This window comes from Macaca nemestrina, chromosome 1 (genome assembly GCF_043159975.1).
Source record: "Macaca nemestrina isolate mMacNem1 chromosome 1, mMacNem.hap1, whole genome shotgun sequence".
Taxonomy (NCBI): domain Eukaryota; kingdom Metazoa; phylum Chordata; class Mammalia; order Primates; family Cercopithecidae; genus Macaca; species Macaca nemestrina.
The window spans coordinates 82237697-82298644 of NC_092125.1; the positions used below are offsets into that span (position 1 = coordinate 82237697).

Genomic DNA, 60948 nt, shown 5'->3' on the forward strand with positions numbered 1-60948 from the left:
TGCTGAGGATAAATACACCTTTACAGAGTAACAATTGTTTATTTCCTTCAGAGACAACAATGCCTCAAGAATCTCAGAACCTGAGCAGAAAGGCAGGCATGTAGCTCTTTAAAAGTTCTTCTCCCCAGTCTCCTACTTTCTGAGATGCATTCAAATCTGGTGAATGGGGTCTGAACCACAATTATTAGTTCAGAACCCATCATTTAAATTCAGAAATATTCCTGACACCCCCAAATCTTCAGCCCTTGCCATCCAGTTTTCTCCTATAATATTAGTTCTCCCATTTCATGCCTCCAAATCTGCAATCCACCCTTCTCAGTTTTTGGCGTCTTCTGTTCTGACATGCGACAAGTTGCCTTTGCCCCTTAACTCTGTCCTCACTTCCTAATCTGGTTCTGATGTACTTCTGCTGCACCTGCTCCCACTGCTGATACCCTAAAACATGCTTCCTCCAGTGGGTGCAAGACAATGACCAGGGGACAGTAAAGACATCAGAAATTCTGTGTGGTGTATTTCTACCCAAAATTTGCAGACTTTTCTTCTTTTGAAAGCTGCAGAATCATTCTGGCTTACTGTTTATGGCTTAGGACTCCAAACCATGGTGTCACATTTAAATGAAACCTAGAAAAAAAATGAAGCAGTTATTAATGAGAGTTGTCATCTCCAGGACTGTAATTTCTGTCAAAGACTTCATAGACAGAAGTCTCCAGTTAGTCTTAAATCAGAAACACTTGATCCTGAAGCTGCATAGATTAGGATTTCACTTGGGGAAGAGGATCCTTCACAGTGCATACGGGCTGTGGCTCACACAGCTGACAGCTGCTCTATCCACAAATGCCCAATCCCTGAAAATGGCAGGCAGTGATGCTGAACCCTCATTGTTAAACAGCTGACCAAACACCTCACCCCTATTCCAGACCAATGGCTAATTAACTTTGAACACTGCCCATTGTGCATCATTATAGTTTTGTCTAATTCATTAGATATTTGCAAGCTTCTACTATGCCAATGTACCATGTCAGGTACTCGAGGCATACAAAGATAAATGAGACAAGTTCTCAGCTGGACGCAGTGGCTCATACCTGTAATCCCAGCCCTTTGGGAGGCCAAGGCAGGCGGATCACTTGAGGTCAGGAGTTTGAGACCAGCCTGGCCACATAACATGGTGAAACCCCGTCTCTACTAAAAATACAAAAATTAGCCAGGTGTGGTGGTTGGGTGCCTGTAATCCCAGCTACTCAGGAGGCAGAGAGAGGAGAATCACTTGAACCTGGGAGGCAGACATTGCAGTGAGCCAAGATCGTGCCACTGCACTCCAACCTGGGCAGACTCCGTATCAAAAAAAAAAAAAAGAGACAAGTTCTGTCTTGAGAAGAATTATAAATCCAAACCTAGATTTTAAAAATCAAACATATTTATTTATTAGAAAAAGTCAAATGATGACCTATCTCCCGCAAAGCTTTATGAAAATCACTTAAATAGAGGCCAGTGTCTGAAACTAAGAGGAAAATGGCAAAAAAAAAAAAAAAAGTAAAAAGAGTTCTGAAATAGTTACTGCTCAGAAAATTGAATTACAATGGTACTATGAATTTCAGTACACAGTTACACAATTACCGCAGCTTTTTTACAGATTTGGGGGTAAAATATAAATACAGACAGAGCCTACAGTATGCCTGAGAAACAGGTGTGGAGCTTATTTACCATGAGATTCTCAGTGTTTCTGATTTGGTAGATCTTGGGTACGGTGCAAAAACCTTAATTTTCTTTTAAACAAGATCTTGCTGTGTTGCTCAGGCTTGCCTCAAACTCCTGGGCTCAAGGGATCCTCCCTCCTCAACCTCCTGAGTAGCTAGGACCACAGGTGTGTGTCACTGCACCTGGCTAGAACCTTACTTATTATTATTATTATTATTATCATCATTTGCATTTTCTGTAGAGACGGGGTTTCACCATGTTGGCCAGACTGGTCTTCAACTCCTGTCCTCAAGTGATTGCCCACTTCACCCTCCCAAAGTGCTGAGATTACAGGCATGAGCCACCACACCCAGCCTAGAACCTTAATTTTTAACAAACGCTTCAGATGTTTCTGATCCAAGTTTCTCACCAGAATTTTGAGAAATACTGACCTTTAGCAACAAGAGATAGACAGATAATGCCTAGCTGGCTCAAGACTAAATTGGGATATTGAGATTCAAATATCCAAATGCTCTGCTGTCTACCAACTCCTCAGCCCTCATTATCCTCCATTAAAATGTTCTCTGACTAAAGGTCATTACCCTAAGTGAAATAAATCCGAATCAGAAAGTCAAATACTACATGTTCTTACTTCTAAGTAGCAGCTAAACAACGGGTACACATGGGCATACAGAGTAGAATAATGGACACTGGAGACTCCACAAGATGGCAAGGTGGAGAGGGGATGAGGGTTGAAAAATTACTTATTGCATGCAATGTTCTCTATTTGGGCGATGGGTACACAAAAAGCCAGAGTTCACTACTATATAATATATGCAAAAGAAATCTGCACTTGTACCCCTAAATCTGTTTTAAAAAGTTAATTAATTTTTTTAATAAAATAAAATGTTCTCTGAAAGTGAGAGAAGGGTCCTGCAGCAAGTGAAAGATGCCAACGCTTAAGATGCATTTGCTTTATGAAGCTGGGCATGGTGACTCATGCCCTGTAATCCCAGCACTTTGGGAGGCCACGGCAGGTGGACTGCTTGAGCTCAGGAGTTCAAGACCAGCCTGGGAAACAGGGCGAAACCCAGTATCTACAAAAAAATACAAAAATTAGTCAGGCATGTGGTATGCACCTGTAGTCCCAGCTATGCAGGAGGCTGAGGTGGGAGGATGGCTTGAGCCTGGGAGGGGGAGACTGCAGTGAGCCAAGATCGCACCACTGCTCTCCAGCCTGGGCAATAGAGCAAGACCCTGTCTCAAAAAAAAAAAAAAAAAAAAAAAAAGATTCATTTGCTTTATGGGAAATCCAATTCTGCATAGAAGTGAGCCATGAAAATATTTGGGTAAAGGACTTTCCAGGCCAAAAGAATGATGCTGAGGAGGGAGAAAGTTTGGTGTGAGAAGGAAAGAAAGACAGTGAGACTGAAGCAAAAGAGAGAAGAGGCATAAACCGTGAGGTCAGAGCAAACCCAGAAGACAGACCTTATCAAGTCTTATGTGTCTTTGTGAGGATGTTGGCTTTTTATTGAGTGGAATGGGAACCATTGAGCAAAGAGATGTGATCAGACTTACATTACAATAGCATCATTCTAGCTGCTGGATTGAGAACAGACTGAAAGGGGGTCGGGGGGATGCAGGGACATCAGTTAAGAGGCTGTTACAATAACCCAGACAAGAGATGATGGCAACTTGGTCAAGCATCAGAGATGGTAAGAAGTGGTAAGATTCCCATCGTGTTCCAAAAGTGAAGCCTATGGGATTTGCTGATGGATTGGATGTGGGATGTGAAAGAGAGGAGTCAAGAATGATTTCAACTAAGGAGGATGGGGTTTCCTTGTGGGGTAATGAAAATATTCTAAAATGGATTGTGGTAATGGTTACATTACTGTGAATATACTAAAAGCCAGTGAATTGTATACTTTAGGTGGATAAACTGTTTGATACATATAATATCTCAATAAAATTGCTTTTTTAGAAAAAAAGAATGATTTCAAGATTTTTGGTCTGAGCAACAGGAAGAGTGAAGTCACCCCTCAATAAGGAACACTTTGAGAAGAACCAGTTTAACGGAGCTCGGTTGGGGATACAGTAAGTTGGGAGATGCTAAATTTGAGATGCCTATTAAATATCTAAATAGAGAAACTCCTTAGGCAGTTGGATATTTGAATCTCAAATTCACAAGAATGGTCTAGGCTGGAGATATGTTTGTTTTAAAAGCCAAGCACAGTGGCTCCCACTTGTAATCCTAGCACTTTGGGAGACCAAGGTGGGAGGACTGCTTGACCTCAGGAGTTTGAGACCAGCCTGAGCAACATAGCAAGGCCTCATCTCTACCTAAAAACTTGGTGGTATGTGCCTGTAGTCTCAGTTACCTTGGAGGCTGAGGTGAGGATCACTGCAACCTAGGGCATAAAGGCTGCAGTGAGCTATGATCAAGCCACTGTTCTCCAGTCTGGGCAACAGGGCAAGACCCTGTCTCAAAAATAAATAAATAAAAATTTTTTAATTGTAATAAATAAAAATTAAAAGGACTAGATGAGATCACCTAGAGAGTTAATGAAGGCAATAAAGAGAAGAGGTCCATCTGGGCGTGGTGGCTCATGCCTGTAATCCCAGCACTTTGGGAGCCCGAGGCAGGTGGATCATGAAGTCGGGAGTTCCAGACCAGTCTGACCAACATGGTGAAACCCTGTATCTACTAAAAATGCAAAAATTAGCCAGGCGTGATGGCGAATGCCTGTAATCCCAGCTACTCAGGAGGCTGAGGCAGAAGAATCGCTGGAACCCAGGAGGCGGAAGTTGCAGTGAGCCCAGATTATGCAACTGAACTCCAGCCTGGGCGACAGAGTGAGACTCCGTCTCAAAAAAAAAAAGAGAGAGAGAGAGAGAGAGAGAGAGAGAAGAGGCCCAAGGACTGGGCCCTGGGACACAGCAATGTTAATTACGAGGGAGATGTTTTGGTTGCTATAGCCTTGTAGTGATTTGAACTCAGATAATGTGATGCCTCCAGATTTGTTCTTTTTGCTTAGGATTGCTTTGGCTTTTCAGGCTCTTTTTTGATTCCATACGAATTTTAGGGTTGCTTTTTCTAATTCTGTGAAAAATGACATAGTACTGGTATAAAAGTAGAAACAAAGACCAATGGAACAAAACAGAGAACCCAGAAATAAAGCCAAATGCCTGTAACCAATGGATCTTCAACAAAGCAGACAAAAACACACACTGGAGAAAGGACACCCTATTCAATACATGGTGTTGGGATAATTGGATAGCCACATGCTGAAGAACGAAACTGGATCCGTATCTCTCCCCACATACAAAAATTAACTCAAAATAGATTACAGACGTACATGTAAGACCTGAAACCATTAAAATTCTAGAAGGAAATATAGGAAAACTTCTGGACATTGGCCTAAGCAAATAGTTTATGACTAAGACAACAAAAGCAAAAGCAAGAAAACCAAAAATAAATAAATGAGACTTAATTAAACTAAAAAACTGTCTGCACAACAAAAGAAATAATTAACAAAGTAAATAACCTACAGAATGGGAGAAAATATTCACAAACTATACATCTGACAAAGGACTAATATCAAGAATCCACAAAGAACCGAAAAAAAATCAAGAAAAAAATAATCCCATTGAAAAGCAGGCAAACGACATGAACAGACATTTTTCAAAAGAAGATATGCAAATGGCCAAGAGGTTGGGCACCATGGCTCTCACCTGTAATCCCAGCACTTTGGGAGGCCAAGGCAGGCAGATCTCTTGAGGTTAAAAGTTCGAGACCAGCCCAGCCAACATGGTGAAACCCCATCTCTACTAAAAACACAAAAATTAGCCAGCGTGCTCATGCACGCTTGTCATCCCAGCTACCTGGGAGACTGAGGCGGGTAGATCGTTTGAACCCAAGAGGCAGAGGTTGCAGTGAGCCAAGATCGTGCCATGGCACTCTAGCCTTGGCGACAAAGCAAGACTCCATCTCAAAAACAACCAAACAAACAAATGGCCAAGAAACATATGAAAAAATATACAGCATCACTACCCATCAGGGAAATGCAAATTAAAACCACAATGAGATACTACCTGACCTCAGTCAGAATGGTCATCATTAAAAAATTCATGGCCAGGCAAGGTGGCTTACACCTGTAATCCCAGCACTTTCAGAGGCCAAGGCAGGCGTATCACTTGAGGTCAGGAATTCGAGACCAGCATGGCCAACATGGTGATACCCCGTCTCTATTAAAAATACAAAAATTAGCCAGGTGTGTGGCAAGCGCCTGTGGTCCCAGTTACTCAGGAGGCTGAGGCAGGAGAATCACTTGAACCCAGGAGGCAGAGGTTGTAGTGAGCTGAGATTGTGCCACCGCACTCCAGCCTGGGTGACAGAGCAAGACCCTGTCTCAATAAATAAACAAATAAATAAATAAATCCAAAAATGATAGATGTTGGTGTGAATGCATTGAAAAGCGAACATTTATACACTGTTGGTGGGAATGTAAATTAGTACAACTTCTGTGGAAAACAGTGTGGAGATTTCTCAAAGAACTAAAAGTAGATCTACCATTCAATCCAGCAATCCCACTACTGGGTGTCCACTCAAAGTACGAGAAGTCATTATATCAAAAAGACACCTAAACCCATACGTTTATTGCAGCATGATTCACAACTACATAGATATAGAATCAATCTAAGCATCCGTCAACCAATGTGTGGATAAGTATATACTACATTTATATCCCATGGAATACTACTCAGTCACAAGAAAAATGAAATAATGTATTTTGCAGCAACTTAGATAGAACTGGAGGCCATTATCCTAAGTGAAGTAACTCAGGAATGGAAAACCAAATACTGCATGTTTTCACTTATAAGTGGGAGCTAAGCTGTGGGTACACAGTGGTGTAATGGACATTGGAGACTCAGAAGCAGAGAGGGAGGTGAGAGATGAAAAATTACCTGCTGGGTACAATTTACACTATTTAGGTGATGGGTACACTAAAAGCCCAGACTTCACCACTATGTAATTCATTCATGTAAGCAAAAACCACTTGTACCCTAAAGCTATTGAAATTACATAGTAATAATTTTAAAAGATGCAATTGATTGATAAGGTATAAGATTGTCTTGAAAACTTAATTTGTTACAATAATTTCAGTCTTGTGTAAAGCTGCTAGAGCTAGTACACTGAATAAAGACTCTCTAGGAAGTGTTACCATATCAACAAATGCAATCAGATCTAAAAAGAAAAAAAAAAAAAGAATGAGGGAGATGAAGAGAGGTAGAGGAAAGGCCAGCGGAATAGAAGGAAAATCAGGATGGCATACTGACCTGAAAGCCAAGTGCAGGAAGTGTTTTAAAGAGGGTAGAATCATCAACTGTCAAATGCTCCTGACAAGTCAAGTAAGGTGAGTACTAAGAATTGACCCTTGGATTTAGCACTGTGGAGGTCCCCAGAGAACTTAATAAGAGCCATTTTGATGACATGGTCAGAGTAAAAGCCTGACTGAAGTGGGATCAAGAGAGAATATGAGAAGAGAAATTGGAGGCAGCAGCAAGAGTGGACAACTCTTTTATGACATTTGACTGTGAAGAGAAGGACAGAGATGGGGTAGTAGCTGGAAGAGTTGATGAGGTGAAGAGATGTTCTCCTAAGATGGGAGAGCTAATGGCATGTGTGTATGTGGAAGAGAAATAGAAGCAATCAGAAGAAACATCCACAGACTCTTATATTTACCCATCAGTCTGCACCTACTCATGTGCTCTGCCTCCTCTTCTGTTACTTTGGATGAACTTTTTCAGTTCCCAGCTGACACCCACATTTCCACTTGCGTAACAGATCCTGTCCTCTCTCCTCTACTCAAGAAATCAGCAATTCCTTCTCTCCCACTAAAGTTTCCTTGTCTCCCACTAAAATTTCTCTCTTTACCTACTATTTTGACATTGAAATAAAAAGTCAGGTCAATAGTTGGATGGGTGATTGAAGGAGTGAGAAGAGAGGAGAAGATGTAAAATAACCATTTAGAAAAAGAGTAGAGGAAGTCAACTTGGAAAATATGCAGTGACTGCAGGGCAGCAGTAGAATCCACTGGAGGGTCACAATTACAAAGTTAAAGTGAAAACAGCGAGGTTGCATATATTTTGGTAGCCACTCTCAGTTCTCTAATGCAGGAAGGAGTAAGTAGAGAGTTGGATTTAACAATATTCTAACCTGGCTGGGCATGATGGCTCACACCTGTAATCCCAGCACTTTGGGAGGCTGAGGCAAGCGGATCACCTGAGGTCAGGAGTTCAACATGGTGAAACCCCCCTCTACTAAAAATACAAAAATTAGTCAGGTGTAGCGGTGGACGCCTGTAGTCCCAGCTACTTGGGAGGCTGAGGCAGGAGAATTGCTTGAACCCGGAAGACGGAGGTTGCGGTGAGCTGATATCGCCCCACTACACTCCAGCCTGGGCAACAGAGTCAGTGAGACTCCATCAAAAAAAAAAAAGGAAAAGAAAGAGTAACTGTAGCAGGGAATTGGAACAATGAGGGATTGGCTAGTAAGAAATAAAGAAAACTCTAAAGAATAAAAGAATAGCAAATATAAGTAGTAGCCATGTTCTTTGAGCTGGGATAGAATATCCAAGGAAAAGGCTCCCCAGGCCCAGGACCCAGATCTTGGAGGGCACAGGTATGGCTCACTAGGCAGCAGAGAAGTCGCTGTGGTTCTGTGCTGGCAGAACTTGCTGGAAATCTGCCCTTTGGAATTTACCAGAAATCTGTCCTCTAAGATGTCAGGGAAAGCAGGTCACGGAGAGGTGTTGCACCAGAGACACTTTACTACAAAGCAATTCAAGGGAGAAGATGATGCCAAGGGAAGCTGCTGGTCAATAGGTGCTACTGACTACCCTGCCAGGCAGGACATGGTGCTGGAGAATCCACCTGTGTGCTACAGGAGCTGCCAAGCAAACACACCAAAACCAGGAAGCAAAACTCTGCTCTTGCAATGTCTCCCCGGAGCCCTCTACTGACATAGCTTTACACTGCGCGAGCTGATAAAGAAGAAAACATTTAATGGGCCCATATGTATTTTCACAAAGCAGGCAAAAAAGGGTGAATTTAGAGCTCAGAGGCAATCAATTGATAATTGACACAACATTTTTTAAGTAATTAAAAGCAAAAACAATCACCACTGGTCTATAGAATTAAAGTCCAAAATCCTGTGCACACATGCACTTCTCTCATCTTTTGGATGTTTGCATAATTCATGCTATTTGCTTTTACTGTTACCTTTGTTTGAAATGTCCTCACACCCTTCTTCACCTTTCAATTAACAAAACCACTGCAAGTATCCCAATATTATCGTCCTTCGAAGTCAAGCTGAAAGAGAACCTTCTCTGTGAAGTTTTCCCTGGTGTTCCCATAACTTTTGTTTACACACCTTTCTAATGGTAGAACAGAGGCAGCTGAATCACATGTCCACAATAGTCCAGGAAATTAAGTTTTTCTTCCTGAATATACAACTTTAGGAAAACTGCACATGAGAAAATAAGGAAACACCAGTCCAGTCTGCCAGGTCAGCAGAATCAATTCAGGTCATCAATGTGGTGACTGGTACTGCAGCCAGATTCATGTCATCCCCAGGGTGGGAAATATTGTTTATATCTTAGTATCTTCCTAGCATTACCCATGTAGCAATCAATGAACGCTTGCTGAATCGAAAGTCTAGTGGACTACCTTTTCTGGAGTCAAACTTTAAATTTTAAAAAATTTATCTAATCATGAAATTTCACATATTAGTCATGATAGAAAACATCTCATCTAGTCAAAAGATGTATCTTTAGGCTGGGTGCAGTGGCTCACGCCTGTAATCCCAGCACTTTCGGAGGCCAAGACAGGCAGATCACTTGAGGCCAGGAGTTCTAGACCAGCCTGGCCAACATTGCGAAACCCCATCTCTACTAAAAATATAAAAACTAGCCGGGCATGGTGGCGTGTGCCTGTAGTCCCAGCTACTCAGGAGGCTGAGATACGAGAATCTTTTGAACCTGAGAGGTGGACGTTCCAGTGAGCCAAGATTGCACCACTGCACTCCAACTTGGGCGACAGGGCAAGACTCTGTCTTAAATAAATAAATAAATATTTTAAAAGATGGATCTTTAAAAACGCAGTTAATTGCAATCCATAGAAACTTCAAATCTCTTTTTAGTTGGGATATGAGCTCTTCCTTCATTCTTTCTAAATATATTACAAATCTGCTGACAAATAGAAAAATAATATCTAAAATAATATCTAGTTTTAGCTTTTGTTTTTAATATATAAAGCCCATCTTCCTATGGTGGTACCATTGAATAAGCTAGATCACCCCTCACCATGCCCCACCACACCCAACACCCCCCATCTCCTCAACACACCCCCTAACCAGGGAAGCAGAAGGATAACAGTGTCCTCACTGTAGTAAATTGATTTTAACACCTTTAATCAGAGGCATTCAAAAACCCACCCATTTGCAGTCTCAGTTCATCCTCATTTCAACTGTGTGATATAAGAGAGGTAATATTCTCCCCTTTTAAAAATATGAAACTAGAAACACACAGATCTTAAAAAGCATGTGTCCATCTCATACCTGAGACCACTGTCTTGCAAAGGTCCTATTATAGTCTATTGGCATAAAACTACATTTAGAATCTAGAACTACTCTTGAGTTCAAATATTTGTTAGTTACAAATAACTGTTGTGATTGGAAAACATATCCAAAACAACAATTGATTTTAATAATTGAAACAAATCCAGAACAAATATTGATTCTAATAAGTGAAACAAATCTATCATTTGCTTTGAAATTCTCTTTATTAAAAATATGTAGGGGCTCACACCTGTAATCCCAGCACTCTAGGAGGCTGAGGCGGGCAGATCGCTTGAGCTCAAGAGTTCAAGACCAGCCTGGGCAACATGGTGAAACCCCGTCTCTACAAAAATACAAAAATTAGCCAGGTGTGGTGATATACACCTGTAGTCCCAGCTACTTGGGAGACTGAGGTGGAAAAATGGTTTGAGCCCAGGAGGCGGAATTTGCAGTGAGCTGAGATCATGCCACTGCATTTTAGCCTGGGTGACAGGGTCAGACCCTGCATCAAATAAATAAATAAATATGAACTTAAATAAATTTTAAAATGTAGGAGATATAAGGGCACAAATCCAATATACATAAACAGAACCATTTGAATGAGCTACTGGCAGGAACTGGTTTAAATTGTTCCCTACATTGTATTTATTCTATTGTTAGATCAATATGATTCTATTCAATGTATTCTATTGTTAGGTCACCTAATCTGGATGTTAACTGGCTGACCACAAGCGGAGAGTTAAGGGAGTGGGAAGGCTTTTCACATGTCCACTTCAAGCAAATAAATAATGATTGGATTTACAAAATAAAGTTAGAGAGTGATGATTCTTTTTTTTTTTTTTTTTTTTTTTTTTTGAGATGGAGTCTCGCTCTGTTGCCCAGGCTGGGTGCAGTGGCCGGATCTCAGCTCACTGCAAGCTCCACCCCCCGGGTTCATGCCATTCTCCTGCCTCAGCCTCCTGAGTAGCTGGGACTACAGGCACCCGCCACCACACCCGGCTAGTTTTTTTGTATTTTTTAGTAGAGATGGGGTTTCACCATGTTAGCCAGGATGGTCTCGATCTCCTGAACTTGTGATCCACCCGCCTCGGCCTCCCAAAGTGCTGGGATTACAGGCTTGAGCCACCGCACCCGGCCGATGATTCATATTTTAAAGGATTTTCTACGGGTTTCCTTTAAATGAATTTCCATAATGAATTTAAAGCATGATTCTATTTACAAAAATTATATTTCAATCTTACCTATCAAGAAGCCATCTAATTTTAATTAAAAAGATAGAAAATGAATTTAATTAAGACTAAGTTGTAATAGGTTCCATGAAGAGATAGCAATATTGTAGAAGAAAAGTAAAATTACAATCTATTAGTGGAGATAAAACTAACGTATTATAAATATGCAAACATGTCAGAAAGAGTCAAGCATAAACCGTATGTTTAATGCTAAACAACCCCGAAGTAGGAGAATCAAAAGAACAACTTCAAAACTTTTGCAACAATCATAGGTAAAAAGATAATTATTCACATGCCAAGTGAATGGGGAAATGATGTCAATTCTGACAAGCTCAACACCACCAATTAATTTCTTCGCTTCAGTTGCCCCCACTTCCCTTAACCTTTAGTCATATTTAGTTTTTTCTGCAGTTTCCACATCTACTGTGCAAAAATTAGATTCCAAAAGAAAGCTACAAAAGAAAGGACATATTGGAAACTTTAAGAATAAGACCAAGCACTAGGGAGCAGAAAGCTTCAAAATTTAATGATTTGCCAGGCATGGTGGCTCAGGCCTGTATCCCAGCACTTTGGGAGGCTGAGATGAGAAGATTGCTTGAGCACAGGAGTTCAATACCAGTCTGGACAATATAGTAAGACCTCATCTCTGCAAAAAATTTAAAAAGTAGCCAGGCATGGTGGTGCACACCTGTAGTCCCTACTTGGTAGGCTGAGGTAGGAACATCGTTTGAGCCCAGGAGGTCAAGGCTGCAGTAAGCTATGATCATGCCACTGCACCACAGCCTGGGTAAGACAGTGAGACCCTGTCTAAAAAAAAACAAAAAACAAAAAACAGTGATTTGTATACCTTTATCTTTGTCATAGGATATTATAAGTATACAAAGATATGAAAAATGTAGGCAACCTTTAAATTTTTTTATCCTGAAATAATTACAAGATAGTACAAGGAAGACTCTGGTATACTCTTCAACCAAATCCATCAATTAATAACACTTGTTGTATTTGCTATATTAATCTCATTATCTATTTACTTGAACCATTTGAAAGTAATTTGAGGCATCATTTCCCTCTACCCCTAAATAGAGAAATACCTCTGAGATATTGAGAGACCACACAGACCACCACAATAAAGTAGTGCAATAAACCCAGTGACACAAAAGTTTTGGTTCCCAGTGCATATAAAAGTTATGTTTATATAAAACTGTAGTCTGTTGAGTGTGCAATAGCATTATGTCTAAAAAAAGATATACCTTAATTTGAAAATATTTTATTGCTAAAAAATGCTAACCATCTAAGCCTTTGGCGAGTCATAATCTTTTTGCTGGTAGAGGGTCTTACCGCAATTTAACAGTTGCTGATCGAACAGGATGGTAGTTACTGAAGGTTAGGGTGACCGCGGCAATTTTCTAAAGTAAGACAGCAATGAAGTTTGACACACTGATCGACTCTTTCACAAAGATTTTTCCATGGCATATGATGCTGTTTGATAATATCTTGCCACAGTAGAACTTTTTTTCAAAACTGGAGTCAATCTTCTCAAACTCTGCCATTGCTTTATCAACTAAGTTTATGTAATATTCTAAATCCTTTGTTGTCTTTTAATAATGATCACAGCATCTTCACTAGGAGCAGATTCCACCTCAAGAAATCAATTGCTTTGCTCATTCATAAGAAGCAACTCCTCATCCATTCAATCCATTCAAGTTTGGCTTTTTTTCTTTTTTTTTTTTTCTTTTTTGAGCTGGAATCTCGCTTTTGTTGCCCAGGCTGAAGTGCAGTGGCACAATCTCAGCTCACTGCAACCTCTGCCTCCTGGGTTCCAACAATTCTCCTGCCTCAGCCTCCTGAGTAGCTGGGATTACAGACGCATGCCACCACACCCAGCTAATTTTTGTATTTTTAGTAGAGATGAGATTTTGCCACATTGGCCAGGCTGGTCTCGAACTCCTGACCTCAGGTGATCCACCCACCTCGGCCTCCCAAAGTGCTGGGATTACAGGCATGAGCCACCGCACCCAGCCTCTATTCAAGTTTTATCATGAGATTGCAGCAACAATTTAGTCACATTTTCAGGCTTCACTTCTAATTTCAGTTCTCTCGCTATTTCCACCATAGCTGCAGGAGAGGAAGAGAGATGGGGAAACAGCAACCAGTCAGAACACCTACATGTATTGATTAAATTTGCCATCTTATATGGGCATGATTGGTGGCACCCCAAAACGATTACAATAGTAACATAAAGATTACTGATCTGCCGGGCATGGTGGCTCACTCTTGTAATCTCAACACTTTGGGAGGCCAAAGCAAGGAGACTGCTTGAGCACAGAAGTTCAAGACCAGCCTGGGCAATATGGCAAAATCCTGTTTCTACAAAAAAATACAAAAACTAGCCAGGCGTGGTGGCACACACCTGTAGTCCCCGCTACTCAGTAGGCCAGGGTTGGGGGATTGCTTGAACCCAGGTGGTGGAGGCTGCAGTGAGCCATCATCCTGTCATTGCACTCCAGTCTGGGTGACACAGTGAGATGCTGCCTCAACAAACAAAAATTACTGATCACAGCTCACCATAACAGATGTAACAATAATAAAAAAGTTTGAAATATCATAGGAATTATCAAAATGTGACAGAAAGAAACAAGGTGAATACATGCTGTTGGAAAAATGGCACCAAGAGACTTGCTCAAGGATTGACACAAATCTTCAATTCATTTTTAAAAACGCAATATCTGAGAAGCACAAGAAAGCAAAGTGTAATAATACAAAGCATGCAGCCGGGTGCCGTGGTTCACACCTGTAATCCCAGCACTTTGGGAAGCCGAGGTGGGTGGATCACGAGGTCAGGAGTTCGAGACCAGCCTGGCTAAGATGGTGAAACCCCCGCCTCTACTAAAAATACAAAAATTAGCTACTCGGGAGGCTGAGGCAGGAGAATCCCTTGAACACAGGAGGCGGAGTTTGCACTGAGCTGCATTGCACCACTGCACTCTAGCCTGGGTGACAAAGCAAAACTCCACCTCAAAAAATAAATAAATAAATAAATAAATAAAGGAAAATAATACAAAGCATGCTTATCCTTCAACGTGTATTTCCTAAAGACAAAGACATTGTCTTATATGACCATAATACAATTATCCAAATTGAAAAATTTAATATGATTACAATATCATCTAATATACTGTCCATTTTTAAATTTTGCCAGTTGTTACAATAATGTTCATCATAGTTATTTCTCCCTTAATCCAGGATCCCATCCAGGACCACCCATAGATTTAGTTGTCATGTCTCTTTAGTCTCCTTTAATCTGCCACAAACCCTTAGTCTTTGTCTTTCGTAACGTTAATACTTTTGAATAATTTATGGGCCAGTCATCTAGTGATGTCTACAAATGCAACTCAAGTGGTTTTTTTTCATGAATACTACATTATGCTGTGTCCTTCTCAGGGTATCATATAAACAGGCATATGATATTGGCTTCTCCTATAACTGTGATGTTAGTCTCGATGATTTGGTTATGATGGTGTCCACCAAATTTCTCTATTGTAAACTTTCTTTTTTTTTTTTGGGGACAGAGTCTCGCTCTGTTGCCCAGGCTGGAGTGCAGCGGTGGGCTGACAGTTCACTGCAGCCTCGAACTTCTGTGACTCAAGCAATCCTCCCATCTCAGCCTCCTGAATAGCTGGGACCACAGGTGCTGCCACCACATTTGGCGAATTTTTTGTATTTTTTTTTATAGAGATGGGGTTTCTCCATGTTGCCCAGGCTGGTCTCCAACTCCTGGGTTAAAGTGATTCTCCTGCTTCAGCCTTACAAAGTGCTGGATTACAGGCATGAGTCACCACACCCGGCCTTGTAAACTATTTCTTTTAATCTTTGTAAATAATATATAATTTATGGGGAGTTATTTTGAGACAATGTAAATATCACGTTCCTCATCACGTTTACCTCCTAGTTTTAGTACCTTTTGATGATTCTTGCCTAAATCAGTTATTAGAATATAGTTCATATATGATAAAATTCATTAAAGCATATAGTAATTCAGTGGTTTTTGCATATTCATACGGTTGTGTAATCATCACCACTAATTCCAGAGCATTTTTATCACCCCAAAAATGAAACCCTTCACCTGTTAGCAGTCATTTCCCCATTTCCCCCAGCCTCTGGAGACCACTAATCTACTTTTTATCTCTATGGATTTGCCTATTTCAGACATTCTATATAAATGCAATCATACACTATGTGGTCCTTTGTGTCTAACTTCTTTCACTTAATATGTTCTCACGGTTCATCCATGTTGTAGTTCTTATTGATATTTTACACCTTTTTATTTGCCTAAATCAATCATTTCTACGATTCCTGAAAAATGGTGCTAGTCTAACTACATTATTTCCATCTACACTTATTAGGCAACATCTTTATCATCCTTTGTCAGGAAGCCCTTTAAGAAAACTGCACGGTGAAGTTCATTTTAATAAATAGTGTTTCCTTGCTCTCAAGTAGTTACTAATCTTAGACAAAAGGGTCTAGGATGATCACCTTTCTTGGGGTTTACATGATCTTCCCTGACTTCCACTTGAAAGGTATCCTGTGAGTCCTCTCCGCCTGTTACCCACAGGCTCCTCCCCACTCCTCCAGGTACCCCTTCCCCGGCGGCTGCAGGAGGAGGAAGTGACGCACCGGAAGTGTCCCTGTCCCCCTTGCAGCGGGGGTAAGGAATCAAACCCCCAAAATGGCGGCGGCGGCGGCGGAGGACCGGATGGCAGAGGAAGGAGGCGGCAGCCACGGCGACGGCGGCTCCTCTTTGGCCTCCGGCTCTACCCAGCGACAGCCCCCACCGCCCCCGCCACAACACCCACAACCGGGGTCCCAGGCGCTGCCAGCCCCGGCGCTGGCTCCGGACCAGCTGCCTCAAAACAACACGCTTGTGGCGCTGCCCATCGTAGCCATCGAGAACATCCTCAGCTTTATGTCCTACGACGAAATTAGCCAGCTCCGCCTGGTGAGGCCCCTGCACAACTCCTGCCTCCCTCTCCCCCCGGCCGAGGTCTGGGAGGGGAGAAGAAGGGAGCGCGTTCCCCGGGGAGGGATCCCCCCGCGAGCCCCAGCCGGCTACAGATCCGGGAGGGCGCCGCTCCGGTTCCGAACTCTCCCTTGCAGTCAGTCAGCAGGAGTGGGCTGGTTCCCAGTTGCGTCCTAGCTGCGGAGCTGGGGTTACTTCTTGAGGGAACTTCGCCCTCGGGGCTCCTTGCCCCCCGCCCGGAAGCGGGCCCTCTACGGGAGGGGTAGCGGAATTGGTCTTTCCACCTTCCGCCTGGCCTGAGAGTGGACCCCGAGAGGTCTTGTCGCCTGCCTTTTGTATGCCGCTTCCAGTCCCCGGCCTGGACTGGGGGAGAAAACTCAGAAGTAGGCAGATGATCCCAGCCAGGCTTGGTTTATCTTGCAAGAATAACGTATTGTTCCCCACCCCAACCACCCAAGTTTCCTTGTTCGAGAAGATTGAGTAGAGTAGGGTGGCTCAGCTGCCCCACACCAGGTAGAGGTTCCGAAGAATGGAAACGTGTTTACTTAGCCTTAGCCCCAGCGCCTTAGTTGACCACTAAAGTAGAGCCTTGGGAAATGACCATTCCTGCTTTGCCTCATCCTAACGCTTCCCACCGTAGTGAAGCAACTTACCCCTTGACGGGTTTTTTCTCTTTTGCAATTTATTTTTAACTAGTGATTTACGCCCACCCACCTGCTTTAGGAGAGGTTTCTTTATACCTTAAAATCACAATAGTTCAGTCCATGATTTTTAAAAATAATGAATTTGCCATTGGGCTTTTACTTCACTCCAGAGGTTTGACTGAAGGTGTGGTGAATGTTAGTTCAGTTAGATATTTTGATGCCTTTCAATGAATGTATCTTTAAGTGGTAAATAAATTGAAGGAGGTGGACATTTTGAAATGATTGCAAACCGATTCTATGGAGAAGCTAAATCTGTGCTGGGAATTGTTTTTAAGAGGACAAAGGCATATCTCTGAATGTGCTGTGTATAACATTTCCTTATTACTCAATATGCTGTATTGTAGGCTTACTCCTCCAGTTTCAAGTGGATTATAATTGCATTTTTAAAAGAAATCGTAACTTATTTTTAAAAGAGAGCTTATAAATATTAATTCAAACTGGTGGCCAATTTTTTTTCTAGTCAACACAGCAGTTCAACGATACCAGTCTGCAGGATGGAAAATTTCTTCAGCTGAAAATAGATATTTCACAATTGATTGCCTCTGAATTTCCAAAACATTTTCATCCTAGAATTTCATGTAGAATCTTAAATATTCCTTCAGATTTTTACAAATGATGGCGTTTAATCAAAATTCGTGCTGTACCTTCATGGTGTTGGGGAAATTGGGCATATAACATTTGATTGAATTGAACCATTCAACGAGACAATGGCTTGGTAAAGCTTGGAATATTCACAGTTCTATTTTGTAAGTGTTGAGAAAAATGGAGTTTTGTTTGTTTGTTGATCAAATTACTATTTAAAAAAAAAGTAAAGTTGTAGGGGGAGCAGGGGAACCAGCCTGTCCTAACCAGAGTTAAAACACATCCCACAATTTATGAATAAATGACATCTCTGTCAGGTGAGATATTCAGCTGCATTCTTAAATTTTAAGCAGTTTTCTGGCCTTTTTTTTTTTTTTTTTTTTTTTGAGATGGAGTCTCACGCTGTTGCCCAGGCTGGAGTGCAGTGGCGCGATCTCGGCTCACTGCAAGCTCCGCCTCCCGGGTTCCCGCCATTCTCCTGCCTCAGCCTCCTGAGTAGCTGGGACTACAGGCGCCCGCCACCGCGCCCGGCTAATTTTTTGTATTTTTAGTAGAGACGGGGTTTCACTGTGGTCTCGATCTCCTGACCTTGTGATCCGCCCGCCTCGGCCTCCCAAAGTGCTGGGATTACAGGCTTGAGCCACCGCGCCCGGCCTTTCTGGCCTTTTAAGGTTATAAATTTGTAATTTCAAACAGATTTTTCATAAGGAGTCCCTTCAGTACCATTGCCCACCCCCAGGAAAAGATTCTGCCCCGTTCTACATCTGCAAATATGATTTTTTAGTAATGGGGAACTGTTTTTCTTTACTTAAGGCTAATGGATAATTCTTGAATAGATTAAATGGATAATCTTTTGTGGGGATTTGGAAGTGTCTTTGCTTGGAAGGTACGATTCAGGTAACGTTATAAAAGAAATATGTTCTTTCTTGCCACTAGGTGTCAGCATTAATTTAATTATGATCTTTTCTGAAATTGGCAGTCAAGAGAGTGTCTAGGTGTACTGTACATGCCTTCTTAAGTAGCCATTTATACCTAAAGAATCGTTTGCAAAATATCAAGGGACTTTAGTATATGCTGCTATCTGACATATAAGTTACATAGTTCTCTTCATTGTAAGTATATTTTTTAGTGGAATTAAGGCTGGATATGCTTTGAAGGGGGTAATATTAAGAACAGAATTACTTTTCATGAAGCTAAATGTCAGCTATTAGGTAGCTGGTGAGCTAGTTTATATATTGTTCAGGGACTTTTTTTCTTCCTTCTCAGTTTACTTGTCTTATTGGGACCTCAGTTACAACTATGCTTAGCACCTAATGTAGACAACAGGTACACAATCCATGTACTTATTACTCTGCATTTTCTTTAAAAGATTTGCTCTAGGCTGAAATTGCTACAATAACATTTTTCAGTTATTTGTACTGTTTAGTTGATAATAATCTTTGTTTCCTCTTACCATGAATAACTGATTTCCAAGGGACTGTGTGAATGCCTTTTTAAATTGGATTTTTGGCTGGGCATGGTGGCTCACGCCTGTAATGCCAACACTTTGGGAGGCTGAGGTGGGCGGATCACCTGAGGTCAGGAGTTCAAGACCAGCTGGCCAACGTGGTGAAACCCCATCTTTATAAAAATACAAAAATTAGCCAGGCGTGTTGGTAGGTACCTGTAATCCCAGCTGCTTGGGAGACTGAGGTGGGAGAATCGCTTGAACCCGGGAGGCGGGGGTTGCAGTGAGCCGAGATCGCCATCTCAAAAAAAATAAAAATAAATTGGATTTTTTTTGTTTTGTTTTTTTGAGACAGAGTCTTGCTCTGTCACCCAGGCTGGAGTGCAGTGGTGCCATCTCGGCTCACTGCAACCTCCACCTCCCAGGTTGAAGCGATTCTCCTGCCTCAGCCTCCTGAGTAGCTGGAACTACAGGCGCACGCCACCATGCCCTGCTAATTTTTTGTATTTTGTAGAGATGGGGTTTCACCACGTTGCCAAGGCTGGTCTTGAACTCCTGAGCTCAGGCAATCCACCCACCTAGGCCTGGATTTTTTTATTTCATTTTATTTTTTGGCCCTTGACTATTGATCAAAAGATGTATCATGAGTCTGGTGGTTTCACAGAAATTACTCCTTAAATATTTGACTCCTCCAATGTAAAATTATTTGGCTGAACACAACCTTTGAAATAACAAAACATGTACTTTGAGTTGTTTTTCCAGTAAAACAGACAAATTTGTGCTGATGCAGCGTTAGTATGTCACCCAGGCCCCCTTGGCAGGTGGGTGAGAGACTTTGAAACAAATGGCAAAGGTTAAGAAGTGAGAGCCTGGCCGAGCACGGTGGCTCACTCCAGTAATCCCAGCACTTTGGGAGGCCAAGGTGGGCGGATCACTTGAGGTCAGGAGTTCGATACCAGCCTGGCCAACATGGTGAAACCCCCATCTCTACCAAAAATATAAAAAATTGGCCAGGCATGGTGGCACACGCCTGTAATCCCAGCTACTTGGGAGACTGAGGCAGGAGAATCACTTGAACCCGGGAGGTGGAGGCTGCAGTGAACTGAGATGGTGCCACTGCACTCCAGCCTGGGTGACAGAGCGAAATTCTGTTTCAAAAAAAGAAAAAAGAAGTGAGATCCTACCTTCAGGAGTAGATCAGAGCTAACTTTGAACCTATGTAACCTATGTAATGCTCATGAGCATTATATTCTCACCTGCTGAAAAACAAGTATAGGGAGCTTTTTAAATTATTTATTTGTTTTTAATTTTTGAGACAGGGTCTCCCTCTGTCGCCCAGGCTGGAATGCAGTGGCGCGATCACAGCTCACTGAAGCCTTGATTTTGTGTATTTTTTGTGGAGATGAGGTTTCTCCGTGTTGCCCAGGCTGGTCTTAAGTTTAAACTCCTGTGCTCAAGTGGTCCGTGCACCTCAGCCTTCCAAAATGCTGGGATTACAGATGTGAGGCCCTGCACAGTATAAAAAGGGGAAAAAAATTTTCTATTTATTTAAAGTACAATATAAAAAGGGAAAAAAAATTATCCTGTTTCAAACGCCGCATTATTTAATTTTACCTGCCCTACAGGAGGCTTTTAAAAGATGTTTTAGAGAGATACTATCAATTTTTTTCCTCTGCGGTTCAACTGGAGCTCTTATTTTAATTGGAATCCTCTTAGTGGTTCAGAACTTGAATTTGACTAAAGGTTAAGTTGAGAATTCTTGCTTATTTTCTGGAATGAATTTTCCAGTCAGCAACAAAATACATAAATGCATGCTTTTGTCTCAAGATATTTCTCTGGAGCACTTTAGCTAATTAAATCTGTTACCTATTTATAGTTCCTTTCGCATCTTTTCTTCAAATATGTTAGAAAATTTTAGTTGTAGGCCGGGCGCGGTGGCTCAAGCCTGTAATCCCAGCACTTTGGGAGGCCGAGGCGGGCGGATCACGAGGTCAGGAGATCGAGACCATCCTGGCTAACACGGTGAAACTCCGTCTCTACTAAAAATACAAAAAACTAGCCGGGCGCGGTGGCGGGCGCCTGTAGTCCCAGCTACTCGGGAGGCTGAGGCAGGAGAATGGCGTAAACCCGGGAGGCGGAGCTTGCAGTGAGCTGAGATCCGTCCACTGCACTCCAGCCTGGGTGACAGAGCAAGATTCCGTCTCAAAAAAAAAAAAAAAAAGAAAAAAAGAAAATTTTAGTTGTAGAGTGGGTTGGTTGGTAGGAAATATGAAGGAAAATGAAGAACCATTACTTCTTTTTTTGTTTTCGTTTTTAAGTAGGCAAGCTGTCTTCTTTGTATCTCTCACTATGCGCAAGAGTTCTCAGTTTTTTTGGTCTGAAGACACCTTTACACTTTTAAAAGTTATTGAAGAGCCAGAGAACTTACCTTGGAAAATTCTAGAAAACACAAGAATACGCAGAACATATTCCATTAGCTGTCAGAACAATAATGTCAGCACATGTCATATTGCTTCTGGAAAATTCCACAGGATACTTGTGAGAGAATGAGTGGAAAAGGCAAATAACTTCTTGGTACTCTGAGAATCTGAGAATAGTTTGGTCTTGCAAACCTCCTAAAATGGTCTCCGGGACCCTGGGGATCTCCCACTGCCCAGACCACACTTTGAGGACCACTGCTCTGTATTGCTATATTCCAGAGAACACACTCTATTGCTGATTTTTTGTTTTTTTCTCCCACTGTCTCTTCAGGCTGTTGATTTTATTAGTGAGTGCATAAGTACAGGTAAGAAATTATAATCTCTTGGGGGCAGTTCAGTCTTCCTGTTCTCACAAAGTAAAGAGGTTCAGTCAGTAACTCTGTCCACTGTATTGTCATCAAGAAAAAATATACGTACCTTCCTTGAGCACACTTACATAGCACCAGGATAACAAATGCAAAGATGGTAAATATGAGTGTTGAGGTTAATTAGGACTTAATCAGGAAAGACCTCCTCAAGATAATAAGTTTTTATAGGCCAGGTGCGGTGGCTCAAGCCTGTAATCCCAGCACTTTGGGAGGCCGAGACGGGCGGATCACAAGGTGAGGAGATCAAGACCATCCTGGCTAACACGGTGAAACCCCGTCTCTACTAAAAAATACAAAAAAACTAGCCGGGCGAGGTGGCGGGCACCTGTAGTCCCAGCTACTGGGGAGGCTGAGGCAGAATGGTGTAAACCCGGGAGGCGGAGCTTGCAGTGAGCCGAGATCCCACCACCGCACTCCAGCCTGGGTGACAGAGCGAGACTCCGTCTCAAAACAAAAAAAAAAAAAAAAAAGATAATAAGTTTTTATCCAGTTAATAAAGGTAGAAGAAGAGCATTCCCAGCAGAAAAAAACGATGTGTAAAGTAATGAAGTGATTGGAGAAGAATGACTTAGAGGGATTCAGATAAGCTTGAATTTGGATATGTGAAATTGTAAATGTTCTAGATTACTGGTCAACCGTCCTCCTATCCTCCCAGCTTTTTTATTTCACAGACCAGTCAGATTTAAGAAACTGTTTTTGAGAACCTCCAGGGTTGACAGCTTTTGGTGGGTGGAGCAAATAAGGGCATTTTAAAAAACAAAACAATTTCCATCTCTTATCATCATCATTTCTTAAAAGACACCAGATATATCTGCATACCTTGATAAACTGAGTAGTATGGATTCTTACAAGATTGAAGAAGATACTATGTTAAAAGGGTGACCTGTGCATATAAATCCAACTTCCTAATTTTTGAGACTGGGAGCAAAAGATAACCTTTAATAGAGGTTTTCCTTAAACACCTATTTCTAGCATCTTGTACTTAAGATTGACTGAAACAAACATCAAGCTCTTCAGTTTCCTGAATATCTTGGGCCTCTTCAAACACATGCTTTTTCTTGTTTTCCCTCTCCTAGAAAATATTTGTACCTTTGGCATATACCTCTTTCTGTAATTCTTCTCTGAAGTTTATGTAGGTAATATTTCTAAGTTTCCATTGCATCATTTTTGCACTTACTACATTGGAATTATCATTGTGTAAGATGAACAGAGAACCTAAATAAATATTTATTTATTTATTCTCTCTTCATCTTACACAATGATGAATACATTTTAAAACTGGGTTCCAGCTGGGCACAGTGGTTCATGCCTGTAATCCCTAACACTTTTGGAGACCGAGGTGGGTGGATCACTTGAGCCCAGGAGGCTGAGGTGGGAGGATTGCCTGAGCCCCAGGGAGGTGGAAGCCTCAGTGAGCCATGATCATGCCCCTGCACTCCAGCCTGGGCAACAGAGGGAGAGCCTGTCTTAAAAAAAAAAAAAAAAAAAAATGGCTTCCATTACAGTATTTCCTTAATTCTAAGATATAAGAGTTTCATATTTAACATTTTTGAAATCAGTGCATCTTGATCAATTTGTATGTATATTATTGTGGTGGTACCTTTTTTTTTTTCCCCAGAAAAGTTGTTATTAAGTTGGTAACGTGTCTGTAAGTCTCTACAGCGTCTTAAAATTGAAGGAGTTGAGCATACCATATTTCAAGGCACCCAAGAAAAAAATGCCGCCAATTATAATTCTAAGACATTATGTATCGTAGGTCTATTCCACTGTCAAATGTTTAAAAATGTGCATCTTAGAAACAGTTAAAACTTAAAGAAATAAAAATTTTTTAAAAATAATTAGTTAAGACAAGGCCGGGCATGGTGGCTCATGCCTGTAATCCCAGCACTTTGGGAGGCTGAGACGAGTAGATCACCTGAGGTCAGGAGTTCGACACCAGCCTGACCAACCGTCTCTACTAAAAACACAAAAAATTACCCGGGAGTGGTGGCGGGCGCTTATAATGCCAACTACTTGGGAGGCTGAGGCAAGAGAATCACTTGAACCCGGGAGGCAAAGGTTGCAGTGAGTGGAGATCACTGCATTCCAGCCTGGGCAACGAGAGCAAAACTCCATCTCAAACAAAAAAGACTTGATATTAAAGATTAAACAGGAAAATCACGTTTCACAAATGTATAGCCTGTGTGTCTTGCATTATTAAGAAGGACCATGGTAGCACAACAAATCTAAAAACAAAGAAAATTTTTCATTACTGACCATAACTAACAAAACTACATTTATTCTCTTAAAGTAGAACAGCAAGTAACAGGAGCCCAAGCTATATATCTTTGTTCTTCAGTGATCTATTCTGTTCATTCCCTTTTGTCTTTATGGTATATACTTTTCCTAATCTTTCAATGCCCTGATAGTTTTTGACATAGTCATCATCTTTAGGCTCCATATATTAGGCTTCAGGATTTTATTTTACTGTCTTGGGTAAATTGCCAAATTGCTAGGATTTTTGTTTGGTTGTAGTCACTGAGGAAATAAAATTTCTTCCCTTTAGCTTTGGGAAATTATTAAAATATGCCTAAATTTAGAGCTACACTTTAAATGAGATAATTTGAGTTATAAGTTAGCATACATTATCAGCAGCTATCGTTAAATTGCTTGCCCTGGGGCAATATAGTATATTTCTTTTTTCCAGATGTGACTTCTTTCTGAACCCTAAACAAAAGATGTGTGATCTCTTTTGTTTTTTTGTTTTATTTTTGAGATGGAGTCTCTCTCTGTCACCCAGGCTGGAGTGCAGTGGCGCGATCTCGGCTCACTGCAACCTTCACCTCTCAGGTTCAAGCGACCTTCCTGCCTCAGCCTCCCAAGTAGCTGGGATTACAGGCGCCTGCCACCATTCCCGGCTAATGTTTGTATTTTTAGTAGAGATGAGATTTCACCATGTTGACCAGGCTGGTCTCGAACTTCTGACCTCAGCTGATGTGCCTTGCCGAAAGATGAATGATCTTTTGTGTTTTTGTGCTATTGGTTAGTCAGTGTTCCTTGAACATTTGAATATACAGGAAAACTACCACATTAAATACTGTTCTTTCCTTACAATATTGCCTAATGCTTAAAATAATTTTTCTTTTTTTTTTCTTTTGGGACGAGGTCTTGCTATGTTGCCCAGAATAGAGTAGTGCAGGTGTGATCATCATACACTACAGCCTCAAACTCCTGGGCCCTAGTGATCCTCCCACCTCAGCTTCCCAAGTAGCTGGGAAGCTGGAACTAAAGGCCCATGCCTCTGCACCTGGCTATGCTTAAAATATTTTTGATGTTGGCTTGTGTATTGTTATTCTAATTTGTCTTTGTGACCTCCTATTCTCTAATCTTTTTATCAGCTTTTAATTATAAATGTCAGTTGAGGCTCCGTTTATAGGCCTTTTTTTTCTTGTCTTTCACTTCATTTGGGGTTCATGTACATTTATTTCACTATCTCCAGTGAAATTTCCAGAACCATCTCTTTAGTCCTGGTAAGATAGTGCTTGCAGAAAATAACCAAAAAGATGGGTAGTGTTTTTCTTTTCTTTTCTTTTCTTTTCTTCTTTTTTATGTATTAAGTCCAACTTCTGCAGAAGGGTGGTCATTCTCTCTTTTTTTTTTTTTTTTCCTAACACGGAGTCTCGTTCTGTCATCCAGACTGGAGTGCATTGGTGCGATCTCAGCCCACTGCAACCTCCATCTTCCTGGTTCAAGCGATTCTCCTGCCTCAGCCTCCCAAGTAGCTGGAATTACAGGCGCCTGCCACCACACCTAGCTAATTTATGTATGGGGGTTCATCATGTTGGACAGGCTGGTCTGGAACTGCTTACCTCAAGTGATCTACCCACCTCTCTCCCAAAGTGCTGGGATTACAGGTGTGAGCCTCTGCTCCTGGCCATTCATTCTCTTTTTAAAGTTACTTACCTGATTTCTCAACTCAAAACATGGGAAATTTTATTCCTCTCAGTTTGGCCCACACATCTCACATGTCTTCGGAAGTAGTTTGCTCACTAACGGTTTGTTCATTCTAGACTTTGTGCCCTTGCATACACCGTTACATCTAACTTAGCAGTCTTTGCTCTCTCCTCCTTCAAAGCCTGATTCAAATCTTCTGTCATGTGAAATCTTCCTTAGTTGGGCCTGTCTGGTTATTTATTCTTACTCTCATCATCCAGTCAGTACTTAAATACTTATGCTAGTCAGCACTCATATTCATTTGAGTTTATAGGTTATTGAAAGATATCTAAACCCTAGAAGTTAGCTAGATCCAGTGCAGCAAAACTGGTAAAATAATTTTGACTGAACCTTGAAAATTGTTACAGCAGTAATTGACTTTAATTTTTGTCTTTGTAAATATATTGCTGATAAAAATTATTTCTCTCAGAAATTATCAACAAGGTTGTAGAGTCTACAGAGACCAGAAGTGTTTTTCTACAAGGTTGTGTTACAGGGTACCTCAGTTTATTTTTAAGTCCACTATCAACTCATCTGATGATTTAATGTATCAAATAGGCTGGGTGCAGTGCTCAACGCCTGTGATCCCAGCCCTTCTGGAGGCCAAGGCAGGGAGATCACTTGAGGTCAGGAGTTCAAGACTAGGCTAACCAACATGGTGAAGCCCTGTCTCTACTAAAAAATAGGAAAAATTAGCCAGGTGTGGTGGCATCTGTAATCTCAGCTACTTGGGAGGCTGAAGCAGGAGAATCGCTTGAACCCAGGAGATGGAGGTGGCAGTGAGCCAAGATCACGCCACTGCACTCCAGCCTGGGCAACAGAGTGAGACTCCCTCTAAAAATAAATAAATAAGTAAAATAAAATATCAAATAGTTTTAACAACAAAACATAGTTTTTATAGTCCCCAGTTTTTATTCCCCAGAGGCACCACTTTAAAGTCTTTTGGCTGATTTTCTTCTATTTGATATTGTCTGTTAACTTCCTAATAAGTTGAGAAGTTAGCCTTGTTGCCCTCATTTCACACACATAGACACTCCATTTTCTTTCCTTCAATAACATAATAAAAGTTTTTTTTTTCCCCCACATGAAGTTCAGTACTGGTGTTTGTGGTCATGTGATTTTTCAGGATTGGAGCACTGGTTCTCAAAGTGTTGTCCAGAAACCCCAGAGAGGTTTCCAAGATCCTGTCACAGGGTCCATAAGTTCTAAAGTATTTTTTTTTTTATATAGTACTAAGGTTTTATTTATGTTTGGCACGCTCATTTTTTCCACAATTATACATGGAGTTTTCCAGTAGCCACGTGATATTTGATGACATGATGGCATCACACTGATAGCTAATGAAACGTGCACTTGTGTGTTCTTGTATTTTCCAGAATTTTCTGAGGTAAGAATACCTCAATTGATTGAATGCAGAGACAGGTATGAAAGTTGACCTGTGTTATATTAAACCACATATCAAAAAGCCTTGCAGAAATGTAAAATAAGGCTAATCACTAAATGTTTTGTTTTAGAAAAAAGTTACTTTTCATTAAAAGCAGTTACATATGTTGATATGTACTGGGTTTATGTCTTTGTTTTTTTCAGTAGACATTGAACAAATACTGATAACTGGTTTAGTTTAGTTAGAAATAGATTCTACTGTATTTTAACATATTGGCCAGGCAGGGTGGCTCACACCTGTAATCCCCACACTTTGGGAGGCCAAGGTGGGCGGATCACCTGAGGCCAGGAGTTCAAGATCAGCCTGGCCAACATGGTGAAACCCCATCTCTACTTAGAATGCAAAAATTTGCTGGGCGTGGTGGTGCATAACTGTAATCCCAGCTACTCAGGAGGCTGAGGCAGGAGAATCACTTGAACCTGGGAGACGGAGGTTGCAGTGAACCAAGATCATGCCACTGCACTTTAACCTGGGTGACAGAGTGAAACTCTGTCTGAAAAACAAACAAACATTACTTATTAGAAATTACTGGCCGGGCGCGGTGGTTCACACCTTTAATCCCAGCACTTTGGGAGGCTGAGGCTGGCAAATCACGAGGTCCGGAGATCGAGACCATCCTGGCTAATGCGGTGAAACCCCGTCTCTACTGAAAATATAAAAAATTAGCTGGGCGTGGTGGCGGGCGCCTGTAGTCCCAGCTCAAGAGGCTGAGACAGGAGAATGGCATGAACCCGGAAGGGGGAGTTTGCAGTGAGCCAGCATTGTGCCACTGCACTCAAGCCTGGGCGACAGAGCAAGACTCTGTCTCAAAAAAAAAAAAAAAAAGAAATTACTTTGTACTTAAAGTTTATTGTGCTTTAAATATCTGGTTTTATTATTAGAATATTAAAGCCTTCTCGAGCTTCAACCCAGTTTGCCAGAATTTTTGTCAGCCCTGTGTTCTCAGGAGAAAACAACTTACATCAAGAGTTTCATCAGCATTTCGTTTCAACAAACATTTGTTGATCATTTGTGCTTGGATGAGATGGAAGGAAGCATAAGACAGCTCCTAATCATCCATATCTTGTACTGCAACATCTACCCCATATGGTGAGAATTAACCTTAGGTTGATGACTCAGTTGCTGCAGAATCACTTGAACCTGGGAGGCGGAGATTGCACTGAGCTGAGATCACGCCAGTGCACTCCAGCCTAAGCAACAAAGTGAGACTGTCTCAAAAAAAAAAAAAAGGTACATACAGCAAACTGAGGAACAATAGTAGGATACAGAGAGCTTTAAGCCATCAGTTATGAGTCTCTGTTAATTGTCTGTTATTAATTTAGTTATTGATTTTTGTTATTCTTTTTTCTCCCTGTAGGTTTGTAAAAGAATGGACTTGGTCTGCCAGAGAATGTTGAATCAGGGATTTCTTAAAGTGGAGAGGTACCATAATCTATGTCAGAAACAAGTTAAAGCACAACTCCCAAGGTATGTTGTGGGTGGCAATGACAATGATATACAGCTGGTTTTGTTTCTTGACTTCTTTTTTTCAGTCTCGTGGTTTATATATTGCTTTCCAAGTTTTTATAGCAAAGGGCACAAAGATCACAATGTGATTTCTGCAGTGGTTTGTCCATTCTCACCGTTTCTGATCAACATTTTACTGGAGGTTCTAGCCAGAGAAAATAGGCAAGAAAGTGAAATATAAGGCATCCAAATGGGAAAAGAAGAAGTAGAACTCTTGTGTTCACAGATGATATGATCTTGTGGATAAGGAGTACGCTGATTGATTGTTAAAGCTAGTAAACCAGTTCAGCAAGGATATGGGATATAAAAATAATATACAGAAATCAATTATATTTATATACACTAGCAATGAGCAATCCAAAAAGGAAGTTCAACACATTGGATCATAGTTTCAAAAAGAATAGAATACTTAGTAATACATATAACAAAAACATAAGACTTGTATGCTAAAAACTACAAACACCATTGAAAGAAATTAAAGAAGACTTAAATAAGTGGAAGGGCATTCTGTGTTCATGGATTCGAAGACTTCATATTGTTAAGATGACAATACTCTCCAGACTGATCTACACATTCAGTGTGATAAGGGTTGACAATAAGGTACAATATGTTTTGTTTGTTTCTTGACTTCTTTTTTTTTTGTAACCCCTATCAAAAATTCCAGCTGTCTTTTTTTTTTTTTCTCCAAAACTTGATACACTGATCCTAAAATTCCTGTGGAAATACAAGAGTGTGACAATAACCAAAGCAATTTTGAAAAAGGAGAGGAGTATTGGAGGACTAACACTTCCCACTTTCAAAACTTAGTACAAAGCTATAGTAATCAAAACAGTATGGCATTGGCATAAGGATAGAACTGTAGATCAAAGAAATAGAGGCAAGAGTCTGGATAACAAACGTTGTATTTTTAATCAGTTGATTTTAACAAGAATGTCACGATAATTCAATGCGGTAAGAGTAGTGTTTTCAACAAATGATGCTGGGACAACTAGTTTTCTTCATGAAAATGAATGAAGTTAGACCTCTTCCTCATACTGTATATCAAAGTTAACTCAAAAGGGATCATAGACCTAAGTGTAAATGTCAGCACTATATATAACCCTTAGAAGAAAACATAGTAATAAGTCTTCATGAACTTGGATTAGGCAGTGACACCAAAAGCACAAGTAGCAAAAGAAAAAATTAGGCAAATTGGACTTAAAATTTAAAACTTTTGTGGCTCAAAACACACCATTAAGGAAATGAAAAGACACCCCACAAAATGAGAGAAAACATGCGCAAATCGTGGATCCAGATTGTATGAGGAACTCTTACAACTCAACAATAAAAAGACAACCCAGTTTAAAAAAGGGTAAAGGGGCCAGGTGCGAGGTGGTGGATCACCTGAGATTAGGAGTTCAAGACCAGCCTGGCCAGCCTGGTAAAACCCTGTCTCTACTAAAACTACAAAAACTACCTGCGCGTGGTGGCGGGCGCCTGTAATCCTAGCTACTCGGAGGCTGAGGCAGGAGAATCGCTTGAACCCGGAAGGCGGAGGTTGCAGTGAGCCGAGGTCGCACCACTGCACTCCAGCCTTGGTGACAGAGCGAGACTCTGTCTCCAAAAAAAAGGGCAAAGGATTTGAATAGACATTTCTCCAAAGAAGATAAGTAATAGCCAACAAGCACATGAAAGGTGCTCAACATCATTAGTCATCAGGGGAATGCAAATCAAAACCACTACGAGGTTTATATCCACTAGTGCTTTATATCCACTAGGATGACTACAATGGAAAAATGTTGGGGAGGATGTGACAAATTGGAACCTTCATATATCAATGTTGGGAATGTAAAATGGTGCAGTCACTTTAGAAAACAGTGTGGCTGTTCTCAGGCCGGATGTGATGGCTCACGCCTGTAATCCCAGCACTTTGGCCAAGGCAGGTGGATCACCTGAGGTCAGGAGTTCAAGACCAGCCTGGGCAACATGGTGAAACTGTGTCTCTACAAATATTTGAAAATTAGCCAGGCATGATGTTGAGTGCCTATAATCCCAGCTTCTCAGGAGGCTGAGGCAGGAGAATTGCTTGAACCCGGGAGGCAGAGGTTGCAGTGAGCCGAGATCATGCCATTGCATTCCAGCCTGGGCAACACAGTGAGACTTGGTCTCAAAAAAAAAAAAAAAGAAAGAAAGAAAACAGTTGGGCTGTTCTCAAAAAGTTAAACAGAGAGTTATTGTCTGAGCCACCAATTTCATTCCTACATAAGTACCCAAAAGAAATGAAAACATAATGTTTGCACAAAAACTTGTACACGACGTTTTTAGCAGCATTATTCATAATAGCCAAAAAGTGGAGACAACCCAAGTGTCTGTCAGCTGATGAGTAAACAAAGTGATGATATATCTGTATGATGGAATGTTACTGGGCAATAAAAAGGTACATGCTACAACAAGAACGAACCTTGAAAACTATGCTGAATGAAAGAAGCCAGAAACATAAGGCCACTTTATGATTCCATTTATCTGAAATTTTCAGAATAGGTGGATCCAGAGAAACAGAAAGTAGATTAGTATTGCCAGGGACTGGGAGAATGGGAGTGGCTGATGATGGTTCCAGGAGTTCATTCTGTGGTGATGAAAATATTCTGAAATTAGATAGTGGTGATAGTTGTACAATCCTGTGACTATACTAAACACCACTAAATTGTCCTCTTTAAGATAATTTTATTATGGATGAGTTATTTCTCATATTGTTAAAAAGTTTAAAGGAGTTAAATTTTATGGTCAAAAGCATATAGACTCCTGCCTATATTTCTATGTGTAATCCATTCATTTATCTAATTTCTCTTGTTCTAATAGCCATTAGATTTGATAACCAAAAAAACCTTTTTTTTTTTTTTTTTTTTTTTTTTTGAGATGGTGTCTTGCTCTGTCGCCCAGGCTGGAGTGCAGTGGTGTGGTCTTGGCTCACTACAACCTCCTCCTCCCAGATTCAAGCGAGTCTCCTGCCTCAGCCTCCCTAGTAGCTGGGACTATAGGAGTGCACCATCACGCCTAATTTTTGTATTTTTAGTAGAGATGGGGTTTCACCATGTTGCCCAGCCTGGTCTCAAACTCCTGACCTCAGGTGATCCACCTGCCTCAGCCTCCTAAAGTGCTGGAATTACAGGCGTGAACCTCCAAGCCCGGCCCCAAAAAACCTAATTAAAAAATATGTATATATAATTTGGGGGTTTTTTTGTTTGTTTTCAAATATTTTGTCAGTGAGTACCAGTCCTTGGTAAGGATTTCTAGGCATCGTGATTCATTCATCATTACAGTTAAATTATGACCCAATTGTAGATTTCTAAATTAACATGTAAAAAAGTGTTTCATTAAACTATCTTGATTGCTTAATATTTTAGTCCACAATACTGCTTTAATGGTTGCCTTGCTTTTATTATTATTATTATTATAGGAGAGAGTCAGAAAGGAGAAACCATTCATTAGCTCGTCATGCAGACATTCTTGCTGCTGTTGAAACAAGGCTGTCACTATTAAATATGACTTTCATGAAATATGTGGATTCCAATCTCTGTTGCTTCATCCCAGGAAAGGTAAAATAGAATTGCTTGCCTAGAACAGCTGGACTGCCCTACATAAACTTATTATAAAGTTATGAATTTTTAATTTTAGAAATGTTAGAATTGTTTCTACTTCTCTGAATGAGTTTCTACTAATGAATTTGGCTTCTGTACAGTTATCAATATAAATATGTATCATTTATGTGATCTTTATATTTAAAATTCTAATTATGAAATAGACAGTTGAAACCCTAATATTATTTAGAGAAGTTTGTTAAGAGTTCATACTCAAGAATAAAATTTGAGGTTTTACTGTTTCTTATGATACCAGAGATACGCAATGAACAACATACATATTGTCCCTGCCTTCAAGACTTAAAATTTTGGGGAGGTAGAATAGGAGGGACAAGCTGGTTTTTGTTTTTTTTGAGAAATGTTTCATAAAGACAACTTTATAAACTTTCAGATTTGACAAGAATAAACAATTGCTATTTACCAATATTCCCAGAACTAAATAGCAGTCCTGTTTAACATAGAAATAAATATATTGTAGCATATTACCATTACTAAGTTAATAAAAACTCCAACATTCAACACACTACTTACACCTTCAGTAGTACCCTGCTCCTTGAATTAAGTATAAATTGAGGTATGTCTGTGTCTTTTTATATGGAAGTGGTAGAGATATAATTAAAGGTCATTTTGCTACTTGGTTGATGCTAGCAAAAGGTTCCCTTAACATGGTTGGAAATAATTAATATCTAGTAAAATTTGAATGTTCTCTTTTTATTTCCAAAGATAATTTACATTGGCAATATTTAATATGTACTTTGTCCATTTTTAGTTTTCTTTGACATTTATTTTTGGGGGAATCACATTTCTTATAATTGTATTTGAAATATTTTTGGTATATCTTGCTTTCTTTGCATTATCCACATTTTCTTTTAAAGATCTTGTTGCATACCAGCACATTACCTACTAATGCTTTTTACAGGGTGCTGTAAGAGGGTGACCAGTTAGATACTTCAGAGTGATTCTTATGCCAGATTTTTCTGAATCTGACTTAAAGGCCTTAACTTTTAAGTGTTCCTGAGAAGTTCTTTGAACTTAGCTTGTTTCATATAGCATCATAGTTTTTATTGCATATCTCATTGTTAGAAACATGAATGTTTAAGAAACATCTCACAGTTATCATAACTTCGAAGAGAGTTCAGTCAGTTGTTAAGTAACAGAGTTGAATAGTTTGTGACAGAGTTCATGTGGCCTACAAAGATTAAAATATTTAGGATCCAGGCTGGTTGTAGTGACTCGAACCTCTAATCCCAGATACTTATGAGGCTGAGGCACGAGAATCCCTTGAACCCGGGAGGCGGAGGTTGCAGTGAGCCAAGATCACACCACTGCACTCCAGCCTGGGCAACAGAGCAAGACTGCCCCAAGAAAAAAAAAGAAAGAAAAGAAAAATTTAGTATCTGGCCTGTACACAAAAAGTTACCAATTTCTGTGCTAGTTGATCAGGCTCATGTGTTTGGAATGGTGATCTTTACAGTCTAAATAAATAATGTTGCCAGGCGCAGTGGCTCACACCTGTAATCCCCACCGTTTGGGAGGCCAAGGCAGGTAGATCACAAGGTCAGGAGATCGAGACCATGCTGGCCAACATGGTGAAACCCCATCTCTACTAAAAATACGAAAATTAGCTGAGCATGGTGGCACGTGCCTGTAATCCCAGCTACTCAGGCATCTGAGGCAGAAGAATCGCTTGAACCAGGGAGTTGGAGGTTGCAGTGAGCCGAATCATGCCACTGCACTCCAGCCTGGCAACAAAGCAAGACTCCGTCTCAAAAACAAACAAACAAACAATGTTAAATTCACTGGAGTCCTGTCATTTTTTGGAAACCACTTGTTGACTTCTTTTTTTTTTTTTTTTTTGAGTCGGAGTCTTGCTGCATCACCCAGGCTGGAGTGCAGTGGGGCAATCTCGGCTAATAGCAACCTCTGCCTCCCGGTACAGGAGTGTTCCCTTTTTTATACTTCTCATGCTTAAACTTTTCACATCCTGTCTGCAAAAAATAAGGATGTGGCATTTAGTTTCCACATGCTGAAGTAAGAACATTATACAAAATTTTCAGTCTAACATATAATCTTCATTTAATATATGGTGTTTATGATAAGTTGTTCTTGTTTTCCCTGAGATCTTGCTTCTCGGATATACTTAAAAGTCTAGGCCGGGTGCAGTAGCTCACACGTGTAATCCCAGCACTTTGGGAGGCTGAGGCGGGTGGATCACGAGGTCAGGAGATCGAGACCATCCTGGCTAACATGGTGAAACCCTGTCTCTACTAAAAATACAAAAACAAAATTAGCTGGGCCTGGTGGCAGGCGCCTGTAGTCCCAGCTACTCGGGAGGCTGAGGCAGGAGAATGGCATGAACCTAGGAGGCAGAGCTTGCAGTGAGCCGAGATCACACCACTGCACTCCAATCTGGGCGACAGAGCAAGACTCTGTCTCCAAAAAAAAAGTTCAGAAGCGTTTTTGTTTTTGAGATGGAGTCTCGCTCTGTTGCCCAGGCTGGAGTCCAGTGGCACAGTCTCAGCTCACTGCAACCTCTGCCACCCACCCAGGTTTAGGCGATTCTCATGCCTCAGCCTCTTGAGTTGCTGAGACTACATGTGTACACCCCACACCCAGGTAATTTTTGTATTTTTAGTAGAGGTGGAGTTTCACCATGTTGGCCAGGCTGGCCTCAAAACTCCTGACCTCAAGTGATCCGCCTGCCTTATCCTCCCACAGTGCTGGGATTACAGGTGTGAGCCACTGTTGCTGGCCACGGAAGCTTTTATACTTTATTCAGAAAACCAACTTTTGTAGTTTTATATAGACTACATTCATTTTGTCCAACTTTAGGTCTACAGTAAGCATTTTATTCACTTTAGTGAATCTGAGTAGTAGCAGCATTATAGTTTAAATTAGATAGCCAAATATGTACCAGAATTTTGGACCTTTAAAGTAAAAGTTGGGGCCGGGCGCGGTGGCCCACACCTGTAATCCCAGCACTTTGGGAGGCCGAGGTGGACGGATCTTGAGGTCAAGAGATCAAGACCATCCTAGCCAACATGGTGAAACCCTATCTCTACTAAAAATACAAAAATTAGCTGGCCGTGATGTCATGAACCTGTAGTCCCGGTTACTCAGGAGGCTGAGGCAGGAGAATCGCTTGAACCCGGGAGGTGGAGGTTGCAGTGAGCCGAGGTCGTGCCACTGCCTTCCAGCCTGGGCTATAGAGTGAGACCCTGCCACACACGCACAAAGAATTTAGACAGGTTACAAGTTTGCTATTACCTAGGACAGGGACCAGCAAACTTTTTTTTGGTAAAAGGCCAGATCATAAATATTTTTGGCCTTGTGAGCCTTGTGCTCTCTGTCACAGCTATGCAATTCTGAGAAACAGCTGCATGCAATGTGTGGTAAATGAATGCTTATGCCTGTGTTCCAGTAAAACTTTATTTACAAAACCAGGCATAGGCTAAATAGGGGCATAGTTGGCCAACCCTAACTACCACATTGATATTCTCTTTATCTTCTCTCAGAACTAAGATGTTATAGAATGTTGGCTTACTCCTTATACATTTCTCAAATCTTCTGTCTAACACATGGAAGTTACACTTTTTACAGTAAACTCATGTTAGTATCAGCAGTTCACATATACTGAAGCACAACTATATGTGAGCATTGAGCAACCAACCGTTCATAGAGATAATGAAAAAAGATGTGGATAGTCTCTGCTCTTCTGTTTTATTTATATTTTTTAAAAATATTTTTAGAGACAGGGTCTCACCATGTTGCCCAGGCTGTCTTAAACGCCTAGACTCAAGCAATCCACCCACCTCAGCCTCCCAAAGTGCTGGGATTACAGGTGTGAGCCCCCATACTGAGCAGCATAGTCTCTGCTCTTTTTTGTTTTGTTTTGTTTTGTTTTGAGATGGAGTCTGTCTCTGTCGTCCAGGCTGGAGTCTCGGCTTACTGCAACCTCCGCCTCCTGGGTTCAAGCAATTCTCCTGCCTCAGCCTCCCAAGTAGCTGGGACTACAGGCGCATGCCACCATGCCCAGCTAAGTTTTCTTTTATTTTTAATAGAGACAGCGTTTCACCTTGTTAGCCAGGATGGCCTCGATCTCCTGACCTCATGACCCGCCTGCCTCAGCCTCCCAAAGTGCTGGGAGTACAGGTGTGAGCCACTGCACCCTTCCCAGTCTCTGCTCTTAACTGTCCCTAGTAGCCCTGGTAAACCTTTTGTTCTTATTGAAACACAGTGGTCCCCAAGAATTAGGGGTTTTAGAGTATAATTGACTATGTAAGGCCATGAAGCTATATTTCCCTGAACAGACATAAAAATCTATATATTGGGCATTATTGGCTTGTATTTATTGTTCTGGGAAAGAAAACTGGTGGTTTTAATTCCTTTTTTCGTGTGTAAATTTTTGTTTTCTTGTAATTTCAAGTTTACACAAAAATTACAAGACTGGTACAAGGAACTCCCATATAGCTTATTTGCATATCCAGCAGTTATTTACCTTTCATCCTGTTTGCTTTTATTTTCTCTTTATAAATACATTTTGGCCAGGCACCGTGGCTGCCGCCTGTGATCCCAGCACTTTGGGAGGCCGAGGCGAGTAGATCACAAGATCAAGAGATCGAGACCAGCCTGGCCAACATTGTGAAACCCCGTCTCTACTAAAAATACAAAAATTAGCTGGGCATGGGCCAGGTGCGATGGCTCACGCCTGTAATCCCAGCACTTTGGGAGGCTGAGGCAGGTGGATCACGAGGTCAGGAGATGGAGACCATCCTGGTTAACACGGTGAAACCCCGTCTCTACTAAAAATACAAAATATTAGCCGGGTGTAGTAGCAGGCGCCTGTAGTCCCAGCTACTTGGGAGGATGAGGCAGGAGAATGGTGTGAACCTGGGAGGCAGAGCTTGCAGTGAGCCGAGATTGCACCACTGCACTCCAGCCTGGGTGACAGAGCAAGACTCCATCTCAAAAAAAAATAAAATAAAGTAAAATTAGCTGGACATGGTGGCACGCACCTGTAGTCCCAGCCACTTGGGAGGCTGAGGCAGGAGAATCACTTGAACCCAGGAGGCGGAGGTTGCAGTGAACTGAGATTGCGCCACTACTCCAGCCTGGTGACAGAATGAGACTTCGTCTCAAATACATACGTACATGCATACATACATACTTTTTGGCCAGGCATGGTGGCTCATGCCTGTAATTCTAATACTTTGGGAGGCTGAGACGAGCAGATGGCTTGAAGCCACAAAGAGTTCAAGACCAACCTGGGCTGCAAAGTAAGACCCCTGTCTCTACAAAAAAAAATTAGTTAGCTGGGTGTGGTGGCATGCACCTGTAGTCCGAGCTACTTGGGCGGCTGAGGTGGGACGATTGCTTGAGCCTGGGCAGTCAAGGCTGCAATGAACTATGATCATTCCACTGCACTCCAGTCCTGGGTGGCAGAGCAAGATCCTGTCTCAAGAAAATAAAATGTAAATACTTTTTTTTCCTGAACCACTTGAAAATAAGTTGGAGACACTGTGCTCCTTAGTTCCTAAATATTTCATTGTATTTCCTAAAAGCTAGGATACTCTTACTTAACCATAGTACAGAGAGCAAAATCAGAAAATTGTAACACTGATGTAATACTGTTATGTAGTTGACAGTTCATACTCAAGTTTCATCACATATTCCAATAATACTCTTCCTATCAATTTTTTTGGTTAATACAGAATGTAATCCAGAACCATGCATGGACTCTAATCTTCTTATATCTGGAACAATTCCCTAAGCTCTCTTTGTGTCACTTGATATTCACATTTTTGAAGAACATAGGTCAATTATTTTGAGGGATATGCTTCCATTTAAGTTTAATGCTTACAGAATGTTGTTTTTGTTTCTTTTGAAGTTGATTTTAACGTGGAGATACTCTTTTTTTTTTTTTTTTTGAGACTGGTCTCGCTGTCGCCCAGGCTGGAGTGCAGTGGCGCGATCTCTGCTCACTGCAAGCTCCGCCTCCCGGGTTCACGCCATTCTCCTGCCTCAGCCTCCTGAGTAGTTGGGACTACAGACGCCTACCACCACGCCCGGCTAGTTATTTTGTATTTTTTTAGTAGAGACGAGGTTTCACCGTGTTAGCCAGGATGGTCTTGATCTCCTGACCTTGTGATCCGCCCGTCTCGGCCTCCCAAAGTGCTGGGATTACAGGCGTGAGCCACCGCACCCGGCCAATGTGGAGACACTCTTAAAAATCAAGAGTAGTTGGGAACATTTCTCCTTTTACTATGCTTGTCCCAAAATAAATATATACAGCCATGAGCCTTTAAAGAAAAAAAAAAGTCTGTTTTCATATTAAAGAGAATATAACAGGCCAGGCAGGATTGCTCACTCCTGTAATCCCAGCATTTTGGGAGGCTGAGGTGGGCGGATCACCTGAGGTCAAGAGTTGTAGACCAGCCTGGCCAACTTGGTGAAACCCCATCTCTACTAAAAATACAAAAAACTAGCCAGGCATGGTGGCATGTGCCTATAATTCCAGCTACTCAGAAGGCTGAGGCAGGAGAATCACTTGAACCTGGGAGGTGGAGGTTGCAGTGAGCCGAGATCATGCCACTGTACTCCAGCCTGGGCAACAGAGTGAGACTCTGTCTCAAAAAAAAAAAAATTATTCTGAAAAATAAGAAAAGATACGCCAGCCTGGCCAACATGGTGAAACCCTTTCTCTACTAAAAATGCAAAATTAGCCATGTGTAGTGACAAATGCCTGTAGTCCCACCTACTCAGAGGAGGCTGAGATAGAAGAATTGCTTGAACCTGGGAGGCAGAGGCTGCAGTGAGCCGAGATCAATCCATTGCACTCCAGCCTGGGTGAGACATAGCAGGAAAAAAAGATACAGTCGTGCATCATTTAGCAAAGAGGATCCATCCCAAGAAATGCATTGTTAGGTCACTTTGTCATGTGAACATCATGGAGTGTATTTACACAAACCTAGATGGTTTTTATACACATAGGCTATATGGTATAGCCTATTGCTTCTGAACTGCAAACCTGTATAGCATATTACTGTACTGAATATTGTAGGCAATTGTAACACAATCATATTTGTATATCTAAACATAGAAAAGGTACAGTAAAAGTAGAGTAAAAAAAAAATGGTATACCTGTATAGGGCACTTATGATGGAACTCAGTTTCTCTGGGTAAGTCAATGTGTGAGTGGTGAGTGAATGTGAAAGCCTAGGACATTACCGTACACTTTGTAAACACTGCATACTGGCCGGGCGCGGTGGCTCACGCCTGTAATCCCAGCACTTTGGGAGGCCGAGACGGGCGGATCACGAGGTCAGGAGATCGAGACCATCCTGGCTAACACGGTGAAACCCCGTCTCTACTAAAAAATACAAAAAACTAGCCGGGCGAGGTGGCGGGCGCCTGTAGTCCCAGCTACTCGGGAGGCTGAGGCAGGAGAATGGCGTAAACCCGGGAGGCGGAGCTTGCAGTGAGCTGAGATCCGGCCACTGCACTCCAGCCTGGGCGACAGAGCAAGACTCCGTCTCAAAAAAAAAAAAAAAAAAAAACACTGCATACTGAGGCTACATTAATTTTTTTTTTCTTTTTTGATACTGGGTCTTGCTGTATCACCTAGGCTAGAGTGCAGTGGCATGACCACAGTTCACTGTAGTCATTACCTCCCAGACTCAAGATGATCCTCCCACCTCAACCTCCCAAGTACCTGGGACTACAGACATATTACATTTATTTATTTACTTTTTTAATTTTTGGGGCCTGGCATTGTGGTTCAGGCCTGTAATCCCAGCACTTTGGGAGACTGAGGCAGGCGGATAACCTGAGGTCAGGAGTTTGAGACCAACCTGGCCAACATGGCAAAACCCAGTCGCTGCTAAAAATGCAAAAATTAGCCGGGCATGGTGGTGTGCACCTGTAGTCCCAGCTACTCAGGAGGCTGAGGTGGGAGAATCACTTGAATCCAGGAGGCGGAAGTTGCATTGAGCTGAGATTGTGCCACTGCACTCCAGCTTGGGTGACAGAGAAGACTCTGCCTCAAAAAAAAAAAAAAAAAAAAGGGGGGCAGGCATGGTGGCTCATGCCTGTAATCAATCCCAACACCTAGGCCAAGGTGGGAGGATCACTTGAGCTTAGGAGTTCTTTAAGTTTTAAGTTTTTGACTTCTTTGTAATAACACTTAGCTTAAATGTCGTTTCGTTATAATATTGATGAGGGAAAAAAAATCAGGCTGGGCTCGGTGGCTCAGGCCTGTGATCCCAGCACTTTGGGAGGCTGAGGCAGGTGGATCACTTGAGGTAGGAGTTTGAGACCAGCCTGGCCAACTTGGTGAAACCCTGTCTCTACTAAAAATAAAAAATTAGCCGGGCGCGGTGGCTCAAGCCTGTAATCCCAGCACTTTGGGAGGCTGAGACGGGTGGATCACGAGGTCAGGAGATCGAGACCATTCTGGCTAACACGGTGAAACCCCGTCTCTACAAAAAAATACAAAAAACTAGCCGGGCGAGGTGGCAGGCGCCTGTAGTCCCAGCTACTCGGGAGGCTGAGGCAGGAGAATGGCGTGAACCTGGGAGGCGGAGCTTGCAGTGAGCTGAGATCTGGCCACTGCACTCCAGCCTGGGTGACAGAGTGAGACTCCGTCTCAAAAAAAAAAAAAAAAATTGCCAGGCACAGTGGCTCGCGCCTGTAATCCTAGCACTTCGGGAGGCCAAGGCAGGTGGATTGCCTGTGCTGAAGAGTTTGAATCAGCCTGGGCAACATGGTGAAACCCTGTCTCTACTAGAAATACAAAAAGTAGCCGGGCATGGTGGTGCGCGCTCATAATCCCAGCCACTCGGGAGGCTGAGGCACGAGAATTGCTTCAACCTAGGAGGCGGAGGTTGCAGTGAGCCAAGATTGTGCCACTGAATTCCAGCCTGGGGGACAGAGACTCTGAAATAAATAAATAAGTAAATAACAGAATGAGACTCTGTCTTAAATAAATAAGCAACCAAGCAAGTGTGCAGTGGTGCAGGCCTATAGTCCCAGCTAAAAAATACATATATTAACCGGGTGCGGTCGTGCGGAACCCGGGAGACGGAGGTTGCAATGAGCCAACATCGCGCCACTGCACTCCAGCCTGGGCAACAGAGACTCTGTCTCAAAAAAAAAAGAAAAAGAAAAAAAAATCAGTTCCTGGCCAGGGCCACTGTCTGTTGAATTTGTACATTCTCCATATATCTGCATGAGTTTTCTCTGGGCACTCTGATTTCCTCCGACATCTCAAGAGCCGTGCCTGTTAGGTTCATTGGCATGTCTTAGTGGCCCCAGTCTGAGTGTGGGTGTGAGGGCGGTCTGCAGTGAGATGGCATCCTGGCCAGGGTGCATAACCACCTGGTGCCCTGAGCTGCCAGGATGGGCTCCAGCCACCTGCAACCCTGAATTAGAATAAGCAGATTGAAAAATGAATGAATAGCCAGGCGTGGTGGCTCACACTGCACTGTAATCCCAGCATTTCCGGAGGCTGAGGCAGGTGGATCACTTGAGGTAAGGAGTTTGAGACCAGCCTGGCCAGTAGAGACAGTGAAACCCCATCTCTACTAGAAATACAAAATTTAGCCGGGCGTGGTGGCGTACACCTGTAATCCCAGCTACTTGGGAGGTTGACGCACAAGAACCACTTGAACCTGGAAATGGAGGTTGCAGTGAGCTGAGGTTGTGCTGCTGTACTCCAGCCTGGGGCAATGAAACTATGTCTCAAAAAAAAAAGGAATGAATGAATGAATGGACCAGGTGTGGTGATTCATGCTTGTAATCCCAGCACTTTGGGAGGCCAAGATAGGAGGATCGCTTGAGACCAGGAGTTCAAGACCAGCCTGAGCAACATAGGGAGACCTCGTCTCTACAGAAAAAAAAATTAGCCAGGCATGGTGGCGCACACCTATGGTCCCAGCTACACAGGAGGCTGAGGTGAGAGGATCGTTTGAGTCCAGGAGGTCAGGGCTGCAATGAGCCGTGGTCATGCCACTACACTGCAGCCTGGGCAACAGGGCAAAGACCCTGTCTCAAAAAAACAAAAAAGACTGGGCGCAGCAATTCACACCTGTAATTTCAGCACTTTGGGAGGCCAAGGTGGGCGGATCACAAGGTCAAGAGATCGGGACCATCCTGGCCAACATGGTGAAACCCCATCTCTACTAAAAAATACAAAAATTGGCCTGGGAGTTCACGCCTGTAGTCCCAGCTGCTTGGGAGACTGAGGCAGGAGACTCGCTTGAACCTGGGAGGTAGGGGTTGCAGTGAGCTGAGATCACGCCACTGCACTCCAGCCTGATGACAAAGCAAGATTCCATCTCAAAAAAAAAAAAACAAAAAGCCTTCCATATTTGTTATTGTTTCTGAACTGCATGTTGGTAGGAGGTGCTCCTTAAAATTTTTGCTTTACAAACATGTATTCCCTGATATAACCCACCACCATATGATTGCCATAGCTCACTGATTGACCAAAAATTGGATGCATTATCTTGTTTTTATTAATCTTTCTTAAATGTATGTATAGTTCACATTTATTTCAGTGTTTGATATTAGAAGTGTTTTAGGGGACGGGCATGGTGGCTCACACCTATAATCCCAGCACTTTTGGAGGCTGAGTTGGGTGGATCACTTGAGGTTAGGCATTCAAGACCAGCCTGGCCAATATGGTGAAACCCCATCTCTACTAAAAAAATAAATAAATAAATACTAAAATTAGCCGGGTGTGATGGCGGGCACCTGTAGTCCCAGCTACTGGGAGGCTGGGGCAGGAAAATCTCTTGAACTGGGGAGGCAGAGGTTTCAGTGAGCTGAGATCACGCCACTGCTCTCCAGCCTGGGCAACAGAGCAAGACTACATCTCAAAAATAATTAATTAATTAATTAATCAATTAAATAGAAGTGTTTTCGGTCTTTATTTAGAGGTTTGGTGGTTTTTGTGACCAGAAATGTGCCTTAGGAACTTAACACTTGTTTATATTAATTACCCTATGATGCAATTGGTTTCATTACATGTCTAACTTAAAGTCGGAGTTTTCAAGAACCTATCAACATTAAAATGAGGACTTATGTATAATGTAGTAAATACTAGGCAATGGGAATTTTTCAACTCCATTGTAATCTTACAGGATGACCCTCATATATGGTTTGTCATTGACCGTAACTTCATGATGCAGCATATAACCATATTCAAACAAACATGCCATATAAAGAATATTCAGGCCAGGCGTGGCGGCTCACTGGGCGTGGGCCGGGTGCAGTGGCTCACACCTGTAATCCCAGCACTTTGGGAGGCCAAGGCAGGTGGATCACCTGAGGTCGGGAGTTTGAGACCAGCCTGACCAACATGGAGAAACCCCATCTCTACTAAAAATACAAAATTGGCCAGGTATGGTGGTGCAAGCCTGTAATCCCAGCTACTCAGGAGGCTGAGGCAGGAGAATTGCTTGTACCCAGGAGGCGGAGGTTGCGGTGAGCTGAGATCGTGCCATTGCACTCCAGCTTGGGCAACAATAGCGAATCTCCGTCTCAAAAAAAAAAAAAAAAACAATTATCCAGGCGTGGCGGCACACGCCTGTAGTCCCAGCTACTCAGGAGGCTGAGGCAGGAGGATCACTTGAACCTGGGAAGTGGAGGTTGCAGTGAGCCGAGATCGGGCCATCACACTCCAGCCTGGGCAATAGAGTGAGACTATCACCAAAAAAGAAAATTAAAAAGAATATTCAGAAAATTTTAGATTTACTGAAGATTTTAAAATATGGAGGAAATTTTTTAAAAAAATAAAAGGGGTAGAAGGGAAAATTAAGGAAATCTCAAGTACAACAAAAAGACAAAAATGGAAAATTAGAAGAAAATGAGAATTTATGAGGTTCAGTATTTTAGCAGGAGCTTTGTTTGCTAAACAGTAGATTAGAAAAGATTACTTCTCACCCACATTAGTCTAAAGGCCTAAATGATATTCATAGTATATAACTTGTTATTGTACCACTTTAGACATAAGCATGGTACTTCTACTGTGTGTTAGAAATGTGATGGTGTACTTTTTAATTTTTGTAGAGACTGTTTCTAGCTATGTTGCTCTTGAACTCCTGCCTCCCTTGGCCTCTCAAAGTGCTGAGATTACAGGCATGAACCACCAGCCACAGCCTGTACTGTACTTTTATAAAACTAAAAAAAATTTTTTTTTTTTTTTTTTGGAAACTGAGTCTTGCTATGTCGCCTAGGCTGAAGTGCAGTGGCATGATCTGGGCTCACTGCAACCTCTGCCTCCTGGGTTCAGGCCCTTCTTCTGCCTCAGCCTCCCGAGTAGCTGGAACTACAGGCACATGCCACCATGCACAGCTAATTTTTGTATTTTTAGTAGAGAGGGTTTCACCACATTGGCCAGGCTGGTCTCGAACTCATGACCTCATGATCCACCCTTCTCGGCCTCCCAAAGTGCTGGGATTACAGGCATGAGCCACCGTGCCTGGCCAAAAATATTTTTTACAACTTTCAGTCAAGCTGTGTATTCGTGGGTTCCACATTCATGGATTCAACCAACCATGGATAGAAAATAATTAGTAAGACTCCATCTCAAAGAAGAGAAAATATTTAGAGAAGAAAAACAATTGCCAGGCGCAGTGGCTCACGCATGTAATCCCAGCACTTTGGGAGGCTGAGACAGGCGGATCACGGGGTCAAGAGTTCAAGACCAGCCTGACCAATATGGTGAAATCCCGTCTCTACTAAAATTACAAAAATTACCTGGGCATGGTGGCGAGCATCTGTAGTCCCAGCCTACTCAGGAGACTGAGGTAGAAGAATTGCCTGAACCCAGGAGGCAGAAGTTGCAGTGAGCCGAGATCACGCCACTACACTCCAGCCTGGGTGACAGTGAGACTCTGTCTCAAAAAAAAAAAAAAAAAAAAGAAAAACAATTTTTAAAACCACAGCTATTTTTAAAATATGAATTTTAAAATAATACAATGTAACAACTATTTACAAAGCTTTGACATGGTATTAGGTAGTGTAGGTAATCTAGAAGTGATCTAGGTTATATGCATATACTATGCCATTTTATATAATGGACTTGAGCACCCACACATTTTGGCAATATGGGTCCTGGACGCAAACGCCCGAGGATGTGGAGGGACTGACTATTTTATTTCCTACAGCCTGGGTAAGGTTCAACATGTAGTATATCATTTGAAAGGTGTAGAAACAACCATTAAGAGTTTTAAGTGACCTTCCTAAGGCCTGTGGTCTTTCCACTAGACCTCAAGACTCATACCATTACATTCTTGTTAATGTAATTTGCAAAAAAAAAAAAAGATTAAATCTACTCAGAAAATGAACTGTTTTGAAAATTTGTTAAATACCATGCTTTCTTAATATATAGCTCTAAAGCCATGGCAGCCACTTAAAACTCTGAATGGTAGAAGCAGTATGGTCCTCACACATACCTTCCTTCCCTTATTTTTTTCCTTCACCTTATCCTCTGCTTAAAGCTTTTGGATAAAGAAACTATTTTAAATTTTATTGAAAACACAGATTATCCCATTTCACTAAAATAATCTCTATACAGTAAGATTGTTAAATGTTCTTTTTTAATGGAAGACTGGGGCAAATGGAAAGAGTTAACTTGCTTTTATACTATATTTAGAAGACTACAGTAAAGATAATATTTCACAAATTATAGACATATTTTCACATTACTTTTAATGGCAAAACCACAGTTACTTTGGAACCAACCTAATAATTTACTATCAGTTAGCAATCCCTGAAGGATATTTTGATATGAAAGTTATTCTGAAGAATAAGGATCATGGAAAAGGACTAATTGTATAATATATGTTTTTAAGAAACATCTTAGAATAAGTGCCTGGTACACGATAGTACTGCATGACTACTGTATAAGTGTTGAATTACTTACTGCTGGGTGCAGTGGCTCACACCTGTAATCCCAGCACTTTGGGAGGCCAAGGCTGGCAGATCACAAGGTCAGGAGATCCAGACTATCCTGGCTAACACGGTGAAACCCCGTCTCTATTAAAAAAAAATACAAAAAATTAGCTGGGCATGGTGGTGGGCGCCTGTAGTCCCAGCTACTCAGGAGGCTGAAGCAGGAGAGTGGCGTGAACCTGGGAGACAGAGCTTGCAGTGAGCCAAGATCACGCCACTGCACTCCAGCCTGGGTGACAGAGCGAGTCAAAAAAAAAAAAATTGTTGAATTGCTATCCTATCACCTAGCCATCCACATCATCCCTATGCTCCACTCCACGCTTTGTTTAGCCAGGTGTACCTTCCTCCTGCTCTGACTTCCTTTACCTGTTGAAATTTTACTTATTCCTCATTACCATGTCCTTCATTAGACCTACCCAGTTCTCTCAAGCAGATCTTAATCTCTACTCTGTTTTCACACAGCACTTTGCTTATACATTGAACTTACTACAGTCTGAGTTTTGCTTTGCTGTTTATGGGTCTTTCATAGAGTCATCTTTCACTGGATAGGATCTGTGTCTTATTCATGCCTATACCATTACAACAGTCCTATTCTGGCTCAAGTACACTATATTCTTTTGTCTACCAGTATTTATATACGTAAAATATCTAGAGGTGTATTAATAAGGCCATGCGTATTTTATTAAACATATAAGTACCATTTTAAGTATTATGTATTTTTACAAGTCCCTCTCAATAGAAATCTTGTTTACTATGACCTTTGTGTTCAAAACATAATCATCTGACTTCTGAAAAACCATGTAATTTTTTTTTTTTTTTTTTTTTTGAGATAGTCTAGCCCCATCACCTGGGGTAATCACAGCTCATGGGACTATAGGCATGTGCCACTGTGCACACCTAATTTTTTAATTTTTTGTAGAGACAACTCGCAGTGTTGCCCAGGCTGGTCTCAAACTCCTGTCCCCAGTCAGTCTTCCCACCTTGGCCTCCCAGAGTGCTGGCTCCGTAGGTATGAGCCACCATGCCTGGCCAAAAAACAAATTCTTGTGTTGAATTTAATCCTGTCATTTGCCCTTAAACAGTTTCGTTTAGTTGTATCAATTAATATTAAACAATTAATATGCTTAACTACCTTTATCCCTTGTTTATTGAGTATCTGCCATGTGCTAGACACTGCTAGGCTCTGGGGATCTGACAGTGAAACATGGTATGATCGCTTCTGTCGTAGAGTTACTACATTTTAGGGAAAACAAATTAACAAAAAGATGTACTTACAAATTGTAATGTGTATTCTGAAGGGGAATAAAGGGTTGAATGAAGATGTTAACATGATTGAAACTGGAGGAGGGTTCAGAAAAGACTTCTGAGAAAGTACAGTGTTACTGTGACCTCGTGTATAACTGAGGAATTTGAAGTGAGGGAGATACACAGGGACAGCTTTCCAGGAACGGGATCTGAATGGACAAAAGCCCTGGGGCAAAACGGTGGGGGACTTGATTTAGTTCAAAGGGCTGATGTCCAGTTTGTATCTATAGATGCAACATATTAGCCTTTGGGGACATTTAAAAATTATGGAAGGCCAGGCGCAGTGGCTTACGCCTGTAATCCCAGCCCTTTGGGAGGCCAAAGCAGGCAGATCACCTGAGGTCAGGAGTTTGAGACCAGCCTAGCCAACATGGTGAAACCCCGTCTCTACTAAAAATACAAAAATTAGCTGGGTGCAGTAGCGGGCACCTGTAATCCCAGCTACTTGGGAGGCTGAGGCAGGAGAATCACTTGAACCCAGGAGGCGGAGGTTACAGTGAGCCAATAACGGGTCATTTCCAGCCTGGGCAACAAGAGCGAAACTCTGTCTCAAAAAATTATGGAGTACTGTGCTGCTTTTCCTATATATAACCCATACGTAAAACTTTGATAAACGCAAAACTACTATGGGTCAGTTAATATCCTAGCACTGTATATAAATATCGGTCAGTATGAAGGACCCTTTAAATGCTGGTTTTCTGCTTTGGCTTGTATTTTTAATTTTATTAACTCTCTCTTAATTATGTATATATTACATAACTTTTAAAGCTTGATCAGCTAGCTTCCACAAATATTTACTCTTTGGATATATACATGTATGTATAAAATTTGTCTATTTCTAGTCCTTGAACTCCTTGAACAAGCCAAGCTGACACTGACCTTGGGGCCACTGCCATTACTATTTCTACCTGAATCACTTTTCTCCCCATATCTTCAATCGATCAGTTCTTCCTCATCATTCAGTCTTACCTTACAAATGGCAAAGAATCCTTTCCCAACCACCTGTCTCATGTTATTCCTGCCTTTCCTGGTAGAAACTATCACATTACCCTCTTTTTTCCATGTGGCACTCCTTTAAATTATTTTCTTGTGTACTTTAGCTTAATGAAATGATAATCTTGTCATCTTTATTTACTGTTTTTTACTCCAGTACTTTGAAAAGTGACAAGTACGTAGTAAGAACTCAATTAATACTTGAATAATGTTTATCTTACAAGTTATGATAGGCTTACATAATTAAATTGTAAGTCCAAGGGAAAGTACTCTGTTTTTCATTTCTTTTTTTATATATATATGTATGTGATTTTTTTTTTTTCTTTTTTTTTTTGAGACGGAGTCTTGCTCTGTCACCCGGGCTGGAGTGCAGTGGCCGGATCTCAGCTCACTGCAAGCTCCGCCTCCCGGGTTTATGCCATTCTCCTGCCTCGGCCTCCGGAGTAGCTGGGACTACAGGCGCCCGCCACCTCGCCCGGCTAGTTTCTTGTATTTTTTTTTTTTTTAGTAGAGACGGGGTTTCACTGTGTTAGCCGGGATGGTCTCTATCTCCTGACCTCGTGATCCGCCCGTCTCGGCCTCCCAAAGTGCTGGGATTACAGGCTTGAGCCACCGCGCCCGGCGTGTAATAGTTCTTAACATAGTAGTTCAGTAAGTTTTTATTGGGGAAAAGTGTTATCTTCTAAAGTGAGTTCATAATATAATATTGCCAGAAATAAATGTATTTTCTCCCTTGGCAATCAGCCATCATCCAAAATTCTGAACTCCCAACCTGTATCTCAAGCCACCTGCTAGCAAATATCACCTACATGTCCCATGTAATTCAAAATCAGCACATCTCACCTCCCATTGCATCTGCCTATGGACACCACCTCAGCCCAAGCCATTTCCTGTTCAGTTCTCCAGACCCACAAACCTGACCTCCTCTGTGATGTCTTCTCAGGCTTATGATAAGGACACATCCTAAGGTTAGATTTTGCTGACATTTATTAAGCAAACATGCTCCACTAACAACGATCATCATATTATGCTGAGAGTCTAGAAAATGTGAAGGGCTATGAATTTGTCCTGATACTATTCTGCAAGATTGTTTCTCTGGCTGTGCTCAGCAGCCTAAATAAAGGAGAAGGGAAGGTGGATTTTAAGATTGATCTGAGTTGGGAACAAGCCAGATAAATGCAGTGGGAGGAATATGTGGGATGCCAGGTTGTTTGAGATTTTGGTGACAGAATGGTTTGGTAGATTAACCCTCAGTTCTTGTGAGGTAAGGGCCCATAGATGTCATCCAGATTGGGGTCTTTAGAAATAGGAATTTTAGGTCGGGCATGGTGGCTCACACCTGTAATCCCAGCACTTTGGGAGGCCGAGGAGGGTGGATCACCTGAAGTCAGGAGTTTGAGACCAGCCTGGCCAACATGGTGAAACCCCATCTCTACTAAAAATATAAAATTAGCCAGGTGTGGTGGCGCATGCCTGTAATCCTAGCTACTTGGAAGGCTGAGACAGGAAAATCACTTGAACCCTGTAATTGGAGGTGACAGTGAGCCAGGATCGTGCCATTGCACTCTAGCCTGGACAACACAGTGAGACTTCATCTTAAAAAAAAAAAGAAAAAAAGGAATTTTATCTTTAGGTCTATACTGAAGCCACGGGAAGAATTAAGGATAACCTATAAATTCACGGGGATGAAAGCTACACGCATAAATGCCTGAGGAAGGTTCACTTAACCATTTCAGCAAGAGAGTTAGGTATTCTCTCCATTACAATTATCATTAAAACAAAAAAGGATCTTCTGCTACCTTTTGGTGATGACAGAAGTGACAAGACTGCATTCCAATCCATAACAAGCCTCAGAGAAACAAAACTTAAAGGGATAGAGCACATGGGGGCAGTATTAAAAAGAGCGGAGAAATCACACTGAGTCCCTGCAGCTTAGGGGAACAGATTCAAGTTTGGAGGATTAATAAAATAGAGGTTTGGGCAATCTCCAACCCTACCCTAGCTCCCATACAGGATTTAATTTCTTAGTTTAGTCCTCTAGTGTCTATAGAAATTTGTATATCTGTTTGGATCACTTATGTACACACATATCTCCCCAGTTACACTGTGATTTCCTTCAGGGTTAGGAGCTTTATTTGATGCATCCTGATTCCTCAGCCCCAACACAGTACCTGATACATAAACGGTGTTTAATAAAAGCAAGTATAAAGTATTGTAACAGGCCGGGTGCAGTGGGTCACGCCTCTAATCCCTGCACTTTGGGAGGCCAAGGCGGGTGGATTCTGAGGTCAGGAGTTTGAGACCAACCTGGACAACATGAAACCCGTCTCTACTAAAAATACAAAAAATTAGCCACACGTGATGGCAGGCACCTGTTATTCCAGCTACTCAGGAGACTGAGGCAGAGAATTGCTTGAACCCCAGAGGCAGAGGTTGCAATGAGCTGAGATTGCACCACTGCACTCCAGCTTGGGCAACGAGCGAAACTCCATCTAAAAAAAAATGTACTGTAACAAGCCCAAAAGCCATGTGTTGTAAATAGCAATATTCTTCAGTGGCCAGTACATCACTTAAATCACCCTACAGGTCTTTACTGGAATTGCAGAACAAGCAGTTACTTTTCTGCCTGTTTAGCTGTTTTCTTTATTAAAAAAGAAAAATCTAAAATGCTAATGAGAATTCATTATTTTAAGGTGATTGATGAGATTTATCGCGTGTTGAGATACGTCAATTCTACCAGAGCCCCTCAGCGAGCTCATGAAGTACTTCAAGAATTAAGGGATATATCCTCTATGGCAATGGAGTACTTTGATGAAAAGATTGTTCCAATTTTAAAGAGGAAATTACCAGGATCAGATGTTTCTGGAAGACTCATGGGCTCTCCTCCAGGTACCTCTACTTTATAATCATGTTTGTACATAATTTTGTAACTTATTTCTGGTTTTTTTCCACTTAATCACGTGTCTTGAACTTTTCTTTGTTAGTCGTTGTTTATTGGCAGCATCATTTTTAATGAGATTGGATTATCAACCATAACTTATACAACTGATCCACTAGTTAGGCACATTTCTTGTTTCTAGCTTTTCAGTGCTTACTCAAGAACAATCTGAGCAGTCTTGTGACTAAATCTTTGCACATATCCATATTGACTTACAATAAACATATTAGAAATAGAATAGCTGGGCCCGGCCAGGCACGGTGGGACACACTTGTAATCCCAGCACTTTGAGAGGCCAAGGTGGGTGGATCACCTGACTGAGGTCAGTAGTTCGAGACCACCCTGTATCTACTAAAAATACAAAAATTTGCTGGGCATGGAGGCGCACACCTGTAATCCCAGCTACTCTGGAAGCTGAGACAGAAGAATCACTTGAACCGGGGAGGCAGAGGTTGTAGTGAGCCAGATTCACGCCATTGCACTCCAGCCTGGGCAACAATAGCAGAACTCTTATCTCAAAAAAAAAAAAAGAAACAGGATTGCTGTACCAGGCGCAGTGGCCCACGCCTGTGGTCCCAGCACTTTGGGAGACTGAGGCGGAAAGATTGCTTCAGCCCAGGAGTTCAAGACCAGCCCGGGAAACATAGGGAAACCCCCATCTCTACAAATAATTTTAAAAATAGCCGGGTGTTAGTGGCGCATGCCTGTGGCCCCAGCTACTCAGGAAGCTGAGGTGTGAGACCCCGTCTCCAAAAAAAAAAAAAAAAAAAGTAATAGAATTACAAGTGAAAAGTTACGTACAGATACTCCTTAATTTACAATGGGATTACATCCTGATAAACCCGTCATAAGTAGAAAATATTGTAAGTCAAAAAATGCACTTAATACACGAGCCTACCAAACATCATAGCTTAGCCTAACCTACCTTAAACGTGCTCAGAACACTTACATTAGCTTACAGTTGGGCAAAATTATCTAGCAAAGCATATTTTATGATAAAGCATCCTTGTGTAATTTACTGAATTCATTTTCTATTATACTGAAAGTGAAAAGCAGAATGGTTCTGTGGATACCTGAGGTACAGTTTCTACTGAATGTCTATCACTTCCATACCATCGTAAAGTCAAAAAATCATTAGGTTGGCTGGGCACGGTGGCTCACACCTGTAATCCCAGCACTTTGGGAGGCCAAGGCAGGCAGATCACCTGAAGTCAGGAGTTCGAGACCAACCTGGCCAACATGGTAAAACCCTGTCTCTACTAAAAAAATACCAAAAAATTAGCCAGGTGTGGTGGCGCACGCCTGTAGTCCCAGCTACTAGGGAGGCTGAGGCATGCGAATCGCTTGAACCCAAGAGGCGGAGGTTGTAGTGAGCCAAGATCATGGCATTGCACTCCAGCCTGGGCAACAGAGTGAGACTCTGTCTCAAAAAAAAAAAAAAAAATCATTAACTTGAACCATTGTAATTTGAGGACTTTTTTTTATGTTTCTGATGAATTAATATTCATTTTTTTAAAAAACAAATATACCAGATAAAATGCCAAAAACTCTTCAGGGAAATATTTGGTGAATTATTTCAGCCCCCAAAGTGTCTGGCTGCTACTTTATTTTTTTTTATTCATTTATTTATTTATTTATTTATTTATTTTGAGATGGAGTCTCACTCAGTCACCCAGGCTGGAGTGCAATGGCGTGATCTCTGCTCACTGCAAGCTCTGCCTCCCAGGTTCAAGCAATTCTCCTGCCTCAGCCTCCTGAGTAGCTGGGATTACAGGTGCACACCACCACGCCCGGCTAATTTTTGTATTTTTTAGTAGAAACGGGGTTTCACCATGTTGTTTAGGTTGTTGGTCTGGAACTCCTGACCTCGTGATCCACCCGCCTTGGCCTCCCAAAGTGCTGGGATTACAGGCATGAGCCACCACGCCCGGCTGCTACTTTGAAGGACAGGGTTCATAAGGCTATTTTGAACAGTATCACTTCATCTGTGCTAAATAACTGTTTTTGCAAAAGTATATTGGCTCCTAGAGATTTGTGCCTTTATCTACTGAAAGACTTAATTATTTAATATCCCCAACTCTGGCAAGTACTTTAATTAGGAAAGAATTTAGTAGAACTTTTTATTTTGTTCAGATTAGTTAGCTCCCTGTAGTATTCAGTGAGGCAACCAAGTGGCTCTCTGTAATTGAGTAATAAAGCCTACACATCTCAGCATTAATATATCTGTTATTTATTGAGTACCTATTATGCGCACAGCACTGTACTGTGTCCTGTGGAGACTAAAAGGAAGTGTAATACGTGGTGTCTGCTCTCAAGGATCTTACTATTTCAAAAGGTAAGATATACTCAGACTTGAAGTTAAATTATCATAGGCAAAACAAGTAATGCAATGTCCAATTAAATGTCAAATGAGAGCAGAGAAACAATTTTAAGGTAGATCAGTGCTGGCTGGTCTGATGGAAACATCACAGGAGGTAAGGATTGATTTAAGCCTTGGTGAATAAGTAGAAGTTGGATATGGATAAGCAGAGAGGGAAAGAAGAATGCATCCATAAAGGAAATACAGTTATTTAAATGCGCAAGGAGAAGATTAACATGATGTGTTTAGGGTATGAATGGACCCATCTGGTCCTTTTAGAAAACCTTCAGTAGATAAGGTTAAAAGAAAGTAGGTTCTTTGTTTAAAATAGTTATTTTTATGCTTGTGTTACATTCTAATTATTCCTGAAACAGTAGGTCCAAGGCCCTCCTACACCATGCCAGGAATTCTTTGTGATCATAATGTATGATGTAACCCACTCTTTAATGGAGTCCTATCATTTGGCTAAAGTTGAAGCCTTTGCAAATAACTTAAGTTCAGAGTGAACTTAAGAACACGATACAGGTTGAGTATCCCTTATCCAAATTTCTTAGGACCAGAAGTGTTTCAGATTTCAACTTTTTTTCAGAGTTTGGAATATTTGCATTACATGTACTGGCTGCACAGTCTCTTATCCACATACCCACAATCCAAAATGCTCCAATGAGCCATTTCCTTGAGCATCATGTTGGTGCTCAAGAAGTTTCAGATTTTGGATTTCAGATTTCTGGATTAGAAACGTGCAACCTGTAGGTCTGTACTTCTAACTTGAAAGTGTGTTTGTTATGTGAATTAGATAGAAAATAATTATTTTCTGGCCGGGCACAGTGCTTCAATGCATCTGTAATCCCAGCACTTTGGGAGGCTGAGGCGAGTGGATCACGAGGTCAGGAGATCCAAACCATCCTGGCTAACACGGTGAAACCCCATCTCTACAAAAAATACAAAAAGAAATTAGCCGGGTGTGGTGGCGGGCGCCTGTAGTCCCAGCTACTCGGGAGGCTGAGGCAGGAGAAGGGCGTGTACCTGGGAGGAGGAGCTTGCAGTGAGCCGAGATCGTGCCACTGCACTCCAGCCTGGGCGATAGAGCGAGACTCCATCTCAAAAAAATTAAAAAAAAATTATTATTTTCTAATTTTACTGCTTGTATTTTGTCACTAGGTTCTGAAAATATTTTACAATATTTTAAACTCAAGTTTATGCCATTAAATGCCTTTCTTCATTTCCTGGCAGTCTATATACTGCCACGTGAGCAGGAGAATCAGAATTTAAACTCATTTATAGTTAAAATAATATGTTAAATTATGATGATTAACCCAATTGACCAACTGGATTGCAAAGAAGAAGAAATTCTCAGAAGTGACATAATAAGGGTATTCCATTTTTAAATAAGTGTAAGACTGGTAGAGAAACATTTTAAGTGACTGACCCTTTTAAATTATTCCTCCACAGTTCCAGGACCATCTGCAGCCCTAACAACAATGCAGCTCTTCTCCAAGCAAAACCCTTCAAGACAAGAGGTTACCAAACTCCAGCAGCAGGTTAAAACAAATGGTGCTGGCGTGACTGTTCTCAGGCGTGAAATTTCTGAGCTTCGCACCAAAGTGCAAGAACAGCAAAAACAGCTTCAAGACCAGGACCAGAAACTGCTAGAGCAGACCCAGATCATAGGTGAACAAAATGCACGGTTGGCAGAGCTAGAACGCAAACTACGAGAAGTAATGGAAAGTGCTGTAGGAAATTCCTCAGGGTCTGGGCAGAATGAGGAGTCTCCTCGGAAACGAAAAAAGGCCACAGAAGCCATAGACTCTCTTAGGAAATCTAAACGTCTTCGGAATAGAAAGTAAATTGGAATGTGGTTCTAGTTCCAGAGGAAGACGCAGCTTAGTAGCTTAAGCAGTTACGCATATCAGGATACTGTGAGCAACACGGTGTCCCTTAAGCTTCTAGGCTTTCAGAACACAACTTGAACTCTTATGGTTGGGACATTCTTTTCCCGCTTCTCCTGATTGAACTGATGCACAGAATCTTTTTACTTTGCAATAGATTTGTACTAACCAGACCTGTTCTATCATGTTTTGAGGAGTTAACTTTTTTCTGTGCAGATAATGTTGAAAGTAAGTTAATTTGTTTCTGCATATATGCACATACATAAGGATCTTAAACCCAGTCTTGACAGACTAAACAGAAGTTAAGTTTAATACAGAAAATGTCCTGTTCACTTGAAAGAAAAGACCTACTTTTTAAATGGACACTATCTTGGTTCTTTTTTTTTTTTTTTTTTAAGTCATCTTTTTGTTATAAGTGACCTTTGTCTGGAATGTCTGAAAAGTAGTTAATGCTTTTTGGTATTGAAGTAATGGGTAACTAAAATGGACTTCCATAGTATTGACTGTAGAAGGAGGCTCTACAGTATTGACTATATATTTTTATAAACTACTGGCAAGAAACTTACCCAGCTGTTATACATGTTTTCAATTCTCTTTGGGGGCCATGTCCTACATTTGCATGGATGGATGCATGCATTGCCTAATCAACTCACTTAAAAAGCTCTTGCACTGGTATTGATCTTGAACCTCTATACTTCTCCACTTTTTAGAGCGGCGTCTTAGTTTAAGCGCTTAACATCTTCCACCGCAACAGCTTGCCTCTAGAGGGGGAGTTTTTCATCCATTTGTCCTCCAGTTTTATAGAAACAAGAGACTATTAAAGCCTATTGCTTTATCTGTTCTCTGTAGGGTTCAGGTACACTGGCTAAGGCAGAACCCCAAATTCCAAGGCTCTTTCTATCAATATTGGACCTCTGGGAGTTAGTACTCCTCTTTGCTCACCACCATGTGCTCAGTTGATCAGATGTGGTGAGTGAGTAGGGGACTCGACTTGCGGGATGCAGTTTTGCCATTGCAGCAAAGTTCATTGAGGAAAATTGTACCATGAAAAAGCGTTTTGATTATTTCATTTCTGGGGGATGACCTTGAGGGAAGCTTTTTAATATTAGTTTCAAGCTTTCCTTATCCTACAACTTTAAACAAAAGCTTTAATTTTGTTTGCACTCCTGTTTTGAGCTTGTAACTGGAAAAGCATGTCTTGCACTGTTCAACCTCCTAAGTGGTCACTTTAACAACCTCCAAATTGTGCACAGTGGTTATTTTCCCCAGTTGTATATTTTTGAGACATTCAATTATCACTGTCTTAGTTGTATTTTAATTTACTAAATTATGTAGCTGTTTGACTGTTAAGTTCTTTTAAACAGCTGTTGCCTTGGGCTTCAGTTATTTAAAGTAAATTTGGGTGTAATATAGAAAACTGTCCCTTTCCAGGCGGGGGTTGGCGCCTGTGTAACCCTAAGGTTTGGTAGACGCCTTAGTCGAATAAGAGCACAAGGCTATCGCCTTTTATCCGTCCACCGTGACATGGCTGTGCGTCCTTTAAATTAACCTCACCAGACGAAGCTTTTTCTATCCATTTTTAATATTGTCCTTACATAATATTGTCCTTAGATCTTCATCAATTCTATGTCTGACTTTGAAATTCCATTTACAATGTAGTATGTTTTCAATGAAAAACCATAAAGTAACATCCAAGTGTTTCATGGTTTGTTGGGAAGGTAATTTTAAAATAAAACAATTTCCAAAAAACATTTGTCAGCCAAGATCATCCATAAAAGTCCCCGTCTGGAACTTATTTTCTCAGCACTTCTCATTTTTATAATCAGAGTATTTAGCCATATTATCGTATCTTTAGAGGAGGCCTGGTGGAATACCCAGGGTCTCTACTAGTCTGCTTTTCTGGTCACAGGAAGACTTTTTTTTTACGTATCAGAGTATGTGTTTACAGATTTACAGAGTGTGATCTGTATGCATCAAAGGGATACAGCCCCAGACTATTTCTTTAATGGTCGTTCATGAACTATTAAGTTTCCTGAATTTCTTTTTAAACTACATCTAGATAGCCTAAACATCTGTGTAGTCTTCCATTAGTTAACATGTGTATATGGCTTTCATAATAAGTAGTCACACTGTTAGAAGGTAAATTTTCTATTACAAAATCCAAATTTCTATTGCATACACTTACCTATTCATAAAGCTAATTCATTGTACTTGTTAATGCATGAATGTTCCATGCAGTAGGAGAATAAAGCACTACAGTTCGTTCGGTTGTTCAAATCTTAAATCTTAGGCTATTTAGCTAAAACATGTTAGGATGTTGCCTTCACCAGTTATTGGGACAGTTATTAGCCGTTATGCTTACTTATGGATAGCATAATGGTATTTATGGTTCAACAAACTGCAGATTATTTTGATCAGGTGAAACTGACATATGTTACAGAAAAACTGTAAATTAACCTCCTGAGAGAACCATTCTGCCCTGCATTTTAAGTCAGGTATTTAAATGCTGTGTGTTGTTAATATTGCGTTGTCTTAGTGCAACATTTCTTGAAGTATTCCCATCATCTTCCTTGGCTGTTTTTCAGAGGAGACATCTCCATGTTAAGGGGTCATTTCCACATAGGGATGTATTATGGTACAGCGCTACACACATGGATAACAATGTGAAAAGGCGTGCCTAAGAAATGAAAAGGGCTGGCCTTATCCCCACCCCAGCTGGATCCTCTGCTTATCTCCCACATGCACTTGGCTTACCTGGTTTTCACAGATTCTGAGGTTATAGAACCTGTTGTCTTTCAAACTCCTGTACAGAGCCTGAAAATAATGGAGCAAATGCAAATGTATTGAGAGTCATTATACTTAGTTTTAAAGACTATTGGGGTATCATCCAGTCAAAAGCCACTGATTTGGGAAGCAATTTTTTTGTAAAACACGTTTTTTGGAGTACTGAACTTTACAGGGGCTTGCCTTAATCTCTATTTAGTAGTTTCAAGATGTATGCGCAATTATTCTACGTGTTAAAAATGTTAAAATATTCTATGTAGCCCCAAAGGTGGGTAAAACAGTGTAAGTAATGCCTAAATTAATAAGCTAAAAGGTGTCACTACAGCTGGATTTTTTGAGAGAAAATGGACATAAAACTAGGCTATGTGTAATAAAAATAATGGCACCTTAAGATTGCACTATTTTATGCATTATTTTATATGCCATTTCATAGCCTGCACTTTAATCTCCAAAGAAACGATGTATGATGTCCCAGTTGTTCCTTATTCTTAATAAATTTTTCCTAAGACAGGGCACTTAATTCTATTTTATTATACTGAATTAGTTTCTTGGAGGTAGATTCCTTTCTTGAGTTCTCTGTTTCCTTAGCCATAATAATTTCTAGGATCTGGGAACTCCCTATATTGTCTATTTCCAACATTATATAATTTTAATTTAATGTAATGTAAATCTCATACTTGGTGATCAGCACATTCTTATATCCTGCTCTACCAATGAGTACCCATTTGTTACACTTACCAAACTCTCTAAAAACATATACTGTGAGTAAGATTTGAAGCCAGGAATAAAAGGCAGTCTGAAAGAAAACGTCCTATATGATGCAGTTGTTTGGAAATGGCTGATTTCTGATATGAAACCCAATTTGATAACACCATTCAGTTCTTTGACTTGGGATCTATCTGAATTGCTTTAACTAGTACACAAAAGGTTAAGTTACGACTACTTTAAATTTGTATAGCCTGCCATCTGAGGTGAATTATTTTCAAAAAATACTAAATCTATGAACTGAGACTAGCAATTAGTTGGCTGCTCCCTACCATGATTTTACTTTTAATAGCAATACAGTTATATTGGTGATAAATATGACAGGCTTAAGTACTGCCGGCCTTTCGCATCTTCCTAATCATCTTGGTTAAATTTCTGAGGTTTAAAAATTAGATCCAGATTTCTTCTGTTGTGTCTGAAGAGAACTATGACATTTTAGAAATACATTGGCAATCTGTTAGGTCCATTGGCAAAGTATATTGGTCCATATTCAAACCTATGCCAAAAGGTTAGAAGTGTTTAAGATTCCTTTATTGTGGTACCATGTCTGTTTACCTATGCTTATGAGCAACAATAAATTACTAGTTTACCTTCTGGAATTTTAATTGTTATAACTGAATCAATTATTGGAAAGTGAAAAACACCTCCCGGTCACACAACAGGGTACGTAAATAAATGTGTTGTTACCAGTGCTACTTGTTTTCTTTGTATTTCATCCACAAAAGAATATGGAGCTCTATTGCTAACATACCATATTAATAGCTACTGTCTTTTGGAGCACTGTACTGTGTGTTTTACAGATGTTACAGTGGTCCTCACAGCTACCTTATAAAGTAGGTCTTACTCTACATGGGGAAGTTGAACTCGTGCTAAGCAATGTGTCCACAGTGTATGCAAGTAAGTGCCATAAGTGGGATTTGACCCATAAGCTCTGAAGTTTATAAACTTCCTACTACACTATACTACATCCTAGAAACCTGAGAATAATGAGACTCTGAACTTAATATAAGCAAGACCATCCCACACATCCACTAGAAGCAGTCAGTGCCCAAATCACTAATGCTAACGGTAGTATGTAGAACTGAGATAGGCCGGACACGGTGGCTCACACCTGTAATCCTAGCACTTTGGGAGGCCAAGGTGGGCAGATCATGAGGTCAGGAGTTCGAGACCAGCCTGGCCAACATGGTGAAACCTCATCTCTACTAAAAATACAACAATTAGCCGGGCGTGGTGGCAGGTACCTCTAATCCCAGCTCCTCCGGAGGTTGAGGCAGGAGAATTGCTTGAACCCAGGAAGCG

General features: G+C 41.3%; 1 protein-coding gene across 1 annotated transcript; it reads left to right on the top strand.

Annotated features, from left to right (window-relative positions):
- The first annotated feature begins 16226 nt into the window (after positions 1 to 16226).
- LOC105478252 (F-box protein 28) lies at positions 16227 to 60337 on the top strand. The gene is made up of 5 exons (XM_011735389.3): positions 16227 to 16516; positions 28892 to 29001; positions 32477 to 32615; positions 51605 to 51800; positions 55661 to 60337. The coding sequence occupies exons 1-5, from the start codon at positions 16247 to 16249 to the stop codon at positions 56053 to 56055; spliced, it is 1110 nt and encodes a 369-aa protein (XP_011733691.1). The 5' UTR covers positions 16227 to 16246; the 3' UTR covers positions 56056 to 60337.
- Positions 60338 to 60948: the final 611 nt, after the last annotated feature.

What these genes read in the sequence shown, in the direction of transcription:
- LOC105478252 (XM_011735389.3), top strand. Translation starts at nt 16,247, where the DNA reads ATGGCGGCGGCGGCGGCGGAGGACCGGATGGCAGAGGAAGGAGGCGGC. An exon ending in AAATTAGCCAGCTCCGCCTG is followed by an intron (nt 16,517 to 28,891) that starts GTGAGGCCCCTG and finishes TTCTCCCTGTAG; the next exon opens with GTTTGTAAAAGAATGGACTT. An exon ending in GTTGCTTCATCCCAGGAAAG is followed by an intron (nt 32,616 to 51,604) that starts GTAAAATAGAAT and finishes CATTATTTTAAG; the next exon opens with GTGATTGATGAGATTTATCG.